Source organism: Dermacentor variabilis, chromosome 3 (assembly GCF_050947875.1).
Source record: "Dermacentor variabilis isolate Ectoservices chromosome 3, ASM5094787v1, whole genome shotgun sequence".
NCBI lineage: Eukaryota > Metazoa > Arthropoda > Arachnida > Ixodida > Ixodidae > Dermacentor > Dermacentor variabilis.
In genome coordinates this window covers 141,874,987-141,947,075 of record NC_134570.1, presented here as the reverse complement: position 1 = coordinate 141,947,075, position 72,089 = coordinate 141,874,987, and the positions used below count along the sequence as shown (strand labels likewise).

At 48.0% G+C, this 72,089-nt stretch overlaps 1 protein-coding gene across 1 annotated transcript; it reads right to left on the bottom strand.

Moving 5' to 3' along the window:
- Positions 1-23,585: 23,585 nt before the first annotated feature.
- On the bottom strand, positions 23,586-70,845 carry LOC142574790 (organic cation transporter protein-like). The gene is made up of 2 exons (XM_075683803.1): positions 70,396-70,845; positions 23,586-25,411 (listed from the first exon to the last, which is right to left on the bottom strand). Exons 1-2 carry the CDS (start codon positions 70,843-70,845, stop codon positions 24,017-24,019), a joined length of 1,845 nt encoding a protein of 614 aa, XP_075539918.1. The 3' UTR covers positions 23,586-24,016.
- Positions 70,846-72,089: the final 1,244 nt, after the last annotated feature.

The following is a 72,089-nucleotide window of genomic DNA, read 5'->3' as shown; positions in this document are numbered from 1 at the left end:
GCAAGTCATTAGTAGTCATTTTAGTCATTACTCCTCATTCCTAGACATTTCTAGTCATTTCTAATAAATGGTGCTCATTACAAACCGTCGTTAGACATATTGGTCATTTCGTAATAATTTGTACTCATTACTAGTCATTATTAACCTCTACCAATCTCTACTATAAGGTTACCATTCACTAACTGTTAATATCGGTCATTTCTCATTCTTTAATCTGTCTTCATACGGCGTCATGACGCTTCGGCGGACACTCCAGCGCTCAGGTCTGCTGACACAAACTTCACCATGAGCGTAGAAAGGCTTTCGCCTTAAGAAATGGAGCTGGTCAGGCCATGTGATGCATAGGATGGATAACCGGTGTACCATTAGAGTGGGCAGCTAGTCCTGGAAAAAGTGTACCCCAATCCACGCTGTGAGGGTGGTTGGCCAGCGAAGTTGTGGTACCAAGTGATCTGATAGACCAATGTGACGTAGCCTTGAACTCGGTCCTGCGGAGCCTGAGCACGACGTCGTTGTATATACTGACATTGCTGCTCCTTCTGTCGCTCATCGTATTCGTGCTGCTCTTCAGGCGTACTAACAGTGCGTGGGTCGCTTTGCGCAGAAGCCGCTGCTTCGCACCTAACCTGAGCACGAAGCCGTTGTGCAGACTGGCGTTGCTGTTCCCGTCGCCGCTCTCCGTGTTCACGCTGCTATTAGGGAATCCAAGCTATTCGTGGCCTTCCCATAGCGCTATCACAACACAAATTAAATCGACTGCTAAGCTGGTTCTTCTTTTACATATGAAAGTGTAGTGAGTGTAGTGAGTGTAGTGAGTGCAGTGTAGTGTAGTGTTCCCCTGTTTCGTATGCTACGGTAGCCGCTTCCCGGAAACTGCAGTTATAAAGCCGTAAGCTTTACCGGTAAACGATTGCGGCCAACGCTATGGGCGAATAATTCTTTTTTTCCCGAGTACGGGAGGCGCCCCCACCTCCGCAATGTACTGATGCTTTGAGCGCCCACTTTGAAATAGAGTGATGGGTTACGCCACGAAGCTCTAGTTCTTGTTTTGCCTAGTGTCCTACCTATCTTTGTGGCAAAAGAATGCAGACAGAAACATAAAGAATACGCAGCAACTGACTTTCTGAAGCACTACTGAGAACTTCGGTTTTGTATGCCTGAGCTTTATGTGGTCTTCCGGTCTTTCTGCCACCAAACCACCAATCGCCTCTTACTAATGTCTGTAGCGGGCATGTTTACTTTCCCTCTGCTGTCCGTGAACCCAAGAGCTTCAAGGAGCAAGACGAGCCAAAACCGACAACTTAGTGGATATCTTCGCATTCGAATAAAACATGTGCCATAGTTTCCATAGCTTTACCGCAGCAAGCACATGTTTCTTCTTTCTTGGAGTACCTTGCTTTATAACTACGCGTAGTAAGGCATCCAGATTTCACTTCGAAAAATAAGGAGCTTCCCTTTGAGTTATCAGAAATTGTTTCTTTCCTGATTTCGTTTTTTCCTCATAGCATCTTTCTTTTCCATTTACGCCACCCATGAGATTGGCTCAGCGTCTCTGACTTCACGTTTGATGTTCTTTGTTACCACGTTGCTTAATATACCGGTCGCATACTTGCTCTTAAGTTTCCTAGTACTTCCCACAAGTCCAAGTCCAAGTTTTTCGTGTACAAATTCCTGAATACTCTCGCAACTCATTTCTTTCTTTCATGTTCCTCTGTCGTTCTTCGAAATCAACTTTTTTGTGGCCTTCCCTCACTTCAATACTTGTCCAGCCCATATCACCTTCCACAGCTTCATTTGTGGTCTTCTCGCGAGCGCCCAATGCGAAGTGTCCCACTAACCTTTGGTTGCTATCGAGTCTTAAATATACCTTTACCTTCAAGCAAACAACTGCATTCGCAAAAAGAAGTCCTGGAACCATCCCACCAATACACATACTCCGAAGCACTTCGTACCTATTGTATCCTCATAGCGCTCTGTGTTTCATTATGCCAGCATTTCTCTTCGTCTTTATTGTAGTTTTTTCCTGTGTTTCCATATATCTATTGTCTTCATTTATCCATATTCCAACGTATTTATATTCTTTTGCCCGAGGTATTTCCTGGCCCTGTATTAACGCGATAGCGTTAAGGAGCTCGTGTCGCAGAAAAGCCGGTGTCGTCGGCGTCGGTGTCGGCGTCGGCGTCCGCGGCGTTGGCCGTGAGCGATAAATCACGGCAGGCACTTCATAAATAATTCTGCGACACGAGCTCCTTAACGCTATCGCGTTAAAAAGCAACTTCCAAGATGGGCTGGGTGGGAATCGAACCACGGTCTCAGGAGTGTGAGACGGAGTCGTTACCTCTGAGCCACGAGTTCGATGCTTCAAAGCGGTACAAAAGCGCCTCTAGTGAACGCGGTGTTGCGTTAGAAACGAGCTGTTTCTACGGCTCAGGCGTGCGTCGCTTGCTCAGGCGCACATTTCGTTGTCGCGCCGAACGCTGCGTTGCTCGACGCTCACCGCGTCCGATGCGGGGCGCGTAGTCGCTGCGCCGTAGCCCATTGTCTTACACCCCTTGGCGGGTCGACGGGAACGCTGTCGCGTTCCACTCTTGAAGGCGAAGCTTAAGCGTCCTCCAATTTTGCCACTGCCTGTTCACTGTTTTCATTGAATACCATAACACCTGATTTTTAACCCTAAATTTCAAGCTTAAATTCTCACCTTCCTGACCACAGATATCAATCAGACGTTGCAAATCACTTTGCTTGTTAGCTAGCAACACAATAAAGTCCACATAAAATAAACCTGGAAGCTGCTGCTCTACCACTGTACCCGCCTGTTTGTATGAGAGATTATACCCGATATTACTTCCTTCTAGTGCCCTCTCCATCCTCACCATGTTTGTCATACACAGCAGTGGGCATAAAGGGCGTCCCTACCTGAGCCCATTGTTCATATCAACTTTCTCCTTGGTCCTCATCCCTTCCCATTAAATGCAAACCGTATTTTCTAGGTAAATCTCTCTCAAAAGCTGTACACAATCATCGCCTAAGCCTTACGCTTTCAGGATATCCCACAAAACAGCGAGCTCTCCGTTGTCTCCGGTAATGTCTAAAGAAGCCACATTCAGGGGTCTCCTTTTTTCTCTGGATATTTGAATGCATAGAGCAAGAACAAATAAGTTATCATCCAGACATCTACAGTTTCTCGAGCCATTCTGACGTTTTCCCAATATGTCATTATATGCTGTTCATGTTCGCAGTTTTCATGAAGTCGCGTGCATTGCTGAGCTGTACACTCGTAGTTACATTTGTGCTTCAATGTATGAAGCAGCGTATTCTTTCAAAAAAATTGGAGCGCTACTGCATTTCGTCGGACACATTGAAATTTTATACATTGAAACAGGTGCGGTCCTCATATCTCGTTCCAAGTGAATACGCCTTGCGAACTTACCGGCTTTAATTCGTAGGTTGCAATTGTGGCCGCAATGTCAAAAATTATAAATGAACGTAAGTATGTTAATTATTCAATTAGGAATTTTGATTGCTCGTAGAAGTAAGGGCCGCCTGATCGAGCAATTTACATCAAGGATTAGAATTATGTTGCCTGCCACAGGCAATTTTTCTAATTTTGCTGCAGCTAAACAAACACCCTGTACACACACACACACACACATTCTATATATATATATATATATATATATATATATATATATATATATATAATTCCAAAAAAGAAAAAAAGACGAACGTTATGGCATATGTTTTCTTTGACGTTTCAGCCAGAGGACCGGCCTTTGTCGGAGTGAATCACGCCGACGACGGCCGATCCTCCGGCCGAAACATCAGTAAAAGCAAATGCCATAACGTTCGTCTTTTTTTCTTCTTTGAATGTTCTACCTTCGGGTGTGGCGCGAAACCATTCGTCTTATATATATATATATATATATATATATATATATATATATGCATCGGTGCGCAGTAGTGTATAGCAAGGTGGTTTTGAAAATTGGACTTCGTGGTGCTTCATGCCCCTACAGCTCGCTGGACCTAGCGCTGCTATATTGGTCACCTGATCGTGTGAGAATTCTTTTTCTTGAACTGCCGCCCCCCAAGAGTGAAAATAGTTGCTAAAAAACGTGACCCTCCCGAGTTTCGACTTCCTGGTCGAACCTGCATGAAAATAACCACAGTATAAGTTTTACCCACGGCTTTACCGCGAGCAAAGCGAAATGGCTGCGTTCATCGCATGTATTCGCACAGGGGCACAGAAAAATGAGTTTGCAAATTATAGACCGATCTCAATGCTGCCTATATATTCAAAACCTCGAAAACAACTCTTCATTCTCGATTGGTCTCTTTTACGGATAAGCACAAAATAATCACAGAACCTCAATTCGGCTTTCGTAAAAAACTATTCCAAGCAACTGGCACTCCTTCTAGAAAAAGAACCTGTGCTGCAGACCATTGAAGACAGAAGTATGTATTACGTATATGTATGTACTGTACGAGGGCATTTGATTCTCTTAATAGACCTCTGCTCATTCAGAATATGGAATTCTATGGCATTCGTGGCACAGCTCGTCCAATTCTCTAATCATACCTTACCCACCGCCAGCAATATGTCTCTATTGATAACACCAGCATTTTCAATTATATACAGTTCGTCTGGAATGCCCCCCCCCCCCGCAAGGTAGTATCATAGAACCGTACCTTTTCAATATATACATGAATGATATATTTATTGTGCACCCAAATGTTCAATATATCATTTATGCCGACGACACCATCTCTTTATAGCCAACGATGAGTGTGACAGGTTATTTAAGCACGAAAACCAGGTTTGTATGATTTGTAGGTTTGTATGGTTTGTATGTTACGCTGACCGAATGGGCACCGTATAATGGGTTAGTGATTAATATTTCCAAAACGCGTGTGGTTGCATTTCGGGCAAAAAGCAAGCACTTTCAGCAACGTAGTCCACTTCTGCAAAACACAAGTCCTGTCGGAGTTGTTAATAACTTCAAAACTATTGGTGCTCTATTTCCTGAGCATATGTCATGGGGCTCGCATAGTGATTATGTAGATAACATGACAGCTCACGCATTATGACTTATCTACTGTCGCCATGACGGACTGCCAACAAAAACTAGGCTTTTTAGTTTATCACTCTTTATTTATGTCTTACATCGAATACTGTTTCCTCGTGTGGGGAACGACCACACTTACAAACATTTTGAAACTTAAAAGACTTCAGAACAAAATAATAAGGGCAATTGCTAATACAGCTCCCAATCATTCGGCTCGGCCGTTAAGAATTATGGCCTAACTAGTTTGGACGATTTCTATAATTTTACGCTGTTATGGGCTATGCAATGAAATGAAAATTATTGATTAGTTACGCTCTCTTGGTAAATTAAACGTAAACACGCGTACATATAACACTGGACGTTTCGAATATTGGGAAGTGCGTCCCAGCAAAACTAATTATGGTGAAGGCAGGTTACGCTGCATTAATTGTACCTAGAATATAAATAATATTGTGAGCAAAATTTGAATATGGAGCATTTCAATCTCGGCCAACTTGGCCAGTATTATATGTAAAGCTGATTTTATACTGTATTCGATTTTCTTTGCTTGCTCCTTGTGTTTTCACTGTTTCTCATGCTGACACAAACTCTCAATTTTTGTTATTTGTGTACCATGAAATGAATCATTTATGCCAGATATTTACAGTAACTGTTTTTGTTCTTCTCTTCAATGTGATTATAGCTTGCACATTTGTCCATTTCAATCAATCGTATGCATAGTTCATTCAATAGTTATGTGATCGAATGCTGACCCATGTCCAAGGTACAGAGGGTGAGGGCTTCGTGAATCTGCCTGAAAGAAGCTTTTTCTCTCACTCCTGATGTTCTGTATTGCACATGAAACAAACTTCTACTTCTACTTCTCTTGAACATTGACAGCATATTCTGCATAACGCTTGCACTTCGCAATACGGCACCACGTGCTTATTTATTTGTATTTTTAGGCCATGCAGCATATCTTTAAACGCACCTGCGGCAAATAGCACAACTCTAGTTTTTGATTTCGAGTGCTCCAAAATGCGTACATTACTCGCACAAGACATCAAAATGCGTATTTCACTAATAACAGAATTTCCTTGTTTAGGCTTTAGCTAACTATATTACGGCACATATCACAATATAAAAATTGTGGCCAGTGAGTTCCCTAGGCGAATCCACTTAAAACGAATTATCGGGTTGAAGTGAGTTTCAAGAAATTTCTTACCGCAGTCTGCGTCAAATTACACTGCCATTGGCGTTTGTGCGTGCGTGCATGCTATTATTAATAAATTATGGGGTTTTACTTGCCAAAACCACTTTCTGATTATGAGGCACGCCGTAGTGGAGGACTCCGGAAATTTTATCCACCTGGGGTTCTTTAACGTGCACCTAAATCTAAGTACACGGGTGTTTTCGCATTTCGCCCCCATCGAAATTCGGCCACCGTAAGCGGGATTCGATCCCGCGAATGTGTGTGTGCGTGTGCGTGTGTGTGTGTGTGTGTGTGTGTGTGTGTGTGTGTGTGTGTGTGTGTGTGTGTGTGTGTGTGTGTGTGTGTGTGTGTGTGTGTGTGTGTGTGTGTGTGTGTGTGTGTGTGTGTGTGTGTGTGTGTGTGTGTGTGTGTGTGTGTGTGTGTGTGTGTGTGTGTGTGTGTGTGTGTGTGTGTGTGTGTGTGTGTGTGTGTGTGTGTGTGTGTGTGTGTGTGTGTGTGTGTGTGCAGTGCAGTGCAGTGCAGTGCAGTGCAGTGCAGTGCAGTGCAGTGCAGTGCAGTGCAGTGCAGTGCAGCAATGTGCGTCTTTGCCGCATGTCTGATGGTACATATATCGAAACCAGTGGCACCTCAGAATTACCTCCAAGTCGATATACCTGCTATACGAATTCACAGACTACAACAAATATTGTTTTCTCAATTTGAATTCAACTTTTACATGTGCCGTAAAGTATTTGAACAAAAATCGAAACGTTTCTTAGACGACAATGTGCTTCATTGTCTTTTCTCAAGCTCAAGGGCTAAAGCTCAAGGGCTAAAAATGTGGTGTCTCGAGCACGTGATTTGTAATAATTAAAAGACAGCCTATATTTCTGTATGTGCTTTCATATAAGATGTAGCTGCAGGTTCAACACCTGTACCGTTTCATTTCGTGTATTTGTACTTTGTTGCATTGTGCTGTTTAGGTTCAATATGCGATAGAATTCAATCTGCCGCATCGACGAAGAGCATCGAACTCACATCATTTTCTGCGAACTCCCATGGCAAGGACTTTTCCGTAGCATAGGAGTGTGGGGAGCACCAGCAGAGCTGCAACGCGGACAACCGTTTTTGTCAGCATGATAAGCCATAGCGTCGCTGCAAACGACGGCAGAGAAACGCTTTTCTTAAAGAACTACTGACACGAAAAATTGGTGACCCCTGTGCTAGCTTCTTTAGTTATCTGTCCACTCTATATTTATGATAAAAAGCCTCAGTTCCTTCAGGCAGCAAAAATGAACAATTACCGCACCTTCTGTACGCGTTCTGCCCAAAAGTGTCTCAGATGCGAAAAAGGTTACGTTTGCACCACCGAAAGCAGAATTCCTGGAGTGCCGCGGTTGAAAGGCATACAACGACTGTGGCGCCAAAAGCTGGCAAACTGACTCATCCGACTATTCCCTTATCTTGGGAACGCAGCGGAACGCTGTCTCCCCTATTTTCCTGCCGAATACTGAATTGACTCAGCGTGTGGCGCCACGATTACAACGCGTGCGTGTGTACGCGTCAGTAGTAGCTCGTACGACGAGACCGCAACAACAGGTTTCGATGATGAAATAGCTTTTATCGCGCCCGAAGCCGCGCTGCTCTTGGCGCGCGTTTTGAAATGGCCACATGAAAAGCTAACTTAACTACTTGCTGCGCTGTCGGGGAATCGAGACTCCATAACGTAAAAACTAATAGTAATAATAAAATGTAGTAATAAAAACGGGGCGCAATATTTCTGTCAGTACTCCTCGAAGTTCAAAATGCAGCCGTGGAATGCCTGCAGAAAGGGTAATGAGAAGAAAGGAGGTCAAGCGAGGGCCCCGATATTTATTAGGCATATATGAAGTCAACAAACAATGACATCAAGGACAACATAGGGGAAATTATTTGTGCTGTACTGAAGAAGAACGAGCAGTAGGCACTGCTTAGAGAAAGACGACGACAACGTGTGGTTGGAAGCCTTGTGCCTGTGTTGCCGAAGCTCTGTGTTTTCTCGCTGCGGTGCTCTGCTATCTGAGCGCATTAGCAATCGAACTATAACACCTCTTGACATTTGGTGGAGGTGCTGGACCCTTCCTAAACCTAGAACTCCGCAGCCGGATGCTCCCTACCGTTTCTGCCATGCCTCAGGACGCCGCGCAGCCCGATCCTCCCCTGGCATCGCCTGTCGTCTGCTCCGGTGCTCTACGCCAACGAGAAAGATGTGACTAATCGTTTTTGTGTGGACTATCGACGTCTAAATAAGATAACCCAGAAAGATGTCAATCCTCTTCCCCGTATCGACGACGCACTGGACTGCCTCCAAGGCGCTGAATTCTTTTCGTCCTTAGACTTACGATCTGGTTATTGGCAGGTCCCTGTGGCTGACGCAGACCGCCCGAAAACAGCATTTGTTACGCCTGATGGCTTATATGAATTTACCGTGATGCCCTTTGGCCTCTGTAATGCGCCTGCAACATTTCAAAGAATGATGGATAACATCCTCCGGGGCCTCGAATGGCAGACCTGCCTTTGCTATCTCGATGACATTGTCATCTTTTCCCCGGACTTTTCTTCTCACCTGTCCCGACTCAAACGCGTGCTCACTTGCCTTGCCGATGCTGGACTCCAGCTCAACTTAGAGAAGTGTCGCTTCGCCGCCCGGCAGCTAGTCATCCTTGGCCACGTTGTTTCGAAAGATGGTGTGCTCGCAGATCGAACCAAACTCCAAGCCGTTGCCGAATTCCCACCACCAAAGACCACAAAAGAACTCCGCAGCTTCATCGGATTATGCTCCTATTTTCGTCGTTTCATCCGCAACTTCGCCACCATAATAGCACCTTTGACGCAGCTTCTCGCGGGTAACCACGACCTCTTGGCCTGGCCGCCAGTTTGCGATGCTGCATTCATGACGCTGCGTCGTCTTCTAACCTCACCCCCATACTCCGACATTTTGACCCAAGCGCACCGACAGAAATACACACGGATGCCAGTGGCGTCGGCATTGGTGCTGTTCTTGTACAACGAAAGACTGGCTTCGATGAATACGTTGTTGCCTTCGCTAGCCGCGTACTCACAAAAGCGGAAGCAAACTATTCCGTTACAGAAAAAGAATGCCTGGCTATCATTTGGGCCATGACTAAGTTTCGTCCTTACTTCTACGGCCGCCCGTTCGACGTCATCACGGACCACCATGCACTCTGCTGGCTGTCGTCCTTGAAAGATCCCTCAGGTCGCCTCGCTCAATGGGCGCTTCGCCTCCAAGAGTATGATATTCGAGTGCTGTACCGCTTAAGCCGTAAACATTCGGACGCGGATGCCTTGTCTCGCTCCCCAGTGTCAGGGCAGCCCAATCATCAGAAAGTAGAAATATGAGAGTCCTCCCTCACCGCCACGGATATGCTTTCGGAGAAGCAAAAGGCTCCATGGATTGTTGCTGTGCTGGCTTTTCTGTCATACCCATCAGGGCCTCCTACTGGCCGTGCATTACGTCGCCAAGCACACCACTTTGCTGTTCCTGGCGCGCTCCTATACCGCCGTAACTACCTCTCGGATGGGCGCAAAGGGTTACTCGTGGTTACTCGGCCTCTACGTTCGGATATATGTTCAGCGTTTCACGATGACCCGCAATGTGCACATGCAGGAGTACTCAAAACATACGCGCGCCTGCGAATTCGTTATTACAGGCGCGGCGGGATGTACCGATTCGTCCGCCAATATGTTCGTTCCTGCCTCGCTTGTCAACGCCGCAAGAATACCCCTCATGCCTTAGCTGCTCCATTGCAACCATTGCCTTGTCCAGGACGGGCCTTTGACAGGGTCGGAGTTGATCTCTATGGGCCCCTTCCATGTACTTCAGATGGAAACCGCTGGGTGATAGTGGCGATTGACCATCTGACACGCTACGCCGAAACTTCGCCTCTGCCCAACGCTTCTGCGCGGGATGTTGCCTGGTTCCTTCGGCGTAATATCATACTTCGCCATGGAGCCCCCAGAGAGTTGCTGAGCGACAGAGGCCGCGTCTTTCTGTCTGATGTTATAGAAGCCCTGCTCAAGGAATGCAACGTAATATCATTTCATTTTCATTTTATTTGTGCCCATTTACAAGCAAATGGAGGGGGCCAAGGTAAAAGCTGCTTTTTGGCAGCTTGAGTGGTCCCTGGTCCCCTTTACATATTGGCAGAGCGGTGGCAAAGAACACTTTCAGAAATGAAAAAAGTAAAGAACAGTGGGTTACATCAAATAAATTACATTTCTTTCATTGAATGCATATGGTTTTACGGAATCATGGCGATTCAAATGGTAGTTTTTACCAGACAGATGAGCTCCGATGGTGTCAGGGCATGGATGTCAATACCGGCTTCTAGGTAACAATTTAGTAGCCGTGGCAAGGTATTTGCGACCATTTGATGGCCGTAATTTGTCCTCGAGAAGGGTATGAGCCATTTTTCATGGCTGCGCGTCCCATATGTGGGTGTATTCTCTTTTAAGTTTGCTATATTTGTAATTAAGTTGCTTCTATTTTTTACCTGAAAGTAGTAGGTGCGTAGGAGGGTTTGTTTGTAGAGATGATGACTTTTTGTTATGTTGTACTTGGTCAAAAGATTCTCAGTGTGTGAGTTGTAGGGCACATTTGCGATAGCGCGTATTATCTTTTTTTGCATCAATAGTATTTTAGAGTGATTGTAAGCTGATGTCGTGCCCCATACAAGATGGCAGTAATTTACATGCGAGGCAAACAGTGCATTATAAATGATCAATTTAACTGACATTGGTAAAAGGTAGCGATTTCGATGTAGTATACCTGTTACGCGGCTCAGTTTCTGCAGTACAAAATCCACGTGAGCGTCCCATTGCAATGTGTCGGTAAAATATACGCCAAGTACTTTTACAGTGTCAACAACCTGTATTTTCTCAGAGTTATAAAATATGTTGTGGGTCAATGGAGTACATGTACCTCTTGTTTTAAAGATGACTGCTTGTGTTTTATTCGAGTTTACTTTTAAAAAGTTGTCCTGGCTCCATTTTGAGAGATGGGTTAATAGGTTGTTCGTTGCACTAATGAGGCCTGTAAGAGAGTTGTTTGATAAAAAAACACTCGTATCGTCTGCGTAGTTCATGAATTTTGCTTCTCGGTGGATAAGAACTATGTCGTTTATGTAGATGTTAAACAAAAATGGGCTAAGGATACTTCCCTGAGGGACACCTGTTTGTATTTTTCGTGTAGATGATATGTTAGTGTTTATAGCCAAATATTGCTGTCGATTTCTAAGGTAGGATGTCAGTAACTGAAGAGGAAGGCCCCTGATGCCATATATTTCAAGCTTAAGTATTAGGAGGTCATGGTTTATGCAGTCGAACGCTTTTGTGAAATCTATGAATAGACCAATTACAAGTGACTTATTTTCGAGGTTCTGTAGTAGATATTCTTTTTGTGCTACTAGTCCTAACTTTGTTGATTTACCTTGTTGAAAACCGTATTGAGCGTCTGTTATTAGTTTATGTTTATTGCTGAAAGATGTTAATTGGTTAAGAATGATTTTTTCAAGACCTTTAGAAAACTGCGGGAGAATGGATATCGGACGGTAATTTCTTAAATCAAGCTTGTCACCTTTCTTGTATAACACAATTACTTTTGCAATTTTCATTTTTTCAGGAAAAGTACCTGATGTTATGCATAAGTTATAAATATAAGCTAACACAGGTGCAATGTCACAAATGACGTGTTTGATAGGTCTTATTTGGAGGCCATCAGCATCGTAGCTACATGATTTTTTCAGTTTGAGAAAAACTGAACAAACCTCGGTAGGTGTTGTCGGTTGGAAAAAAATAGTGTCCATAGTTGCAGGGAATTGAAATGTACATGGTGGGCTTGGTGATAAATGGGAATCAATGTCTGTAAAGTAATCATTAAATGCGTTAACTAAATTATCTCCGGTTAAAATGCATCCGTTTACAGAAACTTTCTTTATAGGTTCAGTGTTCTGTTTACGTCCCATTAGTTCATTTAACTTGTTCCACATCTTCTCTGTTTGTCCCTCGCATGAGGAAAAAGTACGTAAATAATAGCGATTTCTTGCATTTCTTAGCTCTTTATTTAATTTATTTCTAAAAATTTTGAAGGATTTTAGATCCTCGCTGTTCCGAGATTTTATGAACCTGGCATAAAGCTTATCTCTTTTCTTTATTTTTTTAGAAGCTCTTTGGTCATCCAAGGTTTCCGATAAGCTTTCTGGTTTCTTTTCTTATGTATGAAATGTTGCGCATAAACAGCTGAGAATTTCTTTAAGAAGATGCTGTATGCTGACTCTGCCTCGTTTTGTTGAAAAACCTCCTTCCAAGATACTTGTCTCAAGGCATCCTGAAACGCAGTTAATGTGTGCTCGTTTATTGCCTGAAATGTTTTTTCAGTGTTATCTTTTTCAGTATCGTTTGCTCTTGTGTGGATAAACATGACTATCGGCATATGGTCACTGAGAGGACAGTTTAAGACTCCACTAGTTACTAAAAATGGATTATAGTTCGTTATAAAGAGATCAAGAGTGGTTTTCGTAGTTTCTGTTACTCTCGTGAAGGTTTCAATCGCATTTATGCATCCGCTTGCCACAAAAATTCTTTGAAATATCGTTTTCCTAGCACCATCGAAACTCATATCAATGTTGAAGTCACCTCCTAAGACCACTTTATACTTGTTTTCTGACGCAAATTCTAGCATGCGCTCTAAAAAAATGAAGAAAGGTTCCAATAAACCATCTGGCGGGCGGTAACATACTGCAAAGAGTACACCTGGTGTTTGTACACACAATATTTCACAATTTTCTGTCATGCAAGAATACTCGGCTAACAGTTCACATGTTAGAGAATTATCTATCAGAACAGACACTCCTCCACCGCGACGTGAGGTTCGATTTTTATAAAATACTTTTTTGCAAGGCAGGCGAAAAACATCGTCAGAGCAATACCATGTTTCGCTTAGCATGACTACATTACACTGACTGTTTATATCAGAAAAAAAAGTTTCTAATTCAGGTAGCTTGCTGGAGACTGATTGAATGTTCATATGTATGAAAGACAGTCCCTTCTTTTGAGTGGCCAATAACGTGAACCAATCCTGCTTGCCAATACATCCCAGATGATTCATTTCGGCAAAGAGTCAAATAATAGCAACAAGAAATTGGCGTTCTTTGCAATAGAGCATGAAGATCATTTTCACCCTTAACGACAACTGCCGATTCACCGTTTGCCCTACGTACGAGAACTTTTCCATTTGAGTGCCACACGAACTGGTATCCCGCCTCCTTTGCCCATTCTTTGGCAGTGGCGAGGAGCTTCCTCGAGCGAGAGGTTAGGTTTTCGTTAATGAAGATGTTGCCCTGATTGTCTCTTAAAGCTCGCCTTTTGGCAAACCATGCATCCTTCAGTTCCTGCCGTGCAAGACGGATAATAATTCCTCGCATTTTTCCTTGCTTTGCCGGGAGCCTGTGAACTGCCACAACATCTTCCTCAGACAGCGGTTGAAGTTCAAGCTTCTTTGCAAGATCATTTACCTTTTCGAGTAGGTTTTCATTGTCAGCCTCAGCTACACCGTGTATCTCACAGTTAAGACGTCTGCTGTGCCATTCAAGTGCGTCTATGTCAGCCTGAATCTGATTGAGCTCCCTAGGAGAAGCGTACTTCTCTATTTTTTCTACTTTCTGTTTGACAGTGTTTAATTCCTTTTCGTGGCTCTCAAGCCTTCGTTGAATTTCATCAAAGTGATCGGAAAGTATTTGGATGGACTGTTCGATCCAGTCTACCTTGTTTGGGAGACTAACAAGCAAGTTTAGTTTTTGGTCCATTTCAGCAAGTTTTTTGATTATCTCATTTTCATTCTTACATGCTTTAGCAGAGGAGGAGCTTTTACTTCCTGCAGGTTTGCAAGACTCGCACTTCCAATTCTTTTTGAATTGATCTCGTTTGCCCTTGATGGCACTTTCAGCAACGCCGGAGCAGGTACCGCTATGATACGAAAATTCACATTGTGAACAAGTCAGAAACAATTCGCTTTCATCTATCACAGAGCGACATTCACAGCAACGCGACATAGTTTGCAGCTGTGCAGGTCTATGACTTTCCAAAATAGGGCAATGAGAACAACAAATGAACACAAATTTGTAGATTGGCTGTAGCGGAAAGAGCGCGTTGCAAGATGAGTAACGTAAAGAAAGAAACCAACCTGAGAAACGCAGAAAGAGCGATAAGTGCCGTGTCCTTTGCGCTCCACCGCCACAGCCAATGTGATAGGAAACGCCCCAGCTCAGTTACGAGCTGCGCTTCGTCGACGACGATGGCGGCACACGTGGTCCGGCTTGCGAACAGAAGGCGCGAAGTTCAAATGTTCAGTTTGGCAGAGGCGATGAAAATGCTTTTGGCAGGTAGCACACTACTGAAGATGGAAGCAGCTGGGCAGGTCCAAGAAAAGCTGTACTACAGTCCGGTTGTGGTAGCGTTGGGTCCCCAGCCAACCTGAGAAACGCAGAAAGAGCGATAAGTGCCGTGTCCTTTGCGCTCCACCGCTACAGCCAATGTGATAGGAAACGCCCCAGCTCAGTTACGAGCTGCGCTTCGTCGACGACGATGGCGGCACACGTGGTCCGGCTTGCGAACAGAAGGCGCGAAGTTCAAATGTCCAGTTTGGCAGAGGCGATGAAAATGCTTTTGGCAGGTAGCACACTACTGAAGATGGAAGCAGCTGGGCAGGTCCAAGAAAAGCTGTACTACAGTCCAGTTGCGGTAGCGTTGGGTCCCCAGCCAACCTGAGAAACGCAGAAAGAGCGATAAGTGCCGTCTCCTTTGCGCTCCACCGCCACAGCCAATGTGATAGGAAACGCCCCAGCTCAGTTACGAGCTGCGCTTCGTCGACGACGATGGCGGCACACGTGGTCCGGCTTGCGAACAGAAGGCGCGAAGTTCAAATGTCCAGTTTGGCAGAGGCGATGAAAATGCTTTTGGCAGGTAGCACACTACTGAAGATGGAAGCAGCTGGGCAGGTCCAAGAAAAGCTGTACTACAGTCCGGTTGCGGTAGCGTTGGGTCCCCAGCCAACCTGAGAAACGCAGAAAGAGCGATAAGTGCCGTGTCCTTTGCGCTCCACCGCCACAGCCAATGTGATCCTAGCACCGTACCTCTACTGCATACCACCCGCAAACCAATGGCATGACTGAGCGCTTTAACCGCACTCTTGGCGATATGTTAGCCATGTACGTCGCATCTGACCAAACCAATTGGGACTAAATTCTACCCTTCGAGACGTACGCTTATAATACCGCCACACAGACCACTACAGAATTTTCCCCGTTCTTTCTTCTTTACGGACGCGAGCCCTCCTGCACAATGGACACCATCCTTCCGTATCGCCCTGACACAACGGAGGCTACTACCCTGTCCGAGGCTGCTGCACACGCGGAAGAGTGCCGGAAGCTCGCCCGCACATTTACTTGGGAATATCAGCAGCGACAGAAGCACCTTCGCGATATTCCCTCTTCTCGGGTACCCTATGCCCCTGACGTACTAGTCTGGCTTTGGGTTCCCGCTACCAGCCTTGGATTTTCACCCAAGCTTCTGTCCAAGTACCAAGGTCCCTACCGTGTCGTCAGTCAAACGTCTCCTGTGAACTATTTGGTAGAACCCCTTGAGCCGTGTTCCGATAAGCGCCGCCGAGGGCGCGAAATCGTCCACGTTCAGCGGCTCAAACCGTACTTTCACCCACCTGTGCAACTTGCCCGTAGGTCGCCGCGACGGCTCCTCTTCCCCGAGGAGGCAATTGTACTGAAGAAGAACGAGCAGTAGGCACTGCTTAGAGAAAGACGACGACAACGTGTGGTTGGAAGCCTTGTGCCTGTGTTGCCGAAGCTCTGTGTATTCTCGCTGCGGTGCTCTGCTATCTGAGTGCTTTAGCAACCGAACTATAACATCTCTTGACAGTGCTTAATAAATGAAATCAAGAAACGATAAATTAATGGGAATGAAAGTGGATGAAAAAAACAACCTGCAGGAGGTGGGGAACGATCCCACAACCTTCGGATTTCGCGTGCGATGCCCTACTAATTGAGCTACCGCGGCTCCGTTTCCCCACCCATTTTCTTGGGTATTTATGTTTCCTAGTAGAACCCTGTGAGTGTTGTCCAGCAGCACCACTCACAGACCTTGGCGGCGGATGTGAAACATCCTTTCTGCCTTATACGTCACGAGAACGTAATGTTTTTGGGTGAAAGCAACTGTTCAATAAACACACGCATGCTACCTGAAAGCATCAATGATGCCGTATTCGAGACCCTCATTGTGTAATAATGACAAGAAAGGGGTTAACCGAGAGGCCCGATTTTTATTAGCCATATCATAAGAAGCCAATAAACACTGACACCAAGGACAATATTGGGGAAATTACTTCTTAATTACCTGCGGTTATTGTGGGTGACTATGTCCGTGTGCATGGTGACCGAGCCGGGTTGACTTCGAAGGAGGCCACAAATGGAACGGCCGATGGGCAGCTTTGAGCTTTGTTTACTTTCAAGACAGAGTGGTGCTGAAAGTTCGCTGAAAGCATCAATAGGACTGTAAATATGGGTGAGTGAGCTATTTTTGCATTGAAGCGCATAATGTTGATTCGGTTTTCGTGAGGTTGCTGCGGCGCTATCGATAAACCGTTTCCCATGTGCTCAAGTATGACCGACTTCAGCTGTTCATGCTGCAGGCATTAGCACCTCAAGCATATTACAGCGAAGCTGTATACATCTACCGTCCAATGAAATTTTTGGGTCGTAAGCAAAAAACCGTGAATCCGCCGTGAAGGTGAAGGAGCCGTTAAGCACTCCCCATACGCGGGCCGATCCCGGCGATAGTGCAATACCGACCGGACCCGCGGCGAAGGTAAAGCAGGCGTTAAGCACTCCCCATACGTGGGCCGGTCCCGACGATAATGCGATTGCGGGCCGACCCGCACGGATATGAAGCAGGTGTTAAGTACTCCCCATACGTGGGCCAATCCCGAAGATAGTGCCATACCCGACCGACCCGCCGCGTAGGTGAAGCAGGCGTTAAGCACATCCCCATACGTGGGCTGATCCCGGAGATATTGCAATGCCGGGCCGACCCCTGGCGGAGGCAAAGCAGGCGTTAAGCACTCCCCATACGGGGACCAATCCCGAAGATAGGGCAATGCCACACCAACCCATGGCGGAGGTGAAGCAGGCGTTAAGCACCCCCCCCCTACGTGGGCCGATGCCGAAGATAGTACAATGCCGGCCCGACCCGCGCCGGAGAAGAAGCAGGCGTTAAGCACTGCCCATACGTGGGCCTATCCCGAAGATAGTGCAATGCCAGGCCGACCCGTGGCTGAGGTGAAGCGGGCATCAAGCACTTTCCATACGTGGGCCGACTCCGAAGTTAGTGCAATGCCGGGCCGACCTGCGGCGAAAGTAAAGCAGGCGTTAAGCACTCCCCTACGTGGGCCGATCCTGAAGATAGTGCAATGCAGGGCCGCCACAGCGGAGGAGGATTTGTCGCCATTAAGGGGCCCACATACACAGCTTGGCTAGTCATCCTTCTTTAATGAGTGAAAGTACACTGAGATTTTTTAGAGGCGAAATTAGCTTGCGCAGAACAATTTTTTTTTTATTACGGAGCTTCTGGGAGATTCGGCACAACAGTCTGTTATCGGTTCTGCTTTTTTAAACAAAGATGCAGAATGTACCCATCGGCGCCTATGTCGAACAATCATTCCAGTATCGCGTATGAAACCTTTTAGCACAGGAAAAGCAATCATAGTATACATATGGCAGAATGCAAATGGTTGAGTGCGCAGCACCGACAGGTTGAAGAAAGGCGTTTTTGAGTCCTGTACTTTGTTTTAGAAGCCGTGATGGTTAGTCGGTTTGTTCAAATTGTCGCATATATGGTCAATGAACCAGCACTGGTCCCTGCATTTCCAGCGCTTTCTTACTTCACATAAACGCTACACGATGCTTTAAGCTTCTCAACAGTCTTTTGTCAGTAGCTCATCAGCAGCAGTAGTGTTTTTTTCGACTTACCTTTTTCATTGTGCTATGTGCTAGCATCTGACGTAAGTTCCATAAACTGTGCTTTCAAGTTCGCGCAATGGCCACGTTCTTTTAGTTGTGCTATGTCATTTCCGTTGCCTAGGTACATTTAACTTACTTATCGCGCGACGCCCTGTATACATAACATTTTTGGCATTCTGGTGCAGGATGTGAACCTTGCAAAGGCCAGTCGACGAAAAAACGCCTGTATTGCACAGTAAGGCTTGTGGCAGACTTGAAAGCACCAATAGATACGGTGACTGCCTGTTGGAATTGCACCAGTTTGCTTCCCTGAAAGAAGTTAGGAGCTCAAGAAGTACTTGACTAACCTGCCCGATAATTAGTCTGTGCTTATTTTCATAAACTTTTTAATAATATTGATGTTACGTGCCTCCACATTGACAAAATGGCGAAATGGACACCGTATTATTTCGAATAAACATGAAACAGCTATATCATAATGAAATCATTCATATTTTATTCCTCTTTAACTGTCATATAAACTTGTTTCGGAGAGCAAATAATGATTATGATGTGTTAAGTCACCAGTTGCCCATGATGTGTTGCAATTGCGACGTGTGCTTTTTACTGTCCACAATTTGTGAAGCAGTCATTCCGTAGCATTTGTTGTGAGCACTCTAGTATTATTTATTTATTTATAAATTTATGTATTTATTTATTTATTTAATTATATATTTATTTATTTCACATACTGTCAATCCCTCATGGGATTATAACAGGAAGGGCAAGTACATATGGTAGTATTTGCGAACAAAGAATATAAATATATTATATAATCATAAGTGGTTATTGCAAAGGTTCTGGCTTCGCTAAACAAAAGAATGAACTACTTCATCACAAATGCAATATTGGGGTACATTATACTATAACGAAGAAGAATCTGAGAAAAGAAGACACCAAACAAGAAAGCGCACCTGAAAGCACATGTGATATAAAATACCGAATGAGCATGAAAAACAGAATTCAGTCATGCCTATATGCATCATACAAAAAGAACACTCATAGATTAAAGTGTTAGACTATCAAGATCGGTAACAAACCTGAGTATGTAAATCAGAGCTGTGAGGCAAGGAAATGTTTTTCCACTGAATTAGCAAATGTATCTAATGAGGAGCTGTTACTAATGGATTCACTCAGTTTATTCCACTCTCTTATCGCTAAAGGAAAGAATGAATTCTTAAAGCAATTGGTATGAAAAGAATGCTCATTGAGTGTTTGTGTGTTTTTATGTCGCGTTGGCCGTGTTTCATTTCTGGAGATGTATCTAGAGGTTAATATTAAGCTCTTTGTGTAAGAGCTGGTACATAGGGTTAGAGCGGGCTTGTACAGTTCGATTTCGTACTGTTAGAATTGTTAGAATTTCGGCTTTGTTAAGTAGTTCGGTGGGCGAGTCTGTTAATTTATGTTTATTGTATATATACCGTAAAGGTTTCCTTTGGGCACCTTCTAGTATTATAATTGTTTGGTGTATGGGGACCAGATAACATGTGCGTACTCAAGGACTGACCTGTCGAAAGTTTTGTAAGCCAGAAGTTTTGTATCGGGTGGTGCTAGTAAGAAAAGGCGTTTCATTGCAGTCGCTGTAACGTTATATGGGAGTTCGATCTGAAGTCATGTGTTAACGTTAATCCGAGGTACTTGTGTTCATGAAATCGTATTAGTGGCACGTCGTTAACAGTATACATAAAGCCCGAGTTCGTTTTCTATCTGGTGATTGAAAGAACAGCAGATTTCTTAGTATCGATTGTCATCTGCCAGTAGACGCGCCAGTTAGACACAGCTTTAAAGTCGTTGGTTAATGTTATGTGGTCGTCATGCGAGTTAATATTTGCTTATTGTTTGCTATATTAGTGTTATGCTGAAGCTACTTTAGCATGAACAAGTGTACATTAAGAAATAGGTCATAATTTTGATGGTTGATCTCAGCTTGTCTGAAGTAATGGTAGTGATGCACTCTATACTGTATTTTTCAGCATCGTGATTGTGACAGTCCGCATCACCATTTGGCTTGCGTTGGGGTACCACAAGACACGCTGCTACCCTGGGTTTTGTTCCTTGGTCAATTGCTGAAGTTCTACAAGTCCCATGGAAGCCAGCTGTCGTCATTCGTATCAATGGAAGAAGTACACTGTTCCGGCCCTCGGCATTCGTGAAGCTAGAACTACAGCAGAAACAGCATATACTCTCCTATGATTTGCCATTACACGCCGTCGGGCGCCTACACCAGACAAGCTACTGTCTAGAAGACAGATGATGTTTTATTCAAAAATATATTTGTGAACAGTGCTTCTGTTTATAGGATCAGAGTTCATGCTGTATTTTCGTACTATTTAAGTACGAAAAGACGAGCATAATGCTAATTTATTGTTTTAGAAAACATTGGCATTTAGATTGACGAAAAACTATAAGGGATACATACATAAGGGATGCAGAAATATGGCTGAAAAAAAGAAGCCTTGATGAGAAATTTAATTATAGGGTTTTACGTGCCAAAACCACTTTCTGATTATGAGGCACGCCGTAGTGGGGGTTCTTTAACGTGCACCTATAAGTACACGGGTGTTTTCACATTTCGCCCCCATCGAAATCCGGCCGCCGTGGCCGGGATTCGATCCCGCGCCCTCGTGCTCAGCTGCCTAACACCATAGCCACTAAGCAACCACGGCGGGTCGACGAAAAATACCATGACTTCCACTACACCGTGTCTATGAAAGCAAACGCAAGCAGTCAAACTGCTTTCAACGGTGATGATTGAGCTGATAGGATGTCAGATGCGATAAGATAGACGTCTTAGCCAGAACAGTGCGACAGCTACTGAAGTGCAACAAAACACTCTATCTGGAGCTCTCCACTTGCACACCAATGCAAGCGCGTCACACACAGCACACTTGGAAAGGCAGTTGCTCCTCGTGCTTGTGTTTGCAGCCTGGTTCCTGCATAAGACAGGGTGTTGATAGACAGCAGGTTGGTGATAAACATACAATAATGTGAATGTCCATGAAAAGAAGCTTGTGTACTGTATTCGTTTTCTTTACTTTACTTTTCATACTGATTACATTCTACAATGCGATTTTTTACAATAATGAGCTCGAGCTGTTTTTAGTTATATTTTCAAAGAATGATTTTTAGCTGCTCTGTCACTTGCGCAGTCAGACTGACATAAGGCGATCTAACACTTACATAATGAAACCTCTAGAGAGCTGGAATGTTCCCAACAAAGATATGCGAGATATATCTGCTACCACTTGCTAGCGCTGTCTCTAGTAGGAGCTACAGCGTTTTTCATCACAATAAACATAATGTGGTCTACAAAAACTATAATGTATTGTATTGTTGTTGTGTGTTTGTTATTCAAATAAGACATTCCATTCACCCGTGTATACCGGCCGGTTAAATTCTGAATGCCGTTTCATGGTTTGTCACTTTCCCTTTAGGCTCGGATGTTCATAGGCATGATAAGCTGATTAAAATGAATATTTTGAAGCAAGGCACACGTAATCATTGTTAATGGCTTTAAGTTCCACCAACTGCAAGTGGTCTACGCAATATTACTGCACATTTCTTTCCCTAGCGCAACTAGCTGCATGAAATTGAGGACAATTGAAAAAAGTGATCGCACCTCCTCGTTTATAGAGACCATCGCCTTGCTGCGGTCTGCTTCACCGTCCTTGGATTAGCGTAGTCAGTGACCATCTTCCCTAGTGCAAACCACGCGGACGGGGCGACTGCCGGCGCTTGCACAAGCAATACACGCACTAATGATCGGAATCTTCATAGTTGTTTTCATAAGTTCTAAGTCCGCCGCAGTTATGTTTCGCGCCGTGCTTGAACTGATGCGGCTTTGCACGATCAGCCGCCAGAAACACGTGAATGCGCTGGCGCCAGTAGTAGTTTTGGAGCACTGGTACGAAGAATACCCGTATGCAAGTCAACAACTGGCCCATGCACGCAGAAAGACGAGTCACTGCACTAGCTCGCAGTCTTGGCAGGACGGCCGATCTGTCTCGGTGCCGCAGTGAAATGATTCCGTTGCCGAAGCGCTCCATAGGATTGCACCGGTCCATAAAACGAAGCTCTTGAAAACCCGGTGCATCGTTCGGAGCACGGAGCATAGGGAGCATACGGAGTTCGGAGATACGGAGCATACGGAAGTAACTGGCATCCACCGAAAAAAAATGGCCAGGCTTAGCTATGTTAAGCCAAGAATGCGTTGCATATTGCGCGGTCAGGTGGTGGCTGCGGCCGCGCGCGCCCGCGCCAGTTGGGGCCTAGCTTTTCCTCCGTGACGTCACGCGCCGGCGCAGCGCCCCTAGCGGGAGGAGCGGGAGTCAGATGGTGGCTGCGGCCGCGCGCGACCGCGCGAGTTGGGGCCCAGCTTTTCCTCCGTGACGTCACGCGCCGGCGCAGCGCCCCTAGCGGGAGGAGCGGGAGTCAGGTGGTGGCTGCGGCCGCGCGCGACCGCGCGAGTTGGGGCCCAGCTTTTCCTCCGGCTGTCGTGACGTCACGTCACGTGATTGCGCTAAAGGTCAATGGTGGCTGCCCGGCCGCGCCCAAGGCCTGAACTGAGTGATTGCAATATGCAACGCATAAAAATGACGGGCCGAGCGACAGATCACATAGCAACCATGTTTACGCACTAACTTCACTCGAGGAGCGATTCAGGTAGCTGCGGGGCTACTTTGAGATTCTTGAGTAAAATCCTCCAACTTTCCTTCACTCGAGGAGCGTTTTGAGTGGAGCACGATTTGTTAAACGAAAAACCGCCCTCATGGAGCATTTCGAATGGAGGGTCGAGTCGAGGTGCGTTTGTGAATACGGCGGTCAGATTCTTCGACTGCAAGAGCCTTGTGGACAAGCACTGGCCTTGTGCAAGACTGAGCGGTTGAATGCAAGTTCCCGCATCGAGGCTGTGACACGCAGTGAAACTGGCATCGTTCTGGCAGCTGGTGGCCTGGCGAATTTTCACCAGCACGATAGTCTAACGCCAGGGCAAGTGTTACCAGCAATGCACAGTACTGCGTGCCATTCTTGGTCCACCATTCGTAGTGAATACCTGTCATAGAGAAGTGACAATGACGACGCGCTGTCGTATTCCACGAAGCTCGTGCAGTTAACGATTATATGGCACAATACGCGACCAGGCAAAATCTATATCCTAACCATACCGCAATGATTCTTTTAGCGGTATTATCAGAACCAGTCAATTAAGGACTATCGCTTGTTGTTTTGCTCACTATCGGAACAGAAGATGGCTCAAAATAAGTCAACCAAATACACAGGCAATCTAGAGGCGATGTTTTTCCTTCTTATTTTTGGTTGCTAAGGCCACGTGCACAAATATTCAGCGCATATATTTACTTAATTCTGAACTTTCTAACAGTGCAATATCATCCTAGCAAAGCAAGAAATTACTTACAATAAAAAATATGGCACATCCGTACTGTCTACATTTATCCTTGCAGCATAGGCTGAATAGCGCGAGCTTCACAGCGGTTAAAGTTCGTTGAGCAGTGTGATGTTGGATGACACTTCTCGTGCTGCGTGCCAACAAAAGCTGTGTCCGAATCTATCCAAAGTTTTCTTACAAGGGCGAAGAGTAAAGCACTTGCAATCCGTTTTTATGTACACTGTAGTATCTGATGTTCAGGAGACCACTATTATGGCGCAACTCCCATGTTCTCCTTAACATGATGAGCCGTCCTTGATCTTTTAGTCTCTAGGGTAGACAGCGACGCCTGCATAGCGAGCTTACGCTCCTCCGCATTCCTGATGTCCAAGGGTTGCACCTCGCTCTCGTACTTCTTAATGAACACTTCAGGCAGCCACTGCACTACCGCAATGCTTAACAGCGTCATCATGGTGTAGAAGGCCTCGAAGAAGAAATGTTGCCGCACAATGCGCACCTTTGAGATAGAGATTCCCACCATAGACCCGATACCACTTGCGAACACCGACAGGCTCACCCCGGCGCTCCGAATCCTAGTGGGGAAAGTGTCTCCCGCGTAGCACATGACCACGCTCATAGTGCAGCTCACCACAACCTTCATCACTGCGTGCACGCAGGCAGCTGCAAGGTCTAGCCCTCCGTACACCGTCATGGCCTTCACGAGGGTGAAGGCGCAAGTGGCGGCTAGCAACATAGACAGTGCGTCGCGCACGCCCCACTTGTTCGTCACCCGGATCACAAACGCATAGCAGGCACTCGTCAGGACAACGTGCACCAGCTGCCAGATGTTCCCGGATGCCTTGTCACTGATGGTGAGGCCAAAGTAGATGCCGCTCGCCGTGAACCTCGAGATAAATGCGGCCACGGCGCGTCGTCGCAACTTGACGGTCTCGAGGATACCTTCAGCCGCGGACACTGTGATCACCGACCCCTCTGCGGGCTTCAGTCTCGTCAGCTCGGCTAGAAGATGTTGCAAACCCTTTATGGCCTTCTCCTTGCTCATGTCGTTGAGTCTCGCCGCTGACAAGACGGCAACCTCGGCCTCGCGTACCCTCCAAGTGGCGAGGAGCCAAGCGGGCGACTCGTCCAGAAGAAAGCACCAGGCCCAGTAGATGCCGATAGGAAGGATGAGAACCGCGTGGGAGGTCATCCAACTTGGCTCCACGTGGGCCAGCAGGTGCATGAAGGGAGGAACCAGAGCACCCGCCACGGCCGTGTTGAACAGCGTATATAGCCAGCGTTGTTCTTGTCCTGTCACCTCGTACAGGAGGATGAACATCGTCAGGTAGGCAGCGCTGCCGGACGCTATCAACAAGAGGCGGTTGATCAAGAAAAATGCGTAGTTCATGGCGACGCTGCTGCCGACCGCGGAGAAGAACAGTAGACAACCGCACGCCCAATTCACTGGCTTGCGACCTATACGGTCGGATGCGAATCCTGCGACCGGCGACAGCAGCGCGTAAACCAACGATGGTAATACTGATGTCAGGTCCACGAGGTACGCCCGTCCGCACACGAGGTCGAATCGGCTCACGACACTGTCGTGCCAGTCCTTGATGTCGTAATTCCACTTGTCACACGGCACCACGGTCCTCTCTCTGTCGTCCTGCGTCACGTACCAATACATGTTCTGTTAACATTGACTCACTTAATGCGCGTTTTAGCGTACATTGCACGGACATCGGTCACACCCCTCGTCTCCTTGCAGCTCTTATGCTTCAATGAGTTTGCAATTCATTTTAATGCATTAACATTTTACAAATCACATCACCGGCACAAAATACAAGGCATCAATACATAAGGCATGGTTTATTCAGTCCTAATACCATTGTAGGGTGCCTGCTCTTTATATGTAAACTCGCAAAGCACCTTGGGATTTCTGTGACAGACAGCGCCGGACATCAAAACGACTAAGGGAGTGATTCCATAACAACTATAGCTGTACAACGCACACCGCCATCTTGATTTTGTACCAGTACAACTGGCGAAGCCCAGAGCTTGGCAGAAGACTGGTAATGTTGTGTGCAAGCACTTGGGTTGAACTTGTAGGCGAATAGCGCCTTTGTCTTACTGCGAAACCCGTAAGCACGCTGGCACGCACGTATTAACACCGTACACGTTCTTATTCTACTTCAGCTACTTTGTGTCCACGTATCTATCTATCTATCTATCTATCTATCTATCTATCTATCTATCTATCTATCTATCTATCTATCTATCTATCTATCTATCTATCTATCTATCTATCTAGTCAGCCTCATTAAGCCGCTTTTAATTGAGAAAATTCTTTAAAGCAGCCCGCCGTCATCCTGGCGAAGTAGTCATACTGTCGTCATTCATTCATTGTCATACCGTCGTCGTAATGCCGTTTTGGTCGTTTATTCGTTGTTCTTCCTGCTTCGTCACTCTCGTCATGCCGTCGTCTTCATACATTCATTCACGCTGTCATGATCGAGCTGTCGTTGTAGCGTCATCAATTCAGGATCGTCATCTCATTTCCGTCATGCCGTCGTCGTCATACCACCTTCGTTATTCCATTGCCGTCATGCAGTCGTGATTATATTGCCATTTTCATGACATTCATCATCAGCATCGTCAACATAATCAGCCTGTTTTCATGTCCTCTGCGGGACGAGGGCCGCTCCCTGCAATCTCCATATACCCCTGTTTTGCTCAAGCTGATTCCAACTTGCGCCTGCAAATTTCCTAATTTCATCATGCCACCTAGTTTCTGCCGTCCTCGATTGCGCTTCCCTTCCTTTGGCACCTTTTCTGTTACTATATTAGATCACCGGTTATCTACCCTGCGCATTACAAAGACTGCCGAGCTCCAATATTTTCTCCAGTAAAGTAGAATATCGGTTATTCCCGTCTGCTCTCTTCCTGTCTCTTAACGTTACACCTAAGACTTCTGGTTTCGTCGCTCTTTGCGTGGCCCTTAAGTTGTTCTTTTAACTTATCATGCCATTGTCATCAAGCCGTTGTTGTCATGATGGGGTTTTACGTGCCACAATCACGATATGAACGGAGGCACGGCCTTGTGGGAGCTCTGGAATAATTTTGACCAAATGGTGTTCTTTAATGTGTACCCAATGCACGCAACACGGGCATTCTTGCCTTTCGCCCGCATCTAAATGCCGTCGCTGCAGCCCGGATTTTATTCCACACTCTCGGGCTTTGCAGCCCAAGGCCAAAGTCGCCACCACCGGGCCGTTATCGTCATTGCCTCGTCGTCATACAGTGGTCGTCACGCATTCGTCGTCATACCATCGGCGTGATGCCATCGCGGTGATTCTGTATTCGTCACTTCAGCGTTACTAGTAAAACACGTTGTTGGGCTAGTTGGTGCATTGTGTTAAAAAAAAGCTGCAAAAAAAAAACACGCACACAGGAAAAATACGAGAAGACAGGAAAGAGGCGGGATAGATGTGAGATCCCTTGGAAGATACAAGTTGCATGCGGCCTTTGGAATTTATTGGCTTTTCCTTGACGGTTGGTTGTGATAACCCGATTATGCGATAGTCACGCGACACAGTGTCCTTTATAACCAGCCTCTTTCCTGTCTTCCTGTATATTTCATGTGTCCGTCTTTTTGACTGGTTTTTTTATGCAATACTTCACCTTTGTCGTTTGATATCCGTCATACTGCTGCTGTCACGCCGACGTCGTCACCACATCGTCGTCATGCCCTCACCGTAATACCATTGTCCTCGTGTCGCTTTCTTGACGCTGTCATCACTTTACCATCGCATTCATTTCAGAATCGTTATCCCATTTTCGTTATGGCCGCCGTCGTCCCCTACTAAAACATTCCGTAAGCACTTCAAAAATTTTATATTTTCCATACGATTCACGTCGAAATCACGCAGTATTTATATAGAATTCATACAGATTCCGTAAGAATCTTAAGCAAAGCATCCAGAAAAATGCACTGATTTGAATGGCATCCGGGAGGTTTCACTGGCGTCCTGCCGCCTTCGTCGTTCCATCGACGTCCTTCCATTTCTTCTTCGTCATTCAGACGTCGTCACTGCGTCGTCGTAATACTGTCAGGGTCGTGGCTGACCCTGGTGATAAAGTTTCATAGCAAAGTGAGCCGATCCTGGAAGAACGTGTGTGTCGCATATAGCCGGAGCAATACAAATCTCAGAACCACAAGAGACTGTAAATAACGGTTTATTCAAGCATACGGTATTACAAAATATCCGATCAGGCACCTGCCTTATGCCGCTCCGAACTCCGTGTTACCTAAGGCAAGCAATAGTTGAGCATCACTAAGCCTCATCACACCATCCGCAAGCAAACGGCCTGACGGAGAGAGCTAATTCAGACAGTTCAAGCACATTCGGCTTCCTACTCCAGCAACAGGAAGCCGCGAGAAGCATACTGGTGCAAACATCTGTAGGCTGCTGCTCATTGGGTGAACACTGCCCTAGAGAGCTCAGCTGGGACATCGCCATATAAAATAGTCTATGACCAGCTGCGCCGACTTAACGTGCTCGATTTGGATGGATATACCGATCAGATGTGGACGCCCCACCGTGCGACAGTCATCATGCCGCTAAATTAGAGAAGAAGCTCCCAAGAGTTCCGCGAAAGCCCAGGATGTTCAAAGGTATCGTTACGACGGTCGTCATCGTTCCGTGCCGCAGTACCATATAAGAGATGAGGTATGGGTCCAACGAGGTAGTCTGCCACAGGGCCAGAAACTATGCGCATAATTTGAGGGTCCATTTGTGATGACAGAAATTCTGGAGGAGTACACTTGCCGTGTTCGCGCTCTGGACCAACACGGAAGCTTGGGCAGGAGAAAAAAATAATTTTCCCGTGGTCATGACTAGTCTGAAGAAGAAGGTACACCGACAAATCTGATGTGGTTGCGCGCTGAGTTTCAAAAACGCAGTGTGGCAGAGTGTAATGAAGCGAAAGCACAAGCTCGGTAACAGGGGGCAAGGTTAAAGAGGAAACGAGTGCATGAGAAGAAGCTTTCTCTTCCTTTCCTTATATATATATATATATATATATATATATATATATATATATATATATATATATATATATACATATAGTTTCTCACTACAACACCTAGAGGGAAATCTGGCGCCACCGTCTATGGGAGTTTCTTAAGGGGGCACCGTGCCGTAATGGGAATGACGGTATATACGTCTGCGAGGCTCGTGTTGGCTGGTGTTGTAAGAGGTTTCGTCTGAAACGTGGATATGGCTACGCAAATAACGCGTTCTCAAAGCAAAATCTTCATAAGATGTTTGCATTCAGGCATATTACATCTTTACTCACCCACAATGCATGACCAAGCGAAGCAAAGCAAGAACAGACGACCAACTGTTTCAAAGCGAGCGCGAACCTTGTCGTCTGTCCCCCAACTTTAGCGGCCTGCTGATACTTTTTACGTAACATATAATCGTACACGCTATAACAAGTTCTCATAGTTAAACAAAACATGTTTACGCGTAATAATAAAGCTAAAACAGCTTTTCACGTGCTGTTCTAGTAGAAAATTAATCATTGTGACAGACGGAACGGTACTTGCCAAGCACGTCTTCAAGGTGTCCTGTCTCTACGAGAACGATGCCAATCCGAATCCACAATATACCGGCATTCTCACGCATACCACAGCGCTGCAGCGCCAGATTTCCCTCTAGGTAATGTAGTGAGAAACTCTACGTGTATATATATATATATATATATATATATATATATATATATATATATATATATATATATATATATATATATATATTGTTGCGTGAAGCTTAAGCCGAATACTATTTACAAATTATTTACAGGGGAGCTCACGGAGGCCAACATGGCGACGCTATATCAAGCCGGCCCACACGTCGTCTTCGTCCTCCTCAGCGCAGCCACACTATGGCGGCTGTTCCGTAGCATCACCCGCGGCTATAGAAGCACCGTCCCGGTGCTTAATCTACACATCCGCGGTGAAACGTGTGTGGTATGGTTTTAGTCTTGCCACGTGAACGATATCAATTGCAGCTGATGATGACGCTGAGAGATCGGCGAGGATGATTTCATACATGACATGAGTCACTTGTCGCACCACACGGTAAGGGCCAGAGTAGCGCGACAGCAGCTTTTCTGAAAGGCCCACACATCGAACGAGTGACCAGAGAAGCACCAGAGAGCCCGGAGAAAAGTGCGCGTCATGATGGTGGCAATCATAGAGGCATCTCTGATGCTCCTGTGAGGCCTCGAGACGGGTGCGGGCGAGCTGGCGTGCGTGGTCGGCGTGTGCGATCGCGTCGCGGGCGTATTCAGTGGCGCAACGTGTGGCCGAGGGCAGCAAAGTGTCCAAGGGCAACACGGGTTCACGGCCATATAGGAGATAGAATGGTGAATACCCGGCGCTGTCGTGACGCGATGAATTATACGCGAACATCACGTGTGGTAAGTGAAGATCCCAGTCGTGGTGGTCGGTCGCAACGTACTTCGAAAGCATGTCGGTGATGGTCCGGTTGAGGCGCTCCGTGAGGCCGTTGGTCTGTGGGTGGTAGGACGTGCTGAACTTGTGCTTTGTCGAGTAGGAGCGGAGGATGTCGTCGACGACTGCCGACAGAAAGCTGCGGCCACGGTCAGTGAGTAATCGGCGCAGAGCACCGTGCATTAAAAATGATGTCATAGAGCAGAAAGTCCGCAACGTCAGTAGCGCAACTTGTCGGGAGGGCTCTGGTGATTGCGTACCGCGTAGCATAATCGGTAGCAACGGCGACCCATTTATTTCCGGAGCCCGAGAGAGGAAATGGTCCAAGAAGGTCTAGACCAACACGGAAAAAGGGTTCGGGTGGGATGTCGATTGGCTGGAGACATTCAGCTGGAGGTGTGGAGGGCCTCTTCCGGCACTGACAGGGCTCAGAAGCGGCAACGTAGCGCCGCACGGAGCGGGCGAGACCCGGCCAAAAGAATCGACGGCGTACACGGTCGTATGTGCGCGAGACGCCCAAGTGTCCAGCCAAGGGAGGATCATGAAGTTGCTGGAGGACAGTCGAAAGCAGGTGCGATGGAATTACGAGCAGAAGGTCAAGGCCGTGTGGATCAAAATTGCGGCGGTATAATGCACCCTCCTTAAGGAGAAACATCCGGAGAGAGGCGTCGCCAGGAGTTGACTCCGGACGATCGATGAGGGCTCGTAATGAAGGATCGCGCCGTTGCTCGTTGCCGATTTCAAGCAACTGGGACACAGAGAAAACGCAAGCGATGTCGTCCGCATAAGCCGGTTCGTTGGCGGGGTAGCGGGACAAACAATCGGCATCCTGGTGCAAGCGTCCCGTTTTATATACCACGGAGAAGGTATATTCTTGCAGGCGTAACGCCCAGCCAGCGAGTCATCCCATGGGGTCCTTGAGCGAGGATAGCTTGCAGAGAGCGTGGTGATCAGTGATGACACAGAAGGGGCGTCCGTACAAGTATGGACAAAATTTCGCAACAGCCCACACAAGAGCGAGGCACTCGCGCTCTGTGATTGAATAATTGCGCTCGGCGGGTGATAGAAGTCGGCTGGCATAGGCTATAACGCGATCATGTCCACGCTGGCGCTGTGCTAACACTGCTCCTATGCCGTGACCACTGGCATCAGTTTGAACTTCCGTTGAGGCAGACGGGTCAAAGTGGGCCAAACTTGCAAGCGTGGTAAGGAGAGTAGTCAGCTGCGAAAAAGATGCAGCATGGTCAGGACCCCAAGAAAAAGGGGCGTCTTTCTTCAAGAAGTCGGTAAGGGGGCGTGCGATGGTCGCAAAATCCTTCACAAAGCGTCGGAAATAAGAGCACAGCCCTACGAAACTATGAACGTCCTTGGTAGAATTCGGAACAGGAAAATTCGTAACGGCGTGAATTTTGTCCGGATCGGATCGCAAGCCTCTGGCGTCTACGAGGTGTCCAAGGACGGCGATTTGGCGGCGAGCGAAAGGACATTTTGACGAGTTCAACTGCAGACCAGTGCGGCGGAACACGTAAAGAATCCCTGAAAGACGGTCTAGATGTGTGTCGAATGTGGGCGAATAAACGATGACGTCGTCCAGATAGGAAAAACAGGTGGACCACTTGAACCCCTGAAGCAAAGAGTCCATCATTCGTTCGAAGGTGGCCGGCGCGTTACAGAGACTGAAAGGCATCACCTTGAACTGATAAAGGCCGTCAGGGGTAACTAATGCAGTCTCCTCTCGGTCCATGTCATCGACGGATATCTGCCAGTAGCCGGACCGTAAGTCGATAGAAGAAAAATAGGTGGCACCGTACAGGCAGTCTAGAGCATCATCAATACATGGCAAAGGCTACACGTCCTTTCTTTTGATTTTGTGAAGGTGGCGATAATCTACACAAAAGCGCCACGTTCCATCCTTCTTTTTGACAAGTACGACGGGAGACGCCCAGGGATTACAGGAAGGCTCGATAATGTCCTTTGCAAGCATCTTTCTGACTTCTTGTTGGATAACAGCTCGTTCCGACGCAGAAACACGATATGGACGTCGGTGAATAGGGTTCGCGTCGCCAGTATTTATGCGATGGGTCACGACGGACGTTTTACCTATTGTCAAAGTCAAAAATGTCGCGATAGTCTTCAAGAACGCGGCAAAGAGCTTCAGCTTCAGCAGGTGTAAGGTCAGAGGAAGCCATCTTCTTAATGTCGACGTCAGTACCGTGCGATGACGTCACGGTATGGGCTGAGCTGTAACGATCTTCCACTGTGAATGGCTCGACGTCATCATCCTGCAAAGCGCTAATTATAGCCAAGGAGGTCCCCTGAGGCAGAACTTGCGTGGTTAGCGCGAAATTGACAAGTGGAAGGCAGGTGCGGTTGCCTGTAATTTGCAGCACAGTGTGCGGCACGGTAACACCATGTGTAAGCATAACGGCCGGAATTGGTGCGGCCACGTAATTGCCGTCAGGTACAGCTGGTGAGGACAACAAGTCGACGTGTGTCACAGAGTGAGGCGGTAGGCGAATAAAATCCATGCAGCTCAGATGGCTTGGAGGCGGGTCCACAGGGTCGGTAAGAAGAGGCAAGTCAAGGCGAAGTGAGCCGGCCGAACAGTCAATGAGGGCAGAATGATTGGCAAGAAAATCCAGACCGAGAATGAGTTCGTGAGGGCAATGCTCGATGACGGTGAAGAGAACGACGGTGTGTCTCTCAGCAATGGTGAGTCGGGCAGAACACATGCCAACAATAGTGACAGTCCCTCCGTCGGCGACTTGTACAACTCGGTTCGGGGCAGGCGTCAGAGCTTTCTTGAGCCGACGGCGAAGAGCAGCACTCATAATGGACACATGCGCCCCGGTGTCAATCAACGCGCACACAGGAACATTGTCGACGAGAACGTCCAAAAGATTCTTGTTCGTCGGTAAGGTGAAGCGAGGATTTTGAGCCAATGTCGTCTTTGCAGCTTCACCTCCAGAAGCTGCGCTGTCTAGTTTTCCGGTCGGGGGTGCGGCGAGTAGGTCGGAGAAGGAGCATGGCGTGACAGGGGTGAGCGAGATTGGCGGCGGGAGGGGGAAGGCGAGCGGGAGTAGCGGGGTCGTGTCAAAGGTGTCGCAGGGCCAGATGATGGAGCGGGCATAGAAGGGGCGAAAGAAAAGAATGCGCTAGAGGGGCGAGGGGGGTAATCTGGATAATAGCGCGTACGAGAAGTCCAGCGGCTGCGGCAGTAGCGACCGACATGTCCAATGCATCGACATTTACAACAGATCGGCTTGTCGTCCGCGGTGCGCCATTCGGAGGGGTTGCGCTGTCCATAAGAGGAGTAAGAAGAGCGCGGTGGGTACGTCATCATCATCATCATCATCAGCCTGGTTACGCCCACTGCAGGGCAAAGGCCTCTCCCACACTTCTCCAACAACCCCGGTCATGTACTAATTGTGGCCATGCCGTCCCTGCAAACTTCTTAATCTCATCCGCCCACCTAACTTTCTGCCGCCCCCTGCTACGCTTCCCTTCCCTTGGGATCCAGTCCGTAACCCGTGGGTACGTGCGTGGAGACAAAGGTTCCGAGCGTACGGAACGAATGGATTGCAGGCCGACGTTGGACAACTCTTGACGGACGACGGCCTGGATCAAGGAGATTGTCACCGGAGAATGATCAGGTAACGGGAATGAAGGGGCCGCCGGTTGTGCCGCTTCGACCTCCTGACGAATGATGCGGGTCAAGTTGTCACATCGCGACGGCTGGTGGAAGAGGTCGTCACAGGATGCCGTAGCAGCTGTGTTGGGAAGTCGCGTGATATGCTGGGATACCCGGCGGCTTTTAGCATGCTCGATACGGCGGCACTCCTTGAGGATGGTATCGATGCTGGTGACGTTCGTAAACACCAGTAAATTGAAGGCGTCGTCAGCAATGCCTTTGAGGACGTGATTAACCTTATCGTCCTCAGTCATGTTCGGGTCAGCTTTGGCACAAAGGGCCACGACGTCGAGAATGTACGACACGTAGGACTCGGTCAACGTCTGTACACGTGTAGCAAGGGCTTTCTTGGCACTGACTTGTCGACCAAACGGATTGCCAAAATGGTCGCGTAGCTTGTCTTTGAAGAGATCCCAGCTCGAGATCTCCTCTTCGTGAGTCTGGAACCACGCCAATGGAGCTCCGTCGAGGTAGAAAAGTAGGTTGGCAAGCATAATAGTAGGATCCCACCTGTGACTGGTGCTGACAAGTTCGTATAAGCGGAGCCAATCGTCAACATCATAACTGCCGACTCCGTTTAAAACAGCAGGATCTTGAGGTGGAGAAACGGCGACGTAGGTCGGAGCTGCAGGCGGATACGCTTGCGTAGATGAAGTGCCGCCAGCAGAAGCCGAAGTTTCATTGTCGCCGTTGCGACCGCTGCGAAGCTCCATGACGGGTACGGGGATCGTCCACCTCCACCAAATTAATGTTACGTGAAGCTGAAGCCGAATACTATTTACAATTTATTTACAGGGAAGCTCACGGAGGCCAAATTGGCGACGCCATATGAAGCCGGCACACACGTCGCCTTCGTCCTCCTCAGTGCAGCCACACTGTGGCGACTGTTCCGTAGCAATATATATATATATATATATATATATATATATATATATATATATATATATATATATATATATATATATATAGTCACATAAGAAGCCAACAAACACTGACACCAAGGACAAAATTGCGGAAATTACTTGGGCCTGATAAATCAAATACAGAAACGGTAACTTAATGGAAACTAAAGTGGATCAAAGAAGAACTTGCCGCAGGTGGGGAACGATCCCAGAACCTTCGCATAACGCGTGCGAGGCTCTACCAATTGAGCTACCGCGGCACTGTTTCGCCATCCACTTTCTTGGGTATTTATGTTTCCTGTTAGAACCCTGGGAGTGTCAGCCAGCGCCAACAAACACTCAGAAAGCTTTCCGGCGGATGTGGAACATCCTTTCTGCCTCAGGTATCACGAGAACGTGATCTCTTTTTTAAAGAAAGGTAACCGGTGAATAAACACACACATGCTACCTGAAGGCATCAATGCTGCCGGATTCGAGACCCTCGTTATGGAGTAAAGGAGAAGCAAGGGGGTTAATCAAGGGGCCCAGTTTTTATTAGTCATATCATAAGGAGCGAACCAACAATGACACCAAGGACAACATAGCGGAAATTACGTGTGCCTAATAAATGAGATAACGAAATGATAAATTAATGAAAATGAAAGTGGATGAAAAAACAACTTTCCGCAGGTAGGGAACGATCCGAAGAAAGTGGAAGGGGAAACAGCGCACGGTAGCTCAACTGGTAGAGCATCGCACGCGTAATGCGAAGGTTGTGGGATCGTTCCCCCCCTGCGGCAAGTGTTTATATTGTTACGTGTAGGAAGACAGAGACAAAAGAGGCTATTTACAGACTATTTACACTAGACTGGAGCCAGAGGGCCAGACCGACATTCACTCGCGCCAAGGGCAGACCCACTTCGTCGTCGTTCTCTCGGTGGCTCGTCTCTCGGGTATCTACCCATAATATCGTAATACTACCCCCCGGCGGCAAAAGCGCCGTCACGGTGCTGTTAAATATCCAAGGCACGTGGAGAGTTGTAGGGCTTGAGTCGGGCGACGTGGACAATGTCACTGGTTGTCACAGCAGAGGACGTAGTGGGCGTGGCGAGAACGATTTCGTAGGTGACATCTGTCACTTGGCGAAGCACGCGATATGGGCCCGTGTAGCAGGAAAGCAGTTTTTCACAAAGGCCAACTTTACGCGATAGTGACCAAAGCAACACGAGGGTGCTGGGGTCAAAATTGACATCACGGTGACGGAGGTCGTAGCGCTGCTTTTGTTTGTCTTGAGAGACTTGTAGACGAGCGCGCACAAGTTGGCGAGCATGGTCAGCATGGGCGATAGCATCAAGGGCATAAGCGCTAGTTGATGCTGTGGTGGACGGAAGCACAGTGTCCAGTGGTAGCGTCGGTTCACGGCCGTATAAGAGGTAAAAAGGAGAAAAGCCAGCAGTGTAGAGACGGGAAGAGTTATACGCAAAGGTGATGTAAGGTAGAGCCTTGTCCCAGTCACGGTGGTCGTCTGAAACGTATTTGGATAGCATGTCGGTAAGGGTGCGGTTCAAACGCTCAGTGAGGCCGTTCGTTTGAGGGTGGTAGGAGGTGGTAAATTTATGCTGTATTGAGCAGGCACGCATGATGTCGTCAATGACTTTGGCTAAGAACGTACGGCCACGGTCTGTTAGGAATTGACGCGGAGCACCATGAATCAAAATGATATCATGCAGGAGGAAGTCCGCAACATCAGTTGCGCAACTGGTCGGAAGAGCGCGGGTTACGGCATAGCGGGTCGCGTAGTCCGCAGCGACTGCAATCCACTTGTTTCCTGATGTAGACTCCGAAAATGGGCCGAGAAGGTCTAAACCGACACGATGGAAGGGCTTGGCAGGGATGTCGAGCGGCTGCAGGTAACCAGCGGGCAGTTGGGAAGGCTTCTTGCGTCGTTGGCAAAGTTCACAAGCGGCGACGTAACGTCGTACGCAACGGGCAAGCCCCGGCCGGAAAGAACGGCGACGTACACGGTCATAGGTTCGAGATACGCCGAGGTGTCCTACCGTTGGTGCGTTGTGAAGCTCTTCTAAAACGGTTGAGCGGAGGTGTTTAGGTATGACAAGTAGGAACTCAGAACCGTCCGAATGAAGGTTACGACGGTACAGAGTACCGTCGCGGAGGACGAATAGGCGTAGTGTGGCGTCGGCCGGAGAGTGTTCAAAACGGTCGATGAGTGCTCCGATGTAGGCGTCACGACGTTGCTCGTCGGCGAAATGAAGCAGCAGCGACACAGAGAATACGCAAGCAGCGCTGGTAATATTGGAGGAGTCAGGGTCGTCAACAGGGTGACGCGACAAGCTTTCAGCGTCTTTCAGCAGACGGCCAGACTTGTACACCAGGGAATATGAAAATTCTTGTAGCCTCAAAGCCCATCGACCAAGCCGGCCTGTAGGATCTCTTAGCGATCAGAGCCAGCAGAGAGCATGATGGTCAGTGACTACGGAAAAAGAGCGACCGTAAAGATAACGACGGAACTTCGCTACCGCCCATACTACAGCAAGGCATTCTCGTTCCGTAATGGAATAGTTGCACTCCGGTGGTGTGAGGAGGCGGCTCGCATAAGCAATAACGAGATCCTGGCCGCGCTGATGCTGGGCTAAGACTGCACCTACGCCATGACCGCTGGCATCTGCACGTAATTCTGTACGGGCATCAGGGTCGAAGTGGGCGAGAATGGGTGGTGAGGAGAGAAGAGTAACGAGACGAGAGAAGGCGGCGGCTTCTGCAGTACCCCACGAGAATTGTACGCCTTTCTTCAAAAGATTAGTGAGGGGTCTAGCAATTGCCGCAAAATCTTGAATAAAACGATGAAAGTACGAGCATAGCCCTACAAAACTTCGAACGTCGGCGGCTGTCTTCGGAACCGGAAAGTCTCGGACGGCGCGAGTTTTGTCGGGATCAGGCTGTACTCCGGAAGCGTCAACGAGGTGGCCCAGAACAGTAATTTGGCGGTGGCCGAAACGGCATTTGGAAAAGTTAAGTTGCAGCTTCGCCTTTCGAAATACATCAAGTATAGCTGTGAGAAGCTCAAGGTGAGTGTAGACCGTGGGCGAGAAGACGATGACGTCGTCGAGGTAGCAGAGACATGTGGACCATTTGAAACCTCGGAGCAAGGAGTCCATCATACACTCAAAGGTGGCAGGGGCGTTGCATAATCCAAACGGCATTACTTTAAATTGGTATAGGCCATCAGTTGTGATGAACGCGGTTTTTTCTCTGTCCATATCGTAAACAGCAATCTGCCAGTATCCAGAACGAAGATCAATAGAAGAGAAATAGCTGCAACCGTGGAGCCAGTCAAGGGCCTCGTCTATACGTGGGAGCGTGTAGACGTCCTTCTTAGTAATGTTGTTCAGATGACGGTAGTCTCCACAGAAGCGCCACGTGCCATCCTTCTTCTTAACCAACACTACAGGTGACGCCCAGGGACTCGAAGAAGGTTCAATGATGTTTTGTCTAGCATTTTGTTCACTTTGCACTGAATTACTTGGCGTTCCGATGCAGAAACTCGGTACGGTCGTCGGTGAATAGGAGTAGCATCGCCAGTAAGAATCCGATGCTTGACCGCGAGCGTCTGGCCTAAAGGGCGATCGTCGAAGTCGAAAATATCTCTGTAGGCCGATAATACTTGATAAAGGTCTTCAGCCTGCGCAGAAGACAGGTCCGTCGCAACCATTTTCTGTATCTTGGGATCGGCGACCGAGGCTGGCGCGAGAGGTCTGCTAAGCCGCAAGAAGGATCGGTCGATAAAGTTGCCACGTGGTGGTCGCCGAGACAATCAACGTTGGCAACGCAAATACCTTGCGGTAGAATTTGCTTCGCCAAACCAAAGTTAACGATAGGCATGAAAGTGCAGTTCGCAGTAATAGTAAGTATGCTGTGAGGCACGGTAACGTCATACTGTAGTGGAATGTCGGGCAGAGGAGTGACGAGGTACTCGCCATCAGGGACTGGTGGGGAAGACAAGAGTTCAATACAAGCTATTGATTGTGGCGGCAGGCAAATAAAGCCGGTGGGGCGTAGACGGCACTGGGGTGCGTCAGAAGGTTCTGCGACAATCGGCAACTCAAGGCGAAGGGTACTGGCAGAGCAGTCAATAAGAGCAGAATGCGCGGAGAGAAAATCGAGGCCGAGAATGAGGTCGTGGGGGCAATGAGCAATCACCGTGAAGAGGACAGGAGTGTGGCGGCCGGCGATGCTAACACGTGCCGCACACATGCCGATGATAGGCACAGTACCGCCATCCGCAACGCAGACGACGCCTGCCGACGCTGGGGTGAGGAGCTTGTTCAGTCGTCGTCGGAAGGCAGCAATCATAATAGAAAGATGTGCCCCTGTATCGATGAGTGCCGTGACAGGATAGCCATCAACGTCAGCGTCAAGAAGGTTTTGGTTCGTGTTTAACGTGAGCAGAGGATTTGAGGGCAGTGTCGACAACGCAGCTTCACCTCCAGAAGCTGCAGTGCCTAGTTTTCCGGCTGGGCCCGGGAGGTGATAGGCGGCGAAGAGAAGCGGCGGGGTTGGGGCGAACGAGACTGACGGCGTCGAGGTGAGGGCGAGCGGCTGTAGCGAAGGTTCGGAGCAGGAGCATCAGCGGCAGTGGGTTCACGGTGGGTGGCATAGGGAACAGAAGGTCCAAAGGTGCGGGAATAAGTGGCGGCGTATGTCCGAGGAGGCGGAGGCCATCGGTTGCAGCAGTGACGAGCGACGTGGCCGATGCGACAGCAGTGAAAGCAGATTGGTCTGTCAACAGGGGTCCGCCAATCGGACGGGTTGCGGCGAGATGTGGCGGAAAAGGACTGTCGGGGACGAGGAGGGCCGGTAGAGAACTGGGGAACGCTGGGTTGAGATGTTGAACACACGGAGTTCAGACCCATGTTCTCAAATTATTGTCGGACTACGGCTTGAATCATGGCAATCGTGGTTGCTGGCGGATCGGGAGGCGTCGTGGAGAAAGCTGGCGAACAGGCGGCCTCGAGCTCGCGACGAACAATACGGGTGACGTCGTCACAGGTGGTGGCCTGACGCGATCGATCCTCACATGTCGACGTAGCAGCGGTGTTGAGTAGCCGCGTGATGTAATGTTTGATACGGCGGCTCTTGGCTTGTTCAAGGCGACGGCATTCTTTAATGATGGCGTCGATTGTCGAGACATTGCCGAAAACAAGCAAATTGAAAGCGTCGTCGGCGATGCCTTTTAGGACATGTGACACTTTATCTGATTCAGACATAGCATCGTCAGCTTTGCGGCATAGAGCCAAGACGTCGAATATGTATGAAACGTACGGCTGTCTAGATGTCTGAACGCGAGACGCAAGAGCCTTTCTCGCGGCAACCTTGCGGCCAATGGGGTCGCCGAACACTTCCAGTAGCTTTTCTTTGAGAGTCCCAACTGCTGATCTCGTCGTCATGCGTCTGGTAACACACGCGTGGGGTGCCGCCAAGATAAAAGATGACATTGGCGAGCATAATGGTTGGGTTCCACCTGTTATTAGCGCTGGCATGTTGATATAGCTTGAGCCATTCGTCAAAGTTCTGTCCCTCCAGGCCGGAGAACACACCAGGGTTGCGATGTTGGGCAACCATGACGATTGGAGCAGTCGGACCAGCCGAAGCCGTTGCAGAGGCGGGCTCGTCACCGGGAGGCATGGTGACAAGCTCGATGTACCGACCACTCCGGAGTTCCGTGGCGAGGACGGGGATCGCTGACCTCCACCAGAATGTTACGTGTAGAAAGACACAGACAAAAGAGGCTATTTACAGACTATTTACACTAGACTGGAGCCAGAGTGCCAGGCCGACATTCACTCGCGCCAAGGGCACAGACCCATTTCGTCGTCGTTCTCCCGGCGGCTCGTCTCTCGGGTATCTACCGATAATATCTTCATATTCTCACCTGTACATACTCATCATCACCGTTATGGCGCCTGGCGGTGGGGCTCTCACTCGAGAGAATGAAGAAGAGATTGGCTGCCTAAACCTTGTCTCACAAGTGGTGGAGTGTGCTGTCCGGTATCCCCTTCCTCTCCCTACCGGTCTCTCTCCAGCTTCACCTACGCTACATCCTTGGAGCTCCGCTCGGGTAGCCGCCTCTATCAACTACACTCGACCATGTCCCAAGACCAGCAGACCAATACCACGACATCCACCTTGCCTGCTCCTGCAGGAATCCCTTCTTAGACGATCACCACCCCTCAGAAGGATCCACCGGTGTGTGCTGGGCTTCCAGGTGACGACGTTGAAGACTGGTTAGAGCTATATGAGCGCGTGGGTTACTTTAACCACTGGTACAAATCTTCAAAACTTGCTCCAAGTTGCCTTCTACCTCACCGGCGTCGCCAAGACTTAGTTTTACAATATTGAGCTCGATTTCGTCTACTGGGGCACCTTCAAACACCACCTACGCCAGATTTTCGCGAACTCGTCTGTCCGCTCCAATACAGCCAAGAAGAAGCGTGCTGAGCGTGTTCAGCACTCGGGCGAGCGGTACACTTCGTACATAGAGGACATCCTCGCCCTCTGCCGCCGCGTGAACACCTCTATGGCAGAGAGTGACCGTGTACGCCACCTGCTCAAGGGCATTGGGACTGTGGCATTCAATGCTCTTGTAGCGCTGAACCCCACTACCGTCGCGGACATCATCAATATGTGTCAGCGACTCGATGAGCTTCATGTGCTCCGCTTACACCCTCACACATCTGATTTCAAGGCGTCCAACGACAGCGAGCTACGTGCCTTGATTCGCTCCATCATCCGTGAGGAACTGGACGCCCAAGCTTCGCCAACCCCTCCTGAGGTCCATATGACGCCTCCTGGTGGCGGCCTACGCCATATCGTGAGGGAAGAGATAGCTGCCTTGACCTGCCCGCAAGTCCCGAGCCCGCACCCTATCCCTACACCAACTTACGCTCAGGTTGCCTCTATAGTGCCACCCTCCCAGCAGCCACCGCAACAGGCACCTGCACCGCACATTTCCCTGAGTCCTATCACTGAAAGATCACCACCTCCTCCATTTTACAACGCATGGCGCCCACCTCGACTGGTTTGCTACTATTGTGGCACCCATGGCCACATTTCAAGATTTTGCCGACGCCGTCAGCAAGATGAAAGGCATGGCTATGACCGGTTTGAAAGGGATGAATTTTCTGCCCCTGTACCACAACATCGGCGTTCTTGCTACGATTATTATCAACGACGTTCCCCATCTCCACAGGACTTCAACGCTGCCGGTTCATTCCGTTTCCCGCGTCGTCGCTCTACATCACTAATGCAGCGCTCCTCTTCCCCTCTTCGACCGACTACTTCGTCCTCCGATCACCGCCCGGAAAACTAAATGGTGCAACTTCAGGAGCGGAAGCTGCATCTTTTGGGCATCGTGAAACTCCTCCGGAGCGCCCGTAAACTGTACTTATGGTGTGTGTTGAAGGTGTCTGAGCCAAAGCCTTGGTTGACACATGCGCATCGCTTTCCGTTATAAGTACAGACTTGCGTTCTCGATTGCGAAAAGTGAAGACACCGTGTAACAGCCCTCCTCTTCGTTGTGCTAATGCAGTTCTTGTTCAGCCCTCCGGTGTTTGCACTGCGCGTGTTTTCATTGATGGCATTCTTCACCACATTCAGTTTACCGTGCTGTCTTCGTGTACCTACGTGATGATTTTGGGATGGCACTTCTTGTCTTCCGCCTCAGCTTTCATCGCTTGCCGTCAGCGAACTATTCAGATGACGGACACTGAATGCTCGTCCGCTGTCGAAGCTCACAGGGTACGTTTCATCACGTCTACCGACTGTTTCATTCCCGCGGGCCATCATCATATTATCACACTGACTTCCGACACAATTGTTAATGATGATGTGTTCCTTGCACCAAGCGGTCGCTGCATTTCTGGTGGGCTTAGCCTTACCCCTAGCCTGGTGCGGTTTCAGGACGGTAGAGCGTTCGTCGCTGTTCCTAACACTACTTCTTCGCCAGTTGTGCCCTCCCAGGGCACTACTTTGACTTGCCTTACTGACACCGAACCTCTTTCGCCGGTACCGTTTCACACCGAATCACCCCCTTTGCCTACCACAACTGATGATCATACTGCTGCCGCTGCTTTAACAGCCGCGATATATCCATATCTGACTGCTGCGCAGGAAGACATTTTGACACTCCTGCGCAAACACAGTGCCTTATTTCACGTTCACTCCAAGCTTCTGGGGCGTACTTCCATCGCAGTACATCACATCGAAACCGAAGGCGGTTCGATTGTACGCCGCCGCCCGTATCGCGTGTCTTCCGCAGAACGGAAAATCATTGCGGATAACGTTGATTACATGCTCAAAAGAAACATAATTCAGCCATCGTCCAGTTCTTGGTCGTCTCCTGTTGTGTTGGTTCGCAAGAAAAGTGGCTCTGTACGATTTTGCGTCGATTATCGAGCCCTTAATAAGATCACGCGCAAGGACGTATATCCGATGGCAAGAATCGACGATGCCATTGACTCCCTCCAGGGTGCAGAATATTTCTATAGTCTAGATCTCGGATCCGGGAACTGGCGAATCCCCATGCATGAAGCGGAGAAGGACAAGACACCCTTTGCAACACCAGACAGACTTTACGAGTTCAACGTCATGCCCTTCGGTTTATGTAATGCTCCTGCAACATTTGAACGCATGATCGACACAGTTTTACGTGGCCCTAAGTGTAAGACCTGTCTGTGCCATTTAGATGACATCGTTATTTTTTCTACAACTTTTCGCCAGCACCTTGAGCGTTTGGACGAATTTTTCACATGCATTTCCAACGCTGGACTCCAGTTCAACACAGAGAAATGCCATTTTGCCAGAAAGGACATCAAAGTGTTGGGCTACCTTATCAGCAAAGACTGCGTTCGACCAGATCCCGACAAGGTCGCTGCCGTGCTTCGCTTCCCTCACCCTGAAAATAAAAAACAATTAAGAAGTTTCTTGGGCCTGGCATCTTACTTCCGCCGCTTCATCAGTCATTTTTCTGCCATGACGTCACCGCTGCACAAGTTGCTCACGTCAGGCACTTCTTTCCCTTGGACAGACGACTGCGAACTCTGTTTCCAAGCCCTCAAGCAAGCATTAACCACCGACCCTGTCTTCTGTCACTTCCATGAGAACGCACCAACTTGTTTGCACACCGACCCTAGTGGCCATGGGATCGGTGCCGTTCTTTTACAGCGTGATACCACCACACGAGAGAGAGTTGTTGCCTATGCAAGCCGCGCATTAACGGCTGTCGAAAAGAACTACTCGATCACAGAGCAGGAATGTCTCGCAGTAGTTTGGGCGATCCAGAAATTTCGATCATATCTTTATGGACGCCACTGCACGGTCATAACAGACCACCACACCATAGCTCGTTCTCGTCAATCAAAAATTTGTCTGGACGCCTTGGTCGCTGGGTGGTCCGCTTACAAGAGTACGATTTTGAAGTTGTTTACAAGTGTGGGGAAAAGAATCAATATGCCGACGGTCTCTCCCGCTGCCCCCTGCCACTATTACCTTCTAGTACATATCTCCATTGCTCGCCACTTGATGATAAGACGAAGTCTCCACTGTCGTTGTTACATCTCGCGGTTACTGGCACTTTATCTTCCAATCGCGTCACTCAGCTCGCCTCGTGTCAACCTTCTGATCCCTACTGCACCAGCATTATCCAACGCCTTTGCGGAACTGCTGCTGCACCAAATGCCCGATTACGTCGACAACTGCGACTATTTAAGCTCGACGACAATGAGCTGCACCGCTACACTTACAACTCCGACGGACACCGCTGGGTACCTGTTCTTCCACGTTCGCTGCGTACACAAATCATTGAAGCCTTTCAAGACGACCCATCTGCTGGCCATTTGGGTTTCCACAAGACATACCACAGCGTTAGGACCCGTTTCTTTTGGCCAGGCTTGTCTACCTTTGTGGCCAAGTACGTCGCTTCTTGCGTCCAGTGTCAACGAACGAAACGACGGACTTCGCCTCCTGCTGGTTTTTTACAGCCCATCCCATGTCCCGAGACACCCTTTGCCATCGTTGGGATAGACCTAGTCGGCCCCCTGCCCATAATACCGGCAGGTCCTCGATGGATCGTGACAGCTGTTGACCAGCTCACACGTTCTGCAGAGACCGCTCCTCTACGCTCTCGTTCTGCCTCAGACGTTGCCACCTTCTTTCTGGATGCCATTGTGAAGCGTCATGGTGCACCTCGTGTACTGTTAAATGACCGCGGCAAGACTTTCCTGTCAACAATGACCAAAGAAGTACTCGGAGCTTGTTGCACAGTTCAGAAAACGACATCTGCATATCACCCTCAAACAAATGGCTTAACAGAGCGATGTGATCGCACACTAACAGATATGATACTACTGTACATCGGGCCAAAGCACAACAGCTGGGGCAAACTTTTACCTTTTGTTACGTTTGCTGACAGCACCGCTATCCAACGATCTATGGGGTACTCACATCTCTACCTAGTTTACGGTCGTTCACCGACATTCACCATCGACGCCGCTTTCTTCAATGCCCCAACTAACACCTCGGCCAGTATACCCGAACATTTCGTCTCGAGACTTAAGGAATGCCGTCCACGTGCTCGCTTCAACACCGAAGTCAGTCAGCTAGATCGCAAGCATCGTTACGACAGCTCTCGTCGCGTCGTCTCATTTTGTCTTGGAGAGGAAGTGCTACTTCGGACGCCCATTCGGACAGCCGGTTTTTGTGAGAAGTTTGAATCCCGCTTCCTTGGACCCTACATTATTAATGAACAAACATGCCCTGTGAACTACCGCGTTACTCCCATAGACGTTTCTTCGGACTATCGTTATCGTGGTTCGGAGATCGTTCACGTTTCGCGCCTCAAACGATTTGTTCGGCGTTACCCTCCTGGCTAAGTCGCAGCCGGGCTGGCCGCTTGTGTGCACGGGGAAATTAGTGTGAGCATTAATGATACGCGTCTTATGCTCACCTGTACTTACTCATAATCACCGTTTTGACGCCTGGTGGTGGGGCTCTCACTCGAGATAATAAAGAAGAGACTGGCTGCCTAAACCTCGTCTCACATTATATATATATATATATATATATATATATATATATATAATGCTGCTGTATAAAGCTATCGTCATCTTCCCTGTTCTTCGACCGTTTTGACGCCTGGTGGTGGGGCTCTCACTCGAGAGAATAAAGAAGAGACTCGCTGCCTAAACCTCGTCTCACATTATATATATATATATATATATATATATATATATATAATGTGAGACGAGGTTTAGGCAGCGAGTCTCTTTTTATTCTCTCGAGTGAGAGCCCCACCACCAGGCGTATATATATATATATATATATATAATGTGAGACGAGGTTTAGGCAGCGAGTCTCTTCTTTATTCTCTCGAGTGAGAGCCCCACCACCAGGCGTCAAAACGGTCGAAGAACAGGGAAGATGACGATAGCTATGTTCAAATGAAAACGACGAAGTACGTTAATAGTGCTTACAATATATATATATATATGTATCTATATATACATATATATATATATATATGTACGTATATATATATATATATATATATATATATATATATATATATATATATATATATATATATATATATATATATATACATATATATTGTAAGCACTATTAACGTACTTCGTCGTTTTCATTTGTACATAGCTATCGTCATCTTCCCTGTTCTTCGACTTCTTCACGTATGGGCTGGGGCGTTGCCTTTTTTGGGCATAAATGGCGCTGCACAACTTGGTCGGTCTAGGTGTTATTACAAAGTGGTGGAGGTACGTCAAGACCCCGACGTCGTCTCGCGTTCCCGTCCTACCTGCAGCTACGTTCCGGTCGCCGCCTGCGCCCGGCTACCCTTACAACGATGGACACTTCCAACCCCGGCCCCGCCTGCGGCGCCCTCTTGGACGGTGACGAGCCCTCAGCGCGATCTCCCTGTCTTTGCAGGACTCCGCGGTGATGACGTCGACGATTGGGTCGACCACTAGGACCGCCTGAGTTCTTGCAATGAGTGGAACGACACCCAGAAAATGAGGCACGTCGCATTCTACTTGACATATGTTGCAAAGACGGGGTATTTGAACCACGAATCCGGCATCGCGGATTGGTCCACGTTTACCTCCAAGCTTCGGCAAATCTTCGCTTCCTCGTCTGGCAGTGCAGAAGTCGCCAAAGAAAAGTTGGGCACGCGCCTCGAACTTCCACAAGAGTCTTACACCTCATAAATACAGGATGTCTTGGCTTTGTGCCGCCGTGCGAACTCTAGCATAACGGAAGCTGAACGCGTTCGCCACATATCAAAAGGCATTGAGTCGGTCGCGTTCAACGCTTTAATCGTGCAAAATCCAGCTTCTGGACATCACTACCACGTGTCAACGCCTAGACAAGCTGCAGTCTATTCGTCTTCAACATGACAGCAGCGATCCTCAGGTTCCCCATTCTCCAGATCTACGTGCTGTTATCCGCTCCATCATCCGCGAAGAGCTTCAAATACAAGACCTAAGGCGCCCACCTGCTGCCTGCGCCCTAACCCCCCCCCTCCTTCTATTTGCGCGAGGTCGTAAAGCAAGAGTTGACAGCGATGACTACACCCACGACGCATCTTGCTCCGGTAGCGCGCCCCACACCTACCTACGCGGATGTTTCTTCGCTACCCACCCCTTCCGTGACCTCCGTTCTTACTGACGTTTCCTATGACCATTTGGCTTTGATAGCAACCAGAGCACTTGCTGCGCCATCCTACTCTCAGTGGCGTTCACCTCGTCCCGTTTGTTTTTACTGTGGTGTACGCGGCCACATATCTCGCTTCTGCCGCCGTCGCCAGCAGGATGAAACACGAGGCTATGTTGAGCACGAGAGAGACCGCACTCGCCATCCAGGCACCTACTATCCCGGATCGTACTTGTATCCTCAACAGCGTTTTCCGTGTCCTCCAGCTGCTCCCAATCTGCCTCATAGTTCCCGTTCGGCCAGACGTCGTTCTCCATCGCTTTACCAGCGCTCCACATCACCGCTTCGCCCCACTTCCCACCTTGTCGACCAGCACTCAGAAAACTAACTGTTGCAGTTATTGGAGCGGAAACAGCTTCCTATCGGTCTTCCAAAATTCCTCCTGTTCACGCGGCCAACATGCTTTCTCTAACTGTCGAAGGTGTTCCCGAGTCAGCTCTCATCGATATCGGTGCCGCCGTTTCTCTTCTTCGTAGTGATCTGGGTTCTCGGCTCTGGAAAGTAAAAACGCCTTATCTTGGACCTATCTTGCCTGGTGCTAATAATGCATTGATTCACCCCGACGGACAGTGTACCGCTCGTGTTCTTATCGATGGCATACGCCACCACATTGAGTTTATCAGCCTTCCAACGTGTATCTGTAAACTTATACTGGGTTGGGACCTCCTATATTCTGCTTCAGCAGTCATTTTATGTTGAGAGGAAGTTGTCCATATCACGGATACAGCGCTTGCACATGTTACGGATTCTTCACTTTCATGCGTGAACTTGGCCATCGCCGCAGACTACGTCCTGCGTCCTGGTCACGAAGACGTTGCAGTCGTAACATCCACTCAGATCGTCGACGGAGACGCCCTAGTCGCCCCTTCTTGCCGCTGTACTTCTCGCGGAATTCTCATTGCCACCTGTCGCTTCCGGTTTTCACGTGGCCGCGCCTTTCTGTCTGCTTGCAACACGACCCCAGATCTGTGATGCTGCCCAAATGAATGACTGTGGCAACCCTCGCCGACACTAGACCTACCTCTATAGTCACGATTTGCCCTTCTCTATCGCCAGCACCAACCTCGGGTTTGGATGATTCCTTCCCACCTCCAGCCGTTCTTGGTTCTGACCTAACAGCCGCGCAGTCCGAAGTCTTATTGGTGGTCTTGGCAAAGCACAAAGCCTATTTCGATAGCTGTTCCCCTTTGTTAAGCCAAATTTCTGCGGCTACAAACTGCATCGAAACCAATGTTTCCGCTATAGCACGACGACGCCCCTATAGTGTAGCGCCGTCCGAACGAAAGGTCATTGAACAGCAGGTTGCTGACATGCTTGCGCGGAAGATAATAGGACATTAATCTAGCCAATGGGCTTCTCCCGTAGTTCTGGTAAAGGAAAAAGATGGCTCCGTTCAGTTTTGCGTCGATTATCGAGTGCTCAATAAGATCACACACACAGACGTATATCCAATACCTCGAATTAACGACGCTATGGACACAGTACAAGGGGCGGAGTATTTCTCCAGCCTTGATCTTCGATCAGGATATTGGCATGTTCTGATGAACGAGACTGGCAAAGAAAAGGCCGCATTCGCTACACCATACAGACTTTATGAATTTAACGTGATGCCTTTTTGCCTTTGTAATGCTCCTGCCACATTTGAGCACATAATAGACAACGTACTTCGTGGTCTAAAATGGAAGATCTGCCTCTGTTATCTAGGCGATATTGTCATCTTTTCGTCTGACTTCAGCCAATATCTTCACTGATCAGACGAAGTTCTCACGTGCCTTCGAAATGCTGGTCTCCGGATCAATACAAAAATTGCAAATTTGCAAGCAAGACCATAAAAATATTGGACCACGTCGTCTTAAAAGATTGCATCCAGCCAGACCCCGAAACGATTAGTGCTCTTCTCCAGTTTCCTCGCCCGCAGCTACAGAAATATCTACGTAGTTTCCTCGGCTTGGCGTCATGTTTTCGTCGATTTATACGCAACTTCGCTGCAATAGCAGCTCCTCTACACAAGCTACACAAGTTACCGGTGCCTCTTTCACATAGACTAGCGACTGCAAGTGGACTTTTCAAGCTCTTAAGCGACATCTTACTTTCGGATCAGTGCTTCGCCACTTCGATAATCGTGCCCCCACCATACGCCATACTAACGCAAGCGCACAAGGTACTGGCGCAGTAATTCTGCAACGTAATCCAGCCTCTAAAGAGCAAGTCATAGCATATGCTAGCCGAACACTTTCTCCAGCTGAGCGGAACTACACTATTACAGAGCAAGAGTGCCTGGCTATCGTTTGGTCGATTCAGAAATTTCGCCCATACCTTTACGGCCGCCACTTCCCCATTGTCACCGACCATCATGCTCTGTGTTGGCTGTTATCAATGAAAAATATGTCAGGTCGCTTAGGACGCTTGATACTCCGCTTGCAGGAATATGACTTTACAATAACGTACAAGTCTGGAAAAGGTCATAATGATGCAGACGCATTGTCTCGCTGCCCATTCTCGCTCTCTCCCGGTAATGCACCGTCGTCTTCCCCACCACGTCGTTCCGATGCTACGCCTGCCTCACACCAGCTCTCGATAACGCCCCCTGGACCAAGTTACGCTTTCATCACGCTCTGATTTCGTCTTGCTCCAGCGGGCCGACTCCTACTGTCGAGCTCTCATGGATCGTCTTAGTGGGTTCGCCGAACCACCCAACAGCCGCTTGCGATGCCAACTTCGACAATTCCGCCTTTAAGGTGGCGTGCTACACCGCTACGTTTACCACCCAACAGGTCACCGGTGGGTCCCAGTTCTACCTCGCTGCCTTCGCCTGCGAGTATTAGAGGCACTTCACGACGACGTATCGGCTGGCCACTTAGGCTTCTACAAGACTCACGACCGCATCAAGACCCGCTGCTTCTGGCCTGGCCTATCCACAGCGGTGGCCAAACACATTGCCTCTTGTGCGTCATGTCAGCACCGCAAACGCTCGACATCCGCTCCTGCCGGTTTACTGCAACCTCTCCCTTGCCCGGACGCACCTTTTCAATTTGTTGGTATTGATTTACATGGTGCCTTGCCGTTGACACCTTCCGGACACCGTTGGATTGTTACTTCGGTCCACCATTTAACAAGATAGGTCGAGACTGCCCCTCTGCAATCGGGTACAGCTTCTGAGGTCGCCGACTTTTTCCTGCGCTCCATCGTCTTCCGCCACGGGGCTCCTCGCGTTTTTCTCAGTGGCCGTGGCAAGGCGTTTATTTCCCAAGCTCTCGAGGAAGTTATTCGGGCCGCTAATACCGTCCACAAATCTACTTCTACCTATCATCCGCAAACCAATGGCCTTACTGAGCGCTTCCACCGTACGCTGTCTGACATGATTTCCATGTACATCCGTCCTGACCACACTGACTGGGATAAATTCTTCCTTTTCTGACATTCGCATATAATACTGCTATTCAACGGATTACCGGCTACAGCGCTTTCTTCCCTATGTATGGACGATCTCCTTCCACCATGTTCGACAGAGAATTCTTTTTAGCACGTTCTTCGCCTATCGCGCCGCTTCCAGAAGATTTTGCTGCCTGAGTTGCACATTGCCGTCAAATCGCCCACCAAAGCACAGAAGCTATCCAAGCTGAGCCCAAACGTCACTTCGACAACAAACGCCGTGACGTACGTTTTCCCGCTGGAGACCAAGTCCTCCTTTGGACTCCAGTCTGCACTCCAGGCCTCTGTGAGAATTTCCTTAAACGCTAGATTGACCCATACACCATTGTGCAGCAAATATCTGCAGTCATCTCGTCCGCCCAGGGCCGCTATTTTGTAGCGATGCCTTATGCCTTATTCTATGCTATTCTTATCATCCACCATACACGGCCGCCTGATCCCGTTGATAATGTCGGCAGACCGTCGCTCTGACCACTGGCCAAGCACGAAAAGCCTGAAAAGGCATAGAATCGAAAAGGCATCGCTACAAAATACTGGCCCAGTACACTCCGTCACTGACCGGTGCCGCCGGAATTCAGAAATTGTTCACGTCTCGCGGCTAAAGCCCTTCACTCAACGTTTAGATAATCTCTAATCTGCGGCCAGGCTGGCCGCTTCCATGACGGGGGCAAGTTAGTGTAAGTACTATTAACCACTATTACCGTGCTTATATATATATATATATATATATATATATATATATATATATATATATATATATATATATATATATATATATATATATGCGTGTGCCTAAGGAAATCACGCTGGCGCCGGTAGTAAAAGGAAGAGAGTACGACGTAGGTGACATTTGCACAGTATATTTCAGTGACGTTTCGGCTAGTAGTGCACGCTTCAACTTTGACAAAGGCTGGTCCACCAGCCGAAACATCAGTGAAATATACTGTGCAAACACAACGTACGTCGCACTCTCTTTTTCTTCATATATAGGTTCTTCATATATAGCCATATAGTGTCAGCGACGCAAGACACTGCCGACAAGGCCAGCCGGATTACTACAGCCAATCGAGCCTCCTTGCTGACCATTCCAGCAGATCGGGATGGACTTGCTGGGACCCTTTCCGACGTCAACAACCGGAAATAAGAGGATCGTCGTAGCGACGGACTACGTCACCCGCTTCGCTGAAACTAAAGCACTGCCGAAAGGTAGCGCAGCCGAAGTGGCGAAATTCTTTGTCGAAAACATCCTGCTGCGACATCGCGCCCCAGACGTCCTCATCACCGACACAGGAACGGCCTTTACAGCGGAGCTCACCCAAGCCATTCTGCAATACAGTCAGACAAGGCACAGGAGGACAATGGCCTACAAACCACAGACGAATGGTCTTACCGAGCGGCTGAAAAAGACCCTCACCGACAGGCTAGCGATGTACGTCGACGTCGAACACACGACCTGGGATGCCGCCCTGCCGTACGTAACATTCCCTTACAACACGGCGGTGCGAGAAACAACACAGATCACGCCGTTCAAGCTGGTCTAGGGCAGGAACCCGACGACGACGCTCGACGCCATACTGCCGCACGTCTCTGACGAGGAGAATCTTGACGTCGCTACCTATCTCCAGCGCGCCGAAGAAGCCCGACAGCTCACCCGCCTGCGGATCAAGAACCAGCAGAGGACCGACAGCCGACACTACAACCTCCGACGACGCTTCGTCGAGTACCAGCCCGGCGACCGTGCTTGGATATGGACCCCGATAGGCCGACGAGGACTCAGTGAAAAACTACTGCGACGCTATTTCGGACCCTACAAGGTCATCCGACGTATTGGCGCACTAGACTATGAGGTCGTGCCAGACGGCATTTCGCATTCACAGCGGCGCCGCGCACGATCTGACGTGGTCCACGTGGTGCGCCTTAAACCCTTTTATGGACGCTGACGAACTTCCTTATTTTGTTCTTTTCTTTGCTACGAGTGTTTTTTTATTATTTTCGTTTGTTTCCAGCATCGGGTCGATGCTTTTTAAGAGGGGGTTATTGATGCGTGTGCTTATCTTTATCAGGCGACCACGTTTCGCCGCCGAACAAATGTTATCGCACAGCGCGGGACGAGCCTACATGTATCCGAAGTTTCTGGAAAGTTATCGATGCTTCTATCACGGCTGTCTGTTGTCGCCGAACCTTGTGTTAACTGATTTCATCGCGCGACGCGATTGGTGTAGAACTTTGTGGAAGACACGCGGGTCCCAGCGATTAGTGTGGAACATTCGACGATTGATGTATAAAAGCCGACGCGCTTGACACGTTGATCAGGTTTTCGACGATCGCCGACCGTGTTCGCCGCTATCGTTGTGCTATAAGTGTAGCCTGTTTTTGTAGGCACAGGTTCGCCCAATAAAAATTAGTTTTGTATTTCACACTATTGCTACTGTGTTCTTCAACGTCACCACCACGTGACAATATATAGGAAAAGCTTTGCGCACATGAAAATAGCGTCGAGCACCGGAACTACGTGGCCGCATGGCTCGCCCGCTCTAACTCGAGCAGCACAATTGACAAGGAGCTGGTTAAGCAGCTTGTCACTGTGACCGCTTACTGGACAGAGGTGTTGAAGCGCGTAGTCGTTGTAGTTAAGCTTCTAGCTGAGCGCAACCTAATGTTTACGGGCAGTGAGGAGATTTTTTGTTCACCGAGAAATGGCAATTATATGGGAGTGCTTGAGGCCATTGCCAAGTTTGATCCCTCTCTAGAGGAGCACATCAAACGCTACGGGAACAAAGGAAAAGGTCACCCATTGTATCCGTCAGAAACCATTTGTGATGAATTTATCGAGCATATTACAAAGGAATATATATATATATATATATATATATATATATATATATATATATATATATATATATATATATATATATATATATAAAGCGTTCCGTGGTACCGTTAGTCTGTGGCTGATAAGCAGTGCATTTACGATAAGCAATAGCGCATTCAGCAAGCCGTTGTTCGATGACTTCAGATAAGAAGATGCAGCCTCTGTTGCTTCATAGTTCACGTGGATCTCCATGACGAAGGAGAAAACGGCGAAGTATGAAATTCGCGACCTCCTGCGCTGTAGCATTTCGTAAAGCAGCAATCTCCGCATAACGTATTAAGTGGTCTACCGCAACGATTATCCACCTGTTGCCGGTACGAGTCAACGGAAGTGGCCCGTAGAGATCTATGTCCACGCGATCAAAGGGTCGGGATGGGCATTGCAAAGGCTGGAGCTCACCGCGCGGAGTTGTGCGGTGGCGCTTTCCGGCGTTGGCACTCATGACAAGAGCGGACGAAGTTTGGAATGAAATTCTACGTTCCCCGCCAGTAATAACGGTGTCGAAGTCATTCGTAGGTCTTGACTCCCGCGTGACCACACTGAGGGTCGACGTAGAACGAGGAGCAGAGCTCTGATGGCAAGATTCTTGGAATGACCAGTAGCCAGGTACGTTCCTCTGAAGCATAGCTGCGTCGATACAGTAGCTGGTCTCGAATCGCAAAATGAGTAACTTGGCGCCGAAGCGTACGTGGTGCTGGAACTTTCGACGTATCCGAGAGAAGGTCGAGCAAAGATGCAGTCCAGGGATCATTACGCTGTGCAGCAGCGATAGTGTCAAAGTTCAGAGAGGACAATGTGCACTCGCAGGAAGTGTCGTGACTGGCCTGTGGAGGAAGCGGTGATCGGGATAACGCGTCAACGTCGGAGTGCTTTCGCCCGGAACGGAAAACCACGCGGATGTCATATTCTTGGATTCGCAATGGCCAGCGGGCAAGGCGGCCCGATGGGTCTCTGAGCGTCGACAGCCAACATAGTGCTTGGTGGTCAGTCACTACGTGAAAACATCGGCCGTATGAATATGGGCGAAACTTGCCAAGCGCCCACACAATGACCAAACACTCCTTTTCTGTAACGCTTTAATTGGTCTCCGCCTTGGTTAACGTGCGACTCGCGTACGCAGCGACGTATTCTGTATAGCCAGGTTGACGCTTTGGCAACACAGCGTCAAGGCCTACACCGCTCGCATCGGTATGGCTTTCGGTTGGCGCTTGAGGGTCAAAATGCCGAAGAATGAGTGGCATCGTGAAAAGACGGCGCAAGGTTGTGAAGGCATCGTCCCACTCTGGAGACCATGACGAGAGATCTCTAGCACCACCAAGGAGCTGCGTGAGAGGTGATATTATTGACGCAAAGTTTCGAACGAATCGCCGGGACTAAGGGCAGAGGCCGATGAAACTGCGTAGCTCTTTCATAGTGGTAGGTTTGGGGAACGCAGTAATAGCAAGTAGCCTCTCGGGATCCGTGCGAATGCCCTCCTTTGAGAAGACATGGCCTAAAATTGTGAGCTCACGAAAAGAATAGAGACACTTCTTCAGGTTCAGTTGCAACCTGGCGTTGGTCCAGCACGTGAGCACGTGCTGAAGGCGGAGCAGGTGCGTTGCGAAATCAGAGGCGAATACCACAATGTCGTCAAGATAGCAAAGACAAATTTTCCACTTGAGGCCACGCAGAACATTATCCATCATTCTTTCGAACGTAGCAGGAGCGTTGCAAAGTGCGAAAGGCATGACGGTGAATTCATACAAGCCATCCGGTGTAACAAAGGCAGTTTTCGGGCGATCGGACTCTGCCATCGGAACCTGCCAGTAGCTTGACCGCAAATCCGGCGAAGAAAAGAACTCGGCTGCCTGCAAACAGTCCAGAGCATCGTCGATGCTTGGTAATGGGTAGACGTCCTTCAGGGTTATGTTGTTCAACCGTCGAGAATCAACAGAAGAGCTATGGAACCGTCTTTGCGACGGGGAACACGGGAGAGGCTGATGGGCGCTGTGAAGATTGAATGACAACTCGACGGAGCATGTCATCGACTTGGTCTGCAATGACGCGACGTTCCGTAGCGGACACGCGATATGGTCTCTGTCTTAGGGGTGAGTGAGAGCCAGTGTCGATGTAATGCTCGATCGTTGATGCACGGCCAAGAGATGTTTGCGCAACGTCGAGAGAATGGCGGAAGTGCTGAAGGATTGCGAGAAGTGGAGATCGCTGCGAATGCGTCAGATCTTCGGTGACGAATGGGCTGAACACACCAGTCCATGTTGAGTCGGGTACGGAAAGGGTACTCAGTTCATGGACGGCAGTAGAAGGCACTTCGTCGAGGACGGAGCATATTCGTGTTAATTGACCGACTCGACGTCACCAAGGCATTCGCGGGAAAACAGTGAAAGCGGCGATGAAAGATGATTGTAAATGGGCATCGTTCTGACACTGGCGGCAAGGTCAGGAGCGGAAAAGGGCAAAGGAAGCGCTTTTCGGGTACAAAAGTGATGAGAAGGCATGAAGAAGACCCTGCCGTCGCATATGGTACTACAGAAGACTGGTACGAATGTGGCAATATAGGTGTCTTCTTTCACGACAATTTTAGCGGCAGGATGAGCATCGACAGAGGCCAGGTCACGAAGTTGGAAAAGTACAATCTCGGCCCGAGCGCAATTGATGATGGCATTGTGGCGTGAGAGAAAATCCCATCCTAGATTAGCGGCGTGGCAGCACGATGAAAGAACTATGAACTCAATCGTGTATAAAACGTCCTGTATGGTAACACGGGCAGTACAAGCAGCGGTAGGGCGAATGGGTTGAGCACTCGCCATTCGAAGCGACAATCCAGACAGAGACGTCGTCACTTTACGAAGCGAGCGGCAAAACCTGGCATCCATAACTGAAATAGCGGTACCGGTATCGACTAGGGCGGCTGTAGCGAAATCTTTGATAAACATATCCATGGCAGCGGCAGGTAAAGGAGGAGGACTTCGGCATGTCGACACTTGCGCAGTCCTTGCCTCGGGAACTGCGAAGTCTAGTTTCCCTCTTCGTTAAAGCCGGGTCGCCGACGCATAGGAGAAAGCGATCGGCAACTGGGGGATCGGCAACTGGAGGCGTTCGAAGTGAGGACGGCGATCAGTCTACGAGCGAGCTGGTTCGAAGGGTCCGTAAGGCGCATTTGGATCAGTCGGCACATAGGGCGCTCGTCAATCGTCATCGAACGCCTGCGAACGGCGGCTGCAGAACCTTGCCACATGACCGGGATACCTACATGCGAAGCATATAGGGCGATTGTACGGCGTACGCCACGGGTTAGCGACGCCAGTGGTGGTCCAGGAGACGGGAGGGGGAGGGCGGTGAACAGGCTTCTGGAAGCGACGCACGGGCACACTGCGAGGGGCCATCGCAGCAACCGTAGCTTTAATGACTGGTGTAGTCACGTCATCCTGCTGGTGAACAGCCGGCAGCGCTTCCGCGATCTCTTCATTGATCACGTTACGGAGATGAGACGGCAAAGTGTTGGCAGACTCCTGAGTGACGGACACCAGAGGTAGCTGCTGTGCGACTTCTTCGCACGGCATCCTTGATTTGGGTTATCAGGGAGGCTTGTTCGGGGCCGGTGGGCAGGCTGCATAGTGACGCCGCATTTTGTGTGGGATGTCGCCTTGTCAGAGCTAACCGCTTGCATAATTCGTCATAGTTCTGGCACAAGCTGATAACGTCGCTAACAGTGCGCGGGGCCTTGGCCGGAAACATCTGGAACGCGTCATCATCGATTCCCTTCATGATGTGCTTGATCTTTTCCGCTTCCGTCATGGCCGCGTTCACGCGCCTTCACAAATCGAGAACGTCTTCCATAGAGCTGGTGAATGTCTCACCCGTCTCCTGTGCGCGTGTACGCAAACGTTGCTGGGCTCGCATTTTCCTGACGGTGGGTCGGTCAAATACTTCTGTAATCGACGTCTTGAACGCCGACAACATTCGGATATCCCTCTCATGATTTCTGAACCAGAGACTGGCCACGCCCGCGCGGTAGAATGATACGTAAGCCAGCTTGTCCGAGTCATTCCATTTGTTGTGAAAGCTCACCCGTTCCTAGGACGACAGCCACTCTTCTATGTCGTTTTCGTCGATTCCGCTGAAGATGGGAGGTTCCCGTTGGCGAACGGTGCCAGCGCAAGGGACGGTTGGCGATGGAAGTTTGTGCTGGTCGGTGTCCGGCATTGCAGAGGGTAGCGCCCGAGAATGGAGTTCCAGGATGGTAGATTGGAACATTACCCCGCACGGCTCCATAACTTATAAAGAAGATTTATTCAGTTCGTAGCGACCGCCGGTTCTAGGGTGCACCGAGCACAGTCCCCTAGCTCGAGCCTCTGCTGTGCGCTTGATGCTACCGATGCTAATTTCAATTTCAATTTCAATTTATTTTCCCATCTTGCAGTACAGATGGAGGGGTTGCAGAAAAAAGCTACACCAGGGTAGCGTGACAAGTCTACAAACCTAAAATTCAGCAGGGAGGCAGTACTGGAACTTGGACAAAAAAACAAACAGAGAAGTATATCAAGTAATCACTGAAGGATACACGAAACGGCAATACATGCACACAAGTAAACTCAAGCCATGTTATTTAAACACATAGTACGAAGCTCCTCGCGCGAACAAGAAAACAAATTAAAATTAATGAGACTATAACCATTAAGAAGAGATGGAAGAATATAGTGAAGGCGTTCTTGTCCAAGTTTAAGTCGAGGTGTCGGTACTATCCATTCCTCGCCATGTCTTGTTGGATAGCTTAACGTTTTTTTCTTTAGTTCTGTTAATTTCCTGTTAATATTATTCCTAATTTCCGATTTAAAGACGACACTGAGACGATATTTATAGAGATTATGTACTTTAATTACTCTGGAATGACTAAATAAAGCTGCACTTGGATGTCGGTATGACGTATTATACACATGTCGGAGATACCTTTTTTGGATTAGGTGAATGCGTTCAAGGTTAGTGAAGGGTGTGGTACCCCAAACTAAGTGGCAATAATTCAAATGCGAGTTGAAGATTGAGTTGTAAACCAGCATTTAATTTGTGTAGGTAAGATGTTTTTTAAACGACCTATAGCGCCAGTGATTTGAGCTATTTTGTTTGAGACGTAATTAACGTGATGATCCCATGACATATTCGAGGAAAATATAACCCCTAGGCATTTGAACTGCTCTATTATTTCTACAGGACGTGAATTCAAAATAATATCTTCATGCGGAGGGATAAGCTTGTTTTTTGGTTTGAAAATGACTGCCTTAGTCTTACCCTCATTTATCTTCATTGAATTAGAAATGGACCAATCCTCGAGGGCAATCATTGCAACGTTGCATTGATGAATAAGTTGTGAAACGATCACGTTCCTTATCTTCCTTACAATAGTAACTTTAATAACAGTTAAACTCGCAGAATCTTCGTGTCGTCTCGCATAGTTGTTCACTGAGGTGACGGCCTTATGTCTATTTCAACACCTCATATTAGTAGACAGTTCAGTTTCACAGCCCGAATACACTGCCACCGCCAAGAAACTGGCGCCTCTCGGATGAGCCATATGCAACAAGCGGACTCAGTTAAACACTTTAGGGAGGTATATGTGTTTTGCGTGTTTTAAATGGCAAAAATACACATCAATGAAAAAGGCCATGTAGCACCTTCTGAAGGCTTTAATACAAAAGACACAATAAAGAAATATTTTCCTGACGACAGGTCAGTTGAGAAGGCATAACATATATAAAAATTACACAATATATAACAATTTGAGAACACAGCTTACTACTAGAATTATTAGCATCATACGTGCCAAAATGGGGGATACGGGAACATTGAACCCTCCGGAGTTTTCCGAAGGGGCAGAGCCCCCCTACCCTGCTTGGCGAAGCCTACCGCCCCTCTCACACACCTAAAATGTCATTATTAAAGTTGTGTCACCCAAATCATGTGAGGTTTCTTTTGACTTACCTTGACCTTTTCACTAAAAGTTTTATTGTGGCTAATAGCTTACTGGGGGCATCACCATTCACGCGGACGCGCACGGCTTTTAATTCATATTTTCGCTTTATTTCTCCAAATTCTCAAAATGGGAGCACAAACGCATTAGAAGCGCTAGCGGCGGTGGCCTCATCCGTACTTTCTCACATATACAATATATTTATATATACACACAGGATAAAGTTTATCATATTCTTAAAACCGAAGGACGTAGCCAATTCAAAATTATTTCTAAGGCTATGGATAGCCTATGGCGAGAGAATGAATGTGATCCTGTATGTTCATCTCGCTTGAAATTTCTTTGCGTACTTTCTTTACTCTGAAAAAAAACTTGCAGACTTCAGTGACCCCATCGGCCGAAACTTTTATCAACGGCCTGTGAAATGCACGTGAACTATATGAGTCTCAGTATTGCTTCTCTTTCCAGTAAGCAGTGCTAACGACTCATTAAAAGAAAGAATCCTGTTCTAATAATTTACAACATTTATTAGGGATGGAAACAACGTCACTTGCAGGCAGAGGTCAAATATATACAGGGTGTCCCCATTACCTATCATGCACCAAGTTTTAAAGAAAGCAATGTGTTATTCGAAGAAAACCTAGTGTATATTGTTTCAAATACAGTGGAGTAGCAGCGAGTATTTTCTTTTTCGGTACTGAGATTTCATTAAGGAATTGTAATTAATTATATAACTTGAGACGTAATATCCTAATTATCAAAGTGTCAATGAGGCATTTGTAGGCACAGCCAAGTGACATGTAATTGCACTATCTTCAGTGCCATACTAATTTCGTACAAATTTTGCCCCACGGAATGCGAAAAATACCACTTGACTGCGCTCCCACCCACATAATAAAGCAGTGCCCTCGATCAAGCTCCCTCTGAGTTAGCAAGAATTAACTAAAGGAAATAAGGAAAAGCATGATGATCGAGCTAGACTGTTATCTGCCGCGCCCAGGCTGAAGTAGCATGTGGTTGCTGTTAGTTGGAAACAAGCTGTGATATCTTGTCTTATCAATATCTCTCGTCTTAGCGCAGACAAAATTCACGGACGTTTAATTTTTTATTTTTCTCGTTTTTGCCACAAAACTATCATCACCAAAGCGAATTGACTGCGCCAGTGCAACCGTCTAAAGGTGCGTTTCGTCCCCGTCGCCATATCTTTCTCTAATCAGCAGAACGCAAACATGGTCCTCGCCTTGGGAGCTAGAAATGGCAACAAGAGGAAGGCCGCAAATATATATCAGTCATGGTAGTGTGGCACTAGACCGAACCCATCGACTATCACGGAAAATTATGAAAACCTGAGACAAACCATCAGCTTCTAGAAACAGCGGCGGAAGCCTCCATCTTCGAGCCTTAGCCTAGACACGGCTGTTCTAGCATTTATGGCCTCAAACCCTCATGCTAGCGTGTCAGCCGTGGCTGCCCAAGTATCAACTTCTATATCACCAGTTTGGAGGATTCTAAATGACTTGGCCTTTCACCCGTGCCACATTAATGTGCACCAATGCTTGGAATACAGGCATCTGCAGAATCGCCTAGATTTCTCGAATTGGATCCTCACAAATGCCGTCGAGTCACTGGACATTTTATACAACATCATGTGCACAAATGAGGCCAATTTTTGCGGAAGCGGCCCGGTGAATTTCCACAATGCACACTATTGAAGTGACTCCAATGCACACCGGGTAAAGCACACTTGGAACCAGTACCAGTGGTGGTTAAATGTGTGGTTCGGAATTTACGCCGGTGCTATAATCGGTCCCATCTCCTTCGATCATACGTTGACTGAATAGAGTTACGTGGAAGAAATCCTTGAAGGAGTTGTGGATGAGTTTCCCATTGAAGTCCCGCTGTCACGTCGTCCACTTCTGTGGCGTCAGCAAGATCTGGCACCAGCACAGAGCAGCAGCCGAGCACGAAACTGGTTGGATGCGCTCAGGGCATCCATGTTTTAGAGCACGCCAGCAGTAGGACCAACTCGAAATACCGCTATCAGTACAATTCTATCTGTACCAGAATTCGCTACCGGTGGCGCCAAATCAAGTCACGGACGTTAGTCAATCCACGAAGAAATGTGTTGGCTATTGACGTCACGCATGAGACTGCACTGAGAAATTTGAGCAAACACACAGAACTTGGTGGCATAAAGCTCTGCTCGTATGGTTCCAGTACTTGTGTCATCTACGACGTGGAAGCCTCCATCTCCAGCGCTGAATTGCTGATTCTAGTGAAGCCTGCCGTTGATGGCATCGCCATAACCTACGTGTACCGCATCGGCACATGCCGCTGTGCAAAAATAATTTTCAAGAGGGTGACTCTCCTTTCGAACGTCAAGGTAGGCCACTTTAGGCACCCTGTACGACCATTGATCCCAGGGCCACTCCAATGCCGCTATTCTATGGGTCACGTGAGCGCCGTCTGCGAGAACGCGAGAATTTACTCACGCTGGAGTGAGCCCCACGCTGCAGACTTCTGCAGCCATGGTCCTCAAATGCACTAATTGTCTTGCATCCCATGATGCTTCCCCAACGGACTGCCCCAAAATGAAGAAGCAAAAGGCGGTCTTAAAGAAGATGGCGAGAGACCGTTTGTCTCATCGGGAAGCTGTTCCGGCCATTAAAAAGCGACGCTCCAGACGCCATCGGACTTCAAAGAACGCTGATGTCTCATTCAAGAGTACGCCCCATCTGACAACGACAAGGTGGGCCACTTTAGGCACCCTGTACGACCATTGATCCCAGGGCCACTCCAATGCCGCTATTCTATGAGGCTGGGTCACGTGAGCGCCGTCTGCGAGAACGCGAGAATTTGCTCACGCTGGAGTGAGCCCCACGCTGCAGACTTGTGCAGCCATGGTCCTCAAATGCTCTAATTGCCTTGCATCCCATGATGTTTCCTCAACGGACTGCCCCAAAATGAAGAAGCAAAAGGCGGTCGTAAAGAAGATGGCGAGAGACCGTTTGTCTCATCGGTAAGCTGTTCCGGCCATTAAAAAGCGACGCTCCAACACCATCGGACTTCAAAGAACGCTGATGTCTCATTCAAGAGTACGCCCCATCCGACAACGCCTGCTCCTTACCCCCCCCCCCCTTATAGTCCTGGCGGAATTCAATCTGAATCTGACAAGGTAATGGCGAAAAACAACACAGCTTGGTACGCACTACTCAAGCCACAGCCAAAGCCAGAACCACAGGGGAAGTCGTAAGCGAAGCCGTAGCTAGCCGATGTCACAGCCGATGCCACAGTCGAAGCCGCAGCCACGTCAAGTGATACAGCTGAGAACCACTGTAGAGTGCACAACGTGGGTTCCTGACATATTGCCCGAAAAAACTGGCAAGATGCTATGATGCTCCGGTCCCTGATTAATACTTTTCGAATGCTCTTGAATAACCTGCGCACTCCTTTAGCGCGAAGCGCAATGCAAGTGCTGGATGCTCTCAATTCAGTACTTGCAAGTCTTGGGTAAGCATCATGGCTCTCCCGCAGCATTCTATTTACACTGAAGTAGAAAGGCTGGGGTTTACTTTAACGTTATACTGCCACGTACTGCAACGTACTACTGATGACGACTGGCTCCTTCGTCTTTACAGGTGACTTCAACGTGCATCACCAGCTATGGCGAAGCACCAAGATAAGCTTCAGGCAGCAGAATGAGGGCAGCCTAGAGTATCGCCGGGGCACTTGCTTAGACTTGACTGATTTTAAGGCGCTTTGCTGCGTGCCCACACAGTGATCCTTCTATCCCACTTTCCTTTTTCTGTTCCCGCTTTCTCTTCCCCCAGTGTAGGGTATCAAGCAGGACGCTCGTCTGGCTTACCTCTCTGGCTTTCCTCTCTTTGCTCTCTCTCTCTCTCTCTCTCTCTCTCATGTGCAATAGATTGGAAGGCACGGGCCTCTAAATTGGCAGGCTAGGTCACCTGACCTCTCTCCCCTCGATGTTTTTCTTTGGTGTTATGTGAAAGATCGTGTTTACATGACTGAGACGATGACGTCAGATGAGCTCAAGGCAACGACATAACGGATGAAGTTACTGAGCACGTGCTGGTGGGCGAGTTAAGAATACATGATTACGTGGTTGTCCCGTGTCGTCTTCCTTCGTACGTCATTTTATTTGGCGCCTTCGTTGTAGTCAGATAACGGATGTCTGCCGTAGAATTCCAGCGTCGGTTATCTAGAAAGCCACTGAAGAAGCGATAAAACTGACTCCGCACTGCGTAGCTGCAGAGGGCACCTATTCGAACACGTCCTCTAGGCAGCAGCTCGTGTTCAACGGCTTTTGCGAATACATAAATAATAGGGCACATTGAAGTCTGATGGTTTTCTTTTTGTTTTGCTTTTGTGCAGACATCCCTATAGCCAACTGGGCTCATTTATAAGTGGTACATTTACTTTCTTGAACGCATCGCTTTTGTCTTTTCTCTGAACGTGGGTCGCCTCCCGATCGTGTAATTCGCTTTTATGTATTGCCACGAGCTTGTTTTTTGCAGCAGGTATACACTCTCATGAAAAACTGAACCCATCACTTTACTTTAGTTTTAGTCCGAAACAAGTTTCTGACACGACATATAACCATATAGCTGCGCGCGCACTCTTTCCATGCGGTGCGACCAGAGCCGAGATTTCGAAACATTCTATCCAATTGCCTCAGCAGTCATGGAGGCATTACGGAATCAGGTTGTAGACGAGCCGTATGTAAAAATACTGAAAGACATCTATAGCGGCTCCACAGCCACAGTAGTCCTACATAAAAAAGCAGCAAAATCCCAATAAAGAAAGGCGTGAGGCAGGCAGATACGATCTCTCCTATGCTATTCACAGCATGTGTTTACAGGAGGTATTCAGAGATATGGATTGGGAAGAAATGGGGATAAGAATTAATGGAGAATACCTTAGTAACTTGCGATTCACTGATGATATTGCCTTGCTTAGTAACTCATGGGACCAACTGCAATGCATGCTCACTGACCTGGAGAGACAAAGCAGAACGGTGGGTCTAAAAATTAATCAGCAGAAAACTAGAGTAATGTTTAACAGTCTCGGAAGAGAACGGCAGTTGACGATAGGTAGCGAGGCACTGGAAGTGGAAAAGAAATACATCTACATAGGGCAGGTAGCGACCGCAGATCCGCATCATGAGACTGAAATCATCAGAAGAATAAGAATGGGCTGGGGTGCGTTTGGCAGGCATTCCCAGATCATGAACAGCATGTTGCCATTATCCCTCAAGAGAGAAGTGTATAACCAGCTGTGTCTTACCAGTACTCACGTACGAAGCAGAAACCCGGACGCTTACGAAAAGGGTTCTACTTAAATTGAGGACGACGCAACGATCTATGGAAACGAGAATGATGGGTGTAACGTTAAAGGATAAGAAAAGAGCAGATTGGGTGAGGGAACAAACGCGAGTTAATGACATCTTAGTTGAAATCAAGAAAAGAAAGGGGGGGGGGGGGCATGGGCAGGACATGTAATGAGGAGGGAAAATAACCGATGGTCATTAAGGGTTACGGACTGGATTCCAAGGGAAAGGAAGCGTAGCAGGGGGCGGCAGGAAGTTAGGTGGGCGGATGAGATTAAGAAGTTTGCAGAGACATGGCCACAATTAGGTACATGACCGGGGTAGTTGGAGAAATATGGAAGAAGCCTTTGCCCTGCAGTGGGCGCAACCAGGATGATGATGATGATGATGATGATGATGATGATGATGATGATGATGATGATGATGATGATGATGATGATGATGATGACGACGACGATGATCCAATTGCATTCCATTTTGTGTTTCGTGCTTGGTCAGAGGGGCGCTTCGACAGCATTATGAAGGTGCTTTTGTTATCAAAGTGATCAGTCGACCTCGAGAGACGGATTATAAATGTGACGTATAATGAGACGAACCATAGCTGCGAAGCCACGAAAAATACTGTTGGTGCTCCTTCCGTACCATAATCAAGGTGATGCGCTGTCTCTTCGGGTTTGCCACAAGCAAATCAATTGCTTTCAATCAGCTTGTTTGAAGGCGCTGCCTTATGATGCGGGTGGGAGCGCAGTCACGTGGTATTTTTCATATTTCATGAGGTTTCATTACCAGTCAAAAAAAATTAGTACGCAATTAGTGCGTCGTTAAAAACACCACTGTTAGATGTGATTTAAGGGTGCCTACAAATGCCTCATTGACACTTTGATAACTAGGGCAGTACTTCTCAAGTTAAATAATGAAATAAATTGTCTAAATAAATCTCAGTAACGAAAAGATTACTGGAAGCTTCTCCCACTGCACTGGAGATATTATGCACTAGATTTTCTTCGAGTAACGCAATTGCTCTTTCTTTTTGTTTTGGTGCATGATAGTTGGGACGCCCCGTATAATACATTCAAGTAGCAGGAATGAGGCCAAGCCGGATTAACTCGAAATCAGAGGCAACAGCAGTCATACGAAGTAGCGCTTATACACGGACTCAAAGAAAGAGAGAGAGAGATGCTGCAGTTTCTCCGGAAAAGCGAAGCAGTATTAGCGATAGCGAAGTATAAAACAATTTCTCGAAGGAAGATTGCACCACCGTGAGACACCATATTCTCAAAAGTTAAATTATGGGGCTTTGCGTGCCATAAACACGGTCTCATTACGAGGCACGCCGTAGTGGGGGACTCCGGACTACATGTGGTTCTTTAACTTACATTAACTATAAGTACACGGGTGTTTTCGCCCCCATCGAAATGCAGCCGCCGTGGTCGGTATTCGATACCACGACCTCGTTCTTAGCAGCCCAAAATCATAGCCACTAAGCAACCACGTCGGGTGACGTCAGATTTTGAACTGTCTGCTACTATGAGGTTTTGTATATACTCATATAAGGTCGTCACTTCCGTGAATAATGCTTCGAGGTCATACGAAGTTTCTTCAAGTGCAACTATTATTAAATACTATATATATATATATATATATATATATATATATATATATATATATATATATAGCAGGGGTTCGCAAACCTGGCAAGGCCCCAGCCCCCTGAAAAATTAGATTTTTCCGCCTATGCTTAGCATAGAACAATATGACTTCACAAGGCATGTCTAATTACAGGTTTAAAGCATGCCTTATGCAATTGGTTTCATTTATTTCCCGGCAGAGGAATAAGTGATTATGGAGTAATAAACTCTCAGGCGCACAAATGAGCAGACATATTAACAGATAAATAAACAAGACACAGTGATTTGGGACGCAGTACTGACGACGATTAATAAATCAGTAAACTTTTGTATGACGAAACTCACTTTTTATTGGGCGAACTTGCGCCCACAAAAGCAAGTTACACTCCAAGCGCGGCAATAACGGCGAACACCGTCGGCAAGCGTCGAAATCTGCTGAGTGGCTTAAGCGCGTAGGCTTTCACAGATTAGTCATCGAAGGTTCCAGAGTAATCGCTGGTGCCCACGTGTCTTCCACAAAGTTCTGCACCATTCGCGTCGTGCTTGCATGCAATCAGATTACACAAGGTTCGGTGACGACGGAGAGGGGAGAGAACCATGAAAATGATTCCAGAAACTTGCGATACATGCAGGCGCGTCCTGCGCTGAGCGATAACCGTTGTTAAGACAATTAAAAGCGGCCACCCGATGAACAAGTACACGTCTCAGTATCTCAAAAGTGCGAAAGGACACGAGAGCAAGTAGAAACAGCGTGCATTGTGCCATGGAGCGGCTGATTCCGCATATGACGAATAAAAATTTATAAGAAAAATCCACACCATAGCCCAGGGAAGGTTAACAAATAGCCACACCCAAGCGTCTTTGCGTACCCAAAAGGCCTCTCACCCTGCTTCCGCTGTTATGTGCCCCATTTGCGTTCCTTTGTATAACTTTTTGCGTTGCTTTCTAAGCCATATGGTTCGCTTGGACTTCTAAGCTTTCGCCTTTCTATACAGAGTGTCCCAACGATCATGCACCAAGATTTAAAATTATGCAAATGCCACGTAGCTGGACAAGACCAAGCTAATGTTGTTTGCCGTCGCTAGGAAATACTCAGATTAATTTTGGTGTTATGTCTAATTACAAATTTAGTTTTGAGTGTTGAACTTCTAAGACATTATATTTACATGAAAGTGTCATTCAGAAAATTGCAAATGAACATGAAAAACTGCCGATATATCTTTCTGTCGTCAATACGTGCAAACATAAAAGTGTTTTTCCGAGCGTGAAAGAAACGCGCCAATACAGGCAAAGTGCCTCGACCGGCCAGTCGCGCCTTAATGAATAATAAATATAAATTATTAAGCGAGCTTTCTTTTTGTTCATGAGTCGTTACCATTGCCTACTGCAAAGAGAAGCAAAACTGAGACACATATCATTCAAGTGCATTTCACACGCCGTTGGTAAAAGACTCTGCGAAAGGGGTCACTAAGTCGGCTGGTTTTTTTTTATTTTCAGGGTCAAGAAAGCATGCAAAACAATTGGAAGTACGTGAAGTGAACATACAGCAACATATTCGTTCTCTAGGCATAGACTATGCATACCATTAGAAATAATTCTCAGCTGGCTATCTGATTCTCTTACAAACATATATTGAACTTTATCCTGTTTATATATTAAAATATGTTGTGTCTGTGCACGGTGTTCCCAGTGAAAATTTAAAAAAAAAACTGTTGAAATGGAAAAATATGGATGAGGTATATAGCGCTTGTCCTCCTGTGCTCAGGATTTGTAGAAATATAGCGAAAGTATGAATTAAAAGCCGTGTACGTCCGTTACAAGAATGATATAGTAAGCTTTTAAACCCAATAAAGTTGTAAGCGAAAACGTAGAAGCCACTCAAAAGACACCTGGAATGGTGTAGGTAACAGAACTACGGTAATGAATTTTTTTGGGGAAAGGGGGGTCCGCTTCCGCATCGCCAGGGGTTGCACCCCATCCCAAAAACTTCGACAAGGGCATGGGCCCAGGAGCCCCCTCCCCCCCCCCTTTCCTCCCTATTCGGCGCCTATGGGCATAAGTATTCGGTTTTAGCGGACAGACCTGGCTAGGGGCCGCCATCGAGTACGGGATCTCGCACATGCGCTTTTCTAATACCTGCTCCTCAGAGTGCCGCATTAGGAGAACCGTTGGAAAGTCGCCGCCGGCGATCCACCCCGGCCGCTACCGAAATTCGGACTTTCTCGCGCCGATAGGGCCCTTTTGCTCCGCCTCCGCGTTGGTTGTTTTAACACAGCAGAGCGGATTTCCCGCCATTCAGGCGCAGTTAGTGCTGTTTGCCAGAACTGCACTGCTGGCGTGAACGAAACTCTGAGCCACATCCTTCTCCATTGCGCGGCATATAGCTCCGCTCGTGAAGACCTAGTCGCCGCCTACAGACACCTTGGTCTCCCCACAGCCCGTCCAGAGGACTTCCTGTTCCCCAGGGGCTTTGCTGGCTTACTCAAAAGAGCCTTCCCGGCTCTCATAGAGTTCTTTGAGGCCTCAAACCTATACACGCGGCCATAGGCCCCGTCTTTCGCTTCTTCTTTTATTTTGTCCCCTTCGCGGACTTACGCTCGTCTTCATCTTTATTTCTTGACACTCTTTTATTCCCATTACCCTTCCCCCGTGCAGTACTGTTGAGGTGACCTCCTAAGCGAGAGACAGTTACGGTACTGCACTTATCTCTTCTTTTCTCATTCAAAATCACTTACTACTACCGTTGGAAAGACTGCTTTTCAAGAAATCCTTCGGATTTCCCCTTGTTAGGTGTATCTTGTGAAATAATTGCATCGAAAATGCTCACTCAATGTCCGTGTCATGCAAGAGTGTGCATACGTGTCAGACAGGCCGGCATATTAATCAAATAATGCATGATCGCGTTTACATTGTAGCAAAAACATTTTCAGGCCTGACATGCCTTTCTTTTATGCGATTGTTTGCCGCCTCCGAAGTATGGTGCTTTCGGCATCGCATTATCATGGTTCACTCGTCCTTTTATTTGCTCTGAGGGCAGCACACTGCAAGCGCCGCGCCGAATAGCTGAAAAGGAGAAAATCTACGCGTCCTCCTGCCGCTGTCATGTCCACCTTACCGCACGTTACATAAGTCCGAATACACACGTTATCTGTGTAGAAATTTGGGTTTGTTCGTAGACCATGTTGCATCATTTTATTATGATCATTTTAGCGCAGAAAGCACAAGGACGTGGAAGAATAACAGACACACACACAGGGCACTCTGTGTGTCCAAAGAGTTGTTGGAAGCGCCCTGCGTGTGTTTGTGTCGCCCTACGTCCTTGTGCATCTTGCACTAACAGAAAAAAAAATACTGCGCAATTTACACGCTAACCAGGGTACGTGCAGGGAGCTCAACCTATAATGTTGCTACAACATTTAGGTGAATATCAAGCGCACCCTAGCGGTGATCACTCAATGCGTCATGCGGGCTGCAAAAAAAAAAGAAGAAAGTGAACAGGACAACGACGAAGCTCACCGGGACGGGCGGGTCGTAGACGGTGCACCGACTAAAATGGCCGTCGGCATCGACCGGGATCGACATGTTCTTCCACTCGTCAGCCGAAAGATGCGCCAGCTCTTCCGGTTGTCCGCACCAGTGGTCCACGCGGCGGCCAATGAGACGGAAGGCGAGCAACTCCATGAGCACCGCGATCGCACCCAAGATGCAGCAGTGAAGGAATCGACGCTGGTAGGCGCCGTGGCCCAGCACTGCGTAGACGGTCTCTTGGACGGCAGCCAACGCGGCCGGGCTCTGAGGGCGGTCCGGACGGCTGGCCGCATCCGACGGCGCGCTGGTTGCCGCCAGTGCGCCGCCGCACTGGGGAACCGTGTCGCGCTGGACCGCTGAGCCTCCCCTGTGAGCGGAATCCCATTTTCTCCGGCCCGCTTCCTTCCTCGTCATCTTGCCTCCTTCCTTAACAGTCATTTTCGCCCGGAGGTGCCGCAGATGACGCCCACCGAATGAAACCTTGGGCAATGGCGTGCCCGATGTCAGCTTGCTTCCCGGCTCACTCTTTCTTCTTTTTCTTCTCCTCCTACCGCAGCTCGTGGGTGACGGAATTATTTCGCGATGATGACGATCACCACTGTTGTTATGATCGTTTTCCGTGGCACATAACTGTAGAGAGTGATCTGTCAAGAAGCAAGCGGTAGAAGAATAAGAGTGGACCTGACTGGAGCTATACATTATGATTAACGTCTTTTTGCTTGCATATTCACTTCAATGTATAAACACGAAAAACGGCTGCGCAGTTCGGTTTTCTCCTCGTTATTAAGTTAGGTTATATTATTGGTGATTACGATGGGGGGGGGGGGGAGGAGAATGGCACTTTAGCTACTGTGGCACAGCGATTCCCAGGGATCGACGAAGAATCAATGTGAGCATGGGTAACATAATAAGCCTGAAATAAAACAGGCGGAATTCAGATGTCAAAACTATGTATGTAGGAATGGAGACAAGGGCGAACCAGGAGGTCCGATTTCTGTTAGTTACAATCATAATGGAGCCAAACAAAGCATAAGGGAAGGTATTTGTTGTGTTAACTGAAGTGTCAGAATAATATGGTAAACGGGAAATGAAAGTGGACCAAGAAACAACGTGCAGCCTGTGGGAGCCGAACTCATATATATATATATATGTATATATATATATACATATATATATAGATTCGCTTATGTTTCCACGGGGCATAGCGTCATAACGGAGCTAAATATAAGCTTGCAGGCCCGTTTCGTGGAGATATTGTAACAGTGGCTTATAAAATGTGTTGTCCGCAATCCATCTTTGATAGCGTTCAACTTGATCACTGTTCCCTTTGACACCATGAACAACCCTTTCGCGAATTTCCTTTGTCAGAGGGCACGTCCAATGAAAATGGCGGGCATCCGTCGCATACGCAGGAGCAGTGCACTTCGGACACTGGACAATGTATTCGCATGTTTGACCCTAAGCACAAGCAGTGGCTGGTGTAAGGATAGCCCCGGCCCGAACTCTGCGGAGACTTCCTCCAACCGAGAAGGATTGTAGGAAAGGGAGCGGACGCGCGAGGGGATGAGGGCACGCGTGTCACGCCCGAGGATGGATTTCCGAGTAATGAAAATTGAGGGGGGGTAAGACGGAAGGGAAAGAGGAGTTACGGATGTGGAGAAAGAGTCAGCAATTGAGTTCAC

What these genes read in the sequence shown, in the direction of transcription:
- LOC142574790 (XM_075683803.1), bottom strand. Translation starts at nt 70,845, where the DNA reads ATGACTGTTAAGGAAGGAGGCAAGATGACGAGGAAGGAAGCGGGCCGG. An exon ending in TCTACGACCCGCCCGTCCCG is followed by an intron (nt 25,412 to 70,395) that starts GTGAGCTTCGTC and finishes TACGTGACGCAG; the next exon opens with GACGACAGAGAGAGGACCGT.